At 45.7% G+C, this 52,500-nt stretch overlaps 2 protein-coding genes across 3 annotated transcripts; one reads left to right on the plus strand and one right to left on the minus strand.

Annotated features, from left to right (window-relative positions):
• Positions 1 to 5,895: 5,895 nt before the first annotated feature.
• Positions 5,896 to 15,671, minus strand: shisa2b (shisa family member 2b). The gene is made up of 2 exons (XM_083656027.1): positions 14,806 to 15,671; positions 5,896 to 8,157 (listed from the first exon to the last, which is right to left on the minus strand). The coding sequence occupies exons 1-2, from the start codon at positions 15,107 to 15,109 to the stop codon at positions 7,583 to 7,585; spliced, it is 879 nt and encodes a 292-aa protein (XP_083512153.1). The 5' UTR covers positions 15,110 to 15,671; the 3' UTR covers positions 5,896 to 7,582.
• A 935-nt stretch (positions 15,672 to 16,606) lies between these two features.
• Positions 16,607 to 29,678, plus strand: spice1 (spindle and centriole associated protein 1). 2 transcript variants are annotated; one of them, XM_083652566.1, is made up of 18 exons: positions 16,607 to 16,715; positions 17,005 to 17,088; positions 17,183 to 17,230; positions 17,696 to 17,836; positions 18,123 to 18,225; positions 18,693 to 18,811; positions 18,988 to 19,076; positions 19,233 to 19,375; positions 19,568 to 19,696; positions 21,477 to 21,766; positions 22,237 to 22,368; positions 22,809 to 22,938; positions 23,176 to 23,343; positions 25,698 to 26,140; positions 26,659 to 26,845; positions 26,924 to 27,002; positions 29,270 to 29,333; positions 29,460 to 29,678. In XM_083652566.1, the coding sequence occupies exons 2-18, from the start codon at positions 17,005 to 17,007 to the stop codon at positions 29,514 to 29,516; spliced, it is 2,406 nt and encodes an 801-aa protein (XP_083508692.1). In that variant the 5' UTR covers positions 16,607 to 16,715; the 3' UTR covers positions 29,517 to 29,678. The 2 variants fall into 2 exon arrangements, with proteins under 2 accessions (XP_083508692.1, XP_083508693.1); XM_083652567.1 differs by lacking the exon at positions 23,176 to 23,343.
• The last annotated feature ends 22,822 nt before the right edge of the window (positions 29,679 to 52,500 follow it).

The following is a 52,500-nucleotide window of genomic DNA, read 5'->3' on the forward strand; positions in this document are numbered from 1 at the left end:
GCTGCACAGACCTGGTGTGTTTTACTGTGTTGTCTGTAGCTCCCGTGGCTGTGATGTAGACTCAGATTAGCTTTGTGCCTGGTGTGTAGAGCTGTGTTGGAACTCATTACATTGTTTAGTGTGTAGGGGGAATTGCTTCAGGGATAACCTGTGTATTTAAAGATGGTAGAGGTTTGCACATTTTGCAGGTATGAAGTACTGGGGGACCTACTGTAAAGAAAGCAGAGGTTTAGTCAGTCACAGAAACAGGCTGCTTGCCTCGAGCAGTTTTGGTATCGGACCAAGCTGAGGAGGTCCAAGGTTTGTTTTCAGGGTTGGAGGGGGAGGTGGGATGACATACTGCTCCTCCTGCCCCCTAAAGCGAGGAGCCTGTCCTGGGCTGACCCTGCCTACAGAGCTGGGGGAGCAGGCGTGGATCCTTGGGTCCTCCTCTCCATTATGAGAAATCAAATGAAGTGACATCTGTGTTTGTAGTACGTAGGGAGGAGGAGGTCCTGGTGAAGGCAGGGGAAAGCTAGAGCAAAGGGGAGTGTCTCTAGGGAAGAGTTTGGATGTAGCGCATCCTTGGACCATTTGGAGCAAGGTTGCGAGAAGGAGTCGCCACAGTAGGGGGAAAGCACAACTTCAATCATACTCATGTGTCTGCGTTTTATTTATTTGTCCAGCAACTATTCATCTTTCATTAACTCGACCCTGTCATCCATTTAACAGACGTCATTTTCTTTGGCCAAAGACACTCCAGAGCCCTTTTTCAATGTTTTTTTCCCCCTTCTCCTTTTGGAGAAACACACCAGTGAAGGTTCCCAGCGTTCACGTAGGGAGAATTCCCTAACTGCTTGGTCCAAATTGTAACCCTGGGAAGGCTGGCACTAGTCCATAATCGTTCTGTGTGGATCGTATCAGAACCCCTGCCAAGCCGCCTGGGAAGCCCCTATTGTATTGTGTGATTTAATGCCTCGTTAGCAAAATCTCTGAAAATAATCCCCCTATGTATGGATTCAGCAAACTTCCTCTCACAGCAGTTAGTCATTCCAGTATCCTGACATTTGCATCCATCGCCCAAGGCTAATGTGGCTAATGGTAGCCATAAGTGGCACTGATGAGGATGATGAGACTGGAGAGATGAAGGTTATGGACTAAATAAGAGAATGTGTGTGGTGTGTGTGTGTGTGTGTGTGTGTGTGTGTGTGTGTGTGTGCGCGCGCGTGCGTGCGCGTGCGTGCGCGCATGCGTTTGTGTGCATGCATGCATTTGTGTGCAATCTGGAATGGACTTAGTTATTTTTGGTCACGGGAGGAGAAGAGCCATGACGGCGTGTGGTCTTAGAACAGAGGGTCCAGTCTTCTTCTTGGAACAGGGGGGAAGCAGAGGAGAGGAGAGGGGGGGTGAGGAGCGGTTTACTGTGGCTGTCCTGTTAGCCGGGCCATGACTTACTATTGGATTACCCTGAATTTTAGAAGCACTTGGTCTCAAATCAAGCCCTGCCAGTGACTTGGCTTCAACCCATTCAGGTTTTGGCAGCTAAGTGACCATTGTGAGACTCAATTGATCCCTGGCAAATACTCCAAATTCTCTTTTCGCTCGCAGCCTTCAGTGTCTTGCTCAAGGACACTTTAGCAAAGTGGATTCTTACAGGGGATTAAACCCGGACCTTCTGGTGGAGGCACAGTCTCCCTAATCACCCTCCTGCCCGCCATCATTCTAGGAATGTTTTCAGGCAGTACATGATGATCATTCCTGCTTTGACTTCATGATCATTGATCTCCAAAACACTTGATTGATACAGGACTGTGATGGAGGAGGGGGAAATCCACATTCTGGTCCTAATTGAAAGGATAGAAAGAGCATTGTGGAATATGTAGACTGGTAAATGGATTGATGGTGGTGTTATTTTAGTATTGTCAGTAGTACAGACAGATTCTTGGGTTTAATTCAATATCACTCTGAGTGGCGATGTGTCATGATGATTGTGTAACCTTTCTTTCTCTTCTTCTCCCTGCAGTCTAAACGAACGGGCCCATCTGCTGACAAGAGTGTTTAGGAAAGCGCCTTCAAGCGTAGGACGCTCCAACTCGGTCCAGCAGACCGTGTCACGTGAGTGTCCTTTCCAAACACGCCACGCCATATATGTTGCAACACCCAAGTTCTGCTTAAATACAGGTGTGTTTTGATATTCCTTCTCTCTCTGTCTCTTCCTCTCCAGATGGCTATGCATTCTCTCAGGAGGAGCACGGCGTGGTGTCCCAGTCCCAGGTCGTGCGCTCCTATGACACCACCCGCCACCAACGCCCCAGCCTCTAGCCCTGCCCCTGACCACCGCCTCGGCTCTACGGTGGTCAACGGTCGCCAGGGTGACAGCGAGAGAGAGACTTATGGTGACACCCTCACGCCGGGTGACCGACCCCCTGCTGTGGCCTTACCGGAACTACGACCTGACCCATACCCCCCCCCCCCCCTCCCCCGAGGGTCACGGTTAGGCGTGGCGGCCGTTGCTGGGGTGTGGAGGACTAACTTGGGAGAAGGGACCAGGCCAAACTATATGGAATAAATGTTCTCCAAAACCCCCACACAAAGCTGCACAGGCATGAGCGCTCATATCCACGCACAGACATGAGGAATCAAACTCAGAGACTGCTACTTGTATCTGTATATCCCCACAGACTGGGTTTGGTTTATGCCACTTTATGTTAATGCGTGTGTGTGTGTGTGTGTGTGTGTGTGTGTGTGTGTGTGTGTGTGTGCGCGCGTGCATGCGTGCGTGCGTGCGTGCGTGTGTGTGTGCATTCCAGTGCGTCTGTATCTGCCTGTGCATGTGTGTCACTCTGCACGCATTTGCACTCCCGTGTGTGTGTATGTCCATGTGTGTAAGCGTGTCTGTGTGTGTTTGTGGCGTGTGCGTTTGCTTCCACAGTTCCCTCTCATGTCTCCATAGCTGGGTTGAGCTACTCTGTCATCACATGTTGATGTGGGAGGAGAGGGGACTTCAAAATAAACACTCACACTCTCTCTCACTCTCACACACACACACACACACACACACACACACACAAGCAAGCAAGCCCAGAAGGAATTCCTTCCAGAGGGAGGCATGGACCCAGGACCCCCCAGAGCCGCAGGCCCCCATCCCGTCGCATTGCATCCCAGCCCCAAGCCTCACTGCCAAACGCCACACAGATGCCACTGAGGCAGAACCCTCCTCCCCCACTGGGACATCCCTCCCTCCTCTCTCTCCCGATTATCTCTCCCTCCCTTCATTTTCTTCCTCTTCCTATCTCTCCATCTCCCAGCCACTCAGCGACCAGCCTCCATGTCTCTCCTCTACTACAGCACGTCTCCCCATCCTGCCCGGTTGAATCCACTGTTTTTTTTTCTTTCCTTCCCGTTTAAATTCTGAGCGCTCCTGTGACTCCCGAGTCACGATGCTGCCTGTCTGGTCTGGGAGGTCTGCTGACTCGGCGGAGGCAGCCTGGCGTTAGAGCTTCCTCCTTCAGTTCTGCTGGATTTCCACTCACTACTGGGCTTTTATTTTCTGTCGTTGAATAAAGTGCACATGTGTATCTGTTTTTTCCCCCCTCTTCATTAATGCCTGTTTTTTTGTACTCATTTTGTGCAGAAATGTCTTAGAGGGAATATTTGACTTGAACTAGTGCTACAGTACTACGAGGCATCATCCCACACAAGGGATTCCATTGAGACGCCCGGTGGCATCGTGTCTTTCTGCCTCTGGGCGGTGCCTGAATGTAGAGTCCGTTGTCTGTGTGCTCTGTGTTGAGGACTCTGGTTCAAGAATGCAAGGATGACGTGGGCGGGTCTGAGATTTGTCCATCCGAGTCCTAATCATTAAATCTAATCAATCCCTGGCTTGACCAAGTCTTCTGTCTTTGACTCGGTTTGTGAAAGTTAACGTGTAATCCTGCATTCACGCGGGGCTTCTTGGATGACAGTTGGGTGTTTGGAGCGAAATGCGGGTCAGAGTCTGGGCCAGTGTTGTAGTCAAGTCACTATATCTCAAGTCCCCCGTGTTCAAATCAAATCTCAAGTCTCCCGTGTTCAAATCAAGTCTCAAGTCCCCCCGTGTTCAAATCAAGTCTCAAGTCCCCCGTGTTCAAATCAAGTCTCAAGTCCCCCGTGTTCAAATCAAGTCTCAAGTCCCTAGTGTTCAAATCAAGTCTCAAGTCCCCCGTGTTCAAATCAAGTCTCAAGTCCCCCGTGTTCAAATCAAGTCTCAAGTCCCTAGTGTTCAAATCAAGTCTCAAGTCCCCCGTGTTCAAATCAAGTCTCAAGTCCCCCGTGTTCAAATCAAGTCTCAAGTCCCCCCGTGTTCAAATCAAGTCTCAAGTCCCCCGTGTTCAAATCAAGTCTCAAGTCCCTAGTGTTCAAATCAAGTCTCAAGTCCCCCGTGTTCAAATCAAGTCTCAAGTCCCCCGTGTTCAAATCAAGTCTCAAGTCCCTAGTGTTCAAATCAAGTCTCAAGTCCCCCGTGTTCAAATCAAGTCTCAAGTCCCTAGTGTTCAAATCAAGTCTCAAGTCCCCCGTGTTCAAATCAAGTCTCAAGTCCCCCCGTGTTCAAATCAAGTCTCAAGTCCCCCCGTGTTCAAATCAAGTCTCAAGTCCCCCCGTGTTCAAATCAAGTCTCAAGTCCCCCGTGTTCAAATCTGAGTGGAGTCACCAAAGAAGAGTCTGAGTCGAGTCCCCATTACCTGAGTCCGAGTCCAAGTCTGAAGTGATTTACCTTGAGTATGAGAATCCACATGTAGGAACACGTGTGCCTGCCCTTGCACAAAATTCAATTATGGAACATATTATGGTACAGTATTAGGTATTATGCCAAATTATTAGGGGCTATTAAAAAACACAGTTTTTATAATTAAGTCTGAGTCCTCGTCTCCAAATTCCGAGTCTGAATACATGCTCAAGTCCAAGTCACCAGTGCTCAAGTCGAGTCACGAGTCCTGAAAAGGCGGCCAGACCTCTGATTCTAGTTTGAGTCCTGGACTCGAGTACTACAACGCTGGTCTGGGTAACAGAAGTCCACTTCACATTGTATGTTGAAGACATACAGGGTGGAATGGACAAGAAGGATGATACTTTTATGATTTCATGATATACATAAATGTACACTCCCTGTGTGTGTGTGTGTGGGGTATGTATGTGAGGGAGGTCCAGTTCACATCACCCATTAGCAGATTAGATTAATCCAGAGCCCAGCCTCCTGGCCGCCACGTCTGGCTGGGGAGCCCACTCCCAGACTGACTACAGCTGCTCCGGTATGGAGAATCCATTGGGCCGGGGGCCTAGCAGGAGTCACACAGCCATTTTGCTTTTCAACTCCTCGCCAATGACTCCCCAGCGGCCCGCACCGCTTTCCACATTAGCCGAGTCTCTGTAGACGTGTGCCAAAAACTGCGCCTCCACAGGCTTAAGGAAGTAGGCCTAGTTTTAAACAGCCTATTGTTGCGGTTTGTTGTTCCTGCTCTGTGTTGGATGATGTTGGTGACAGGTAATCATTCTATCCGCCGTGGGTGGTTAGGCTGTCTGTAGATGTGTGTCATTAGTGTGTCTAATAGCTAAAATGTGTGTTTCAAGGAGATTACGAATCTGTCGAAGGCCCATTCTCTGAGACAGTTGTGTGTGTGCAGTGAGCACAGACCATTGTGTTTCTTAGCCTCCCTCCAAATCTCACCTCTGACCTCATCTCTTACGAGCCCAAAGCCATGGCAACAGACTTCTCTCCTCATGGGTTTAACACACAAAACATGCTTTTTGCATCTTTATGATGATGGAAAAGGTGATAAAGTAATGACGCACAAACTGTCTCAACACAGCGTTCTGTTTGAAAGTTGTTTACTTTTTTTAATTCATATGAAAAACTGTATTTCACAGCAGGAGGGAACACATTGGACCTCAAATCCTCCTTTTAACACGTTACTCTTAATTTGTCACACACACACACACACACACACGCTGCCTATCTTACAGACATTGTGCTTGGAGTAGATGAGACACACACAGACGTTACAGGTTTCAGTACTGTGGGACATCTCAGACTGCATGTTCAATGGTGCGCTACATTCCTGAAGTTGTAAGTTACTGAGTTACCAGCCCCACTACAGAGCCAGGTGCACAACAGCAGCACAGAATGACTGAAAATCCTCCCAAGTTTAGATTTTTTTTTTTTTTTAGATTAACAGCCAACATGGCGGCTGGTCTTCACTTTGTCATGTTTGTGCCTGGACAAAGTGGGGGGGGGAAATGACTCAAAATGTTTGAAGTGGAACCGTCCAGTACATCTGCGGTTCGCTCAGCTAATACACTGAACTGAGTTCTCACACACACACACCGGAGGGAGAAGGGAAGGGGACAGTTGGCAGGCTATAACTGCATAAATTACTGTGATCTTCTCTGTCTCCCCCTCTCTCACACACTCACACCTCTTGGGTAGATTAACAGTCCTTCCATGAGTATATTTTCATTTTTGGCTTTGTGTGTGTGTGTGTGTTTCTGCTTGGGGGCAGTATTTCTTTTCTGGATGGTGGGTGGGGGGTACAGTAAGGGTGGAGCGTCACAGTCTATGTCCTGTGTTCACTTCATTACAGTTGAATGGCCTACAGGGAGATTGTGACTGCCTTTCACATCGCACCACCTGCGTTTCCCATCACGTTTCCCTCACAAGTCGTATAACCACATCCATGCACACACACACACACACACACACACACTACTCTCTCGCAAACTCACACAAGTACAGTACAAATACACACACACACTACTCTCTCTCGCACACTCAAACTCACACACAAGTACAGTACAAATACACACACACACACACACACTACTCTCTCGCACACTCAAACTCACACAAGTACAGTACAAACACACACACACACACACACACACACTACTCTCTCTTGCACACTCAAACCCACACAAGTACAGTACAAACACACACAGCATCTCTTCTCACGCTTCTTCCTCTCACACTTCAAAACACAAACATACATTTAGTGTATTGTGTAAACCATGATTCACAAGTGCAGATGTGCACATGGTGTGCACACAGCATGTGGTCACACGTTTTTTGGTTGAATATCCACATTGCATACGGTTCATACTCGTTCATACACATATAAGCCCACAAAGCTCTTTCTCGCTTTCATACACACACACACACACACACACAAGCACAAATACACACAGTCTTTATCAGAACTGCAGGCTGCAGTGAGCCCGTCTGTGCAGTATTACCCATCAATATGTAGTTTTGTCTTTGCATAAAGACAGCAAATTATATATGCATCTATCTCTTCCTCCGTCTTAGGCTGAGCTTAGCTCAGAACCACTTGCCAAGAGATCATGTGACACACTGTACAGACACACACCACACACACAATGGCAGGGCAGGCAGTAAGCAGGCACTGCTGCCAGCTAAGCTTTTATGAGTCCTTCATGTGAGCCTGACTCCATGCCGTTCTTTTTCCACTCTGGCAGCGTCCCCACAAGGTCTCTGGCACGGCCCTCACAGGTTACACTTCACAAGTTCGTCTTCACAAGAAAGTGGCACAGTGGTCTGTAGGGTGTCCCCTCACACCGTCACCGGAGGGTACTTCTGCTCGCTGGTGACACTGGCCCCACTGGGATGGGGGTAGGGCGACTGGAGAGGTCTGTAGCCTCCCTGGGTGGGGTCCAGGAAGGTCGGGGTAGGGGAGACGGGGTGGGCGTAACCGATGTACTGGGGGTGCAGGAACTGCCCCTGGTGAGGCATGATTTGAGTGGCCTGCTGGCAGTTGAGTACAGAGAAGTTGGTGGGCATGTTGACAAAGACGCTGGCGTCGGGGGGCAGACAGCAGGAGGCCTGGGCGCGCATCATGGGCAGGGGCATGGGCCCGGGGCGCGGCACGGCAGCCGGGGCGGACGAGCTGGACGAGGTGGCGGTGCTCGACTGGCGGGAGGAGGAGCCTCTGGAGGTGCCGACGCTCGCCATCATGGGGATGGTCTCCAGGAGACGACCCCCGCCACCCGCGCCGCCCGTCCCGCCCCCTGACGACAGCTCCTGTTTGGGACGGAGACAGCGGCAGCAGCACACGGCCACCACGGAGCCCACCACGATGAAAGCCACGAACACTGAGCCCACGATCAGGAAGGGCACGTAGATGGGCACTACAGAGAGAGAGAGAGAGAGCAGGCAGAAGACATACATAATATCAGTACACATTAAAAAAAATGTAATGCATTTATTTTCTCCAAAATATTTGTCTGGACTAAATGTTGTCATTGACCTAATGAAAAGAAGATAATTGTGAACATAGCTGTGCACGACTTCAAAGCAGTAGCAGACTCACACTCACACTTGACTCATAGCACAGAGATCCTACATGTGAGTGGAGATGGGCTGAGACTTGACTCATAGCACAGTTAGAGATCCTACATGTGAGTGGAGATGGGCTGAGACAGTGAAACAAAAGAGTGAGCGGAGAGGAAGAAAAAAGAGCTAGATGTCAAAAAGGACCACAATGGAAATAAGCCTTTTGGGCTTTATTGTTTTTATCCTTTTGATGATTTTTGTATCTGGGGCTTCTCTGAGGCCACTTGTATTTTAATGATCAATAAAGAATTGCAGGTGGCAGGGAGCCCCAGGCTCTCATTAGCAGTTATTAACTTTGTTTTGATCTGCTCTAATCCTCTGAACCCAACTGTGACCCCGCCCACCCCCCTTTTCAACCCTGCACCCCTGTGCGTGTCTTATTAGTGTATGAGAGTGTGTGTGCGTGTCTTAGTGTATGAGAGTGTGTGTGTGTGTGTGTGTGTGTGTCTTAGTGTATGAGAGTGTGTGTGCGTGTCTTAGTGTATGAGAGTGTGTGTGTGTGTGTGTGTGTCTTAGTGTATGAGAGTGTGTGTGCGTGTCTTATTAGTGTATGAGAGTGTGTGTGCGTGTCTTAGTGTATGAGAGTGTGTGTGTGTGTGTGTCTTAGTGTATGAGAGTGTGTGTGTGTGTCTTATTAGTGTATGAGAGTGTGTGTGCGTGTCTTAGTGTATGAGAGTGTGTGTGCATGTCTTAGTGTATGAGAGTGTGTGTGTGTGCGTGTCTTAGTGTATGAGAGTGTGTGTGCGCATGTCTTAGTGTATGAGAGTGTGTGTGTGTGTCTTAGTGTATGAGAGTGTGTGTGCGTGTCTTAGTGTATGAGAGTGTGTGTGCGTGCCTTAGTGCAGTGATACTCAACTGGCGGCCCGCGGGCCACATGCGGCCCGCGGGCGCCCCCTGTGTGGCCCGCGATGGAATTGCAATTTTTTTTTTTTTTTTTTTTACAGTGCACCTGAACACAACATGCAAGATACCCGCTGAATAAGGCCATGTTCAGACTAGGAAGCCAAATCTGATTTGTGAACTTTAGTGACCTATTAATGACTTTATCCAGATTGGTTTTATGAGTCTGGATGCTCCAAGTCTGATTTGTGTCACTTGTCCCACTTGTGTGGCAGTGCGGACACACTCCCAAATCAGATTTGGGAAACCAATCAAGATAATGATGATTAATGACTTTATCAGCAAATCGGATTTGCCTGTAATGTGAACATGGCCTAAGTGTCCAAATGTTCATGTCATTCTGGCCAATACTCCACTTCTGTTATAGCATTTCAGTCTGGAATATGGAATATCTTTCAATAATCTATGATTTCTAAATTGTCAAATACCGCCGTCTGCTCGCTACCCAGGCACTTATGTATGTACTTAACCTAACTAACTATCCGGTGTGCACAACATTGTCAGACTAAACTCCGGCTGACACCCCAAAAACCTACAATCCGCTACAGAAAAATGTGTATTGATTGTTTATTAACTGGCCCCTGGCCTTCTATCATTTCACGAAAGTGGCCCCCGGGCAAAGCAAGTTGAGTATCCCTGCCTTAGTGTATGAGAGTGTGTGTGCGTGTCTTAGTGTATGAGAGTGTGTGTGCGTGCCTTAGTGTATGAGAGTGTGTGTGCATGTCTCATAGTGTATCAGAGTGTGTGTGCGGTGCGTGCCTTAGTGTATGAGAGTGTGTGTGTGCGTGTCTTAGTATATGAGAGTGTGTGTGCGTGTCTTGTGTATGAGAGTGTGTGTGCGTGTCTTAGTGTATGAGAGAGTGTGTGTGTATATGTGTGGATGTATGTTTGTGCATGCATGTTTGCATGGCTGACATGCATAAGCCATGTTGCCAGCAGATATTTGTGACTCTTCTTTTACTTCAGATATTTATGACGCTCAACCTTAAAAAAAAAAAAAAAACTACTTGGCTTATACTTAGAAAAGGGTCTTACATTTGACTGATTTAAAGTAGTTGAATTGGAGGTTATTCAGTCCCTATCCCTAAATCAATGAAGTAATCCCACTCTAACTTTGTCTTTCTTCCTATCTCTCTGCAACAGCCAATCATACTAGTATCAGTGTTACCCGATCACTCACATGGTTCCATCAATCAGCATGTCGTTTGTGCACAAATTCACTGCTGTCACTCTCCCTTCAGCACAATTTAGCTCAATGAACAATGAAGGCATTCTTACAGGTCAATGTATTCCGTGTTTTTAGGATTCCCATTTCCACTTGAACTTCTGCAAATTTTTACTAAGTGTGCCTGAGAGGCCCCGACAATAATCTGAAACATACTGTAATTGAATAAACACCTTGTTTCACAGTAAAAATGGGGGGGGAAGCACTGTTTTTTGTGCTAACTGTGCCTTTTGACCCAATAGTGAAGCCACATAGGGAATGTTGCTGGCAGCAAAAGAATGAGAGGCAAGATGAGGTCACTGTTGAGGTGTTTCCTCACTCATTCACTCGAATGCCCACCCGCTCACACACACACACACACACACACACACACACACACACACACACACACACGCGCACACACACACACACACGCGCGCACACACACACACACACACACACACACACACACACACACACACCTCGACCTCGGGACCATAGGCTGTAAAAAGGGACTACAATAAAGAACATGTTATATTAGAAGTGATTTGTTCTGATATTGTTCCCAGGGTGTAGTTATTTTCCACTTTGAATATGCCAGTGTGTTATGAGGTGTAACTCTACACCCCAGGAAGGTGGCAATTGGCACCGGTCTCCCTTTGCTCTATGCTCTTTGAAATACACACATGGGCCTTGAGGAACTTTTCAAAGTGCTCATCAAAAGTGTCCAAGCATCCAGCGGATTAGAGCACAACACCTGTTAGGAGCTGGGGGGTCATTCATTAGGTAAGGCAATAAGTCCAGGTGACAAAAGACACAGTCAGAAGTGTCAGAAGAGACGGAGACGTTGACATCGACAACCTGGGACCATGACCCATTTCCCATTGACAGGAGGTGGTGTCAGCTTCAGGGCCTAATGCACCTTACAGCTACACCGTCCCATAAACAGGTTTTTACATGAGCTGTTTCAATAAGACTGTTATGGCAACGCATATACGTTACAAGACTAGCGGAAATGTCCCAAAGAGCCAGTCACTGCCCCCTTTTCCTGTCCCAAAGAGCCAGCCACTGCCCCCTTTTCCTGTCCCAAAGAGCCAGTCACTGCCCCCTTTTCCTGTCCCAAAGAGCCAGTCACTGCCCCCTTTTCCTGTCCCAAAGAGCCAGTCACTGCCCCCTTTTCCTGTCCCAAAGAGCCAGTCACTGCCCCCTTTTCCTGTCCCAAAGAGCCAGTCACTGCCCCCTTTTCCTGTCCCAAAGAGCCAGTCACTGCCCCCTTTTCCTGTGCTTATATGGTCGAGACCTTAACATCTCAGCTCCACTCCCTTCTTCTGCATGGCTGATGAGGATTCATTGGAAAGAAAAAGAAAAAAACCTGCTGCTGTTACTGTGGAATTATTTTCCATCCAAAACAATCTACAATAAATCCATGGGGGGCAGGAAGGGGCGGGGGCACTACTTAAAGTTCAGCATATTCGCCGGCTGTGCTGTTTACAAAATTCACTTCATTTTAAAAACTGCAACAGTTCACACAACTTTAACACGACATGCATATTATTATACGTCAGACTCTTGAGCTAATTCTGCTCTCACCCAGAATGTCAAAATATAAGCGATGTCATGTATAGTTTTTGAGATATTAACGTTTGTTTGGCACAACTCATACTAGTTAACTGCTGCGGGGTTCCACATTTCTGGGTGGTTGTGATGTCACGCTGATCCCTCGTATAGAGATATTAAATGGACTTAAGTTGCTTTCTTAAAAAGGACCTTATTTATATATATTTGTTAAATTAATGATTTTGTACGAGTATGAACCACTTTTTTCCCCAAAATGGCAGCTGTCTCAGCTCGGAAAGAAATACTCCTATTGTTGGCTGTCACTTGTCCACACCTGTTGTCAGAGCTGAGCTGTAGCAGCCATGCTGGACTGGAGGAACAGCAGCCCCCTCCCCTAAGCTCTTGTTTTGGGCATAGGCTTTGTAGCAGGCTGGACTCTCTCTCTCTCTTCTCCTCTGGAGCTTATCCCTGGGGCATTCTCCTGTTCCTAAATACCATATGTTTCTTCATGTTGAGCACATTAATAATTTCCTGCCCGTCATTCATTGACATTACAGTGTATATCTTTGCTCGATGATTAATAGGCTGCCATGTGGATGAAAAATGAACGAAATGCACAAACTGGGCCTTGCACGACAAAAGGCTTCCTCTTTCATCCTAGGGAGAGAGAGAGGGAGAGAGAGAGGGAGAGAGAGAGAGAGAGAGAGAGAAAGCTTCTCTTTAAGTTGTTTTGGCTGGAGTCCACTGTATGAAAATCTATATGGCTCTTCCTGCAGTGATAAGGCAGGATAATACTTTTAGCAAATGACAGATTATGGTTGGAGGGAAGTATTCAGTACAAAAGAAGGCAAATCCTCGGGGGAAACATGAAGTAGGCCTGTCGCCCTTTTCTTTCATGTCCATTATTTGCTCTGTTTTCCTGGAGTGCCGCCCTCTAATGTTACTCGTCTGTATTTTATTCAATGATGCAGCTCCACAAGGAGTGTGTAGTTTGCGTTATGAGATAAGCAAAGATGAACCAGGTTATGTTACATTGCCCTAGCATCATTCAATTAAAATAAGTAATGGCCTGTTATAATGAATGAAAAAACATGATTGTGTATGTGTCTATTGTAACAGAATACAGCATAGCTACAGGGGTGTCCAAACGTTTTTGAATGGGGGCCAGATTAGATACTGTGAAAATGCCGGGGGTCAAGGTGCTTCTCGCATCATATGGGTTATAAAGAAATAAAAGAAAAAAATCACATACAATTGTACTCTAAGGATTTTGTATACCATCTGAAAACATTAGTTCTGCATGTGCTGTTCCTAGTTGGTGCTTGTACAAACTGTATGGTAGTACTGTCATTGTTAGGTGAAGGGAAAAAATGCAAATTGAACTTGCTTGATTAACCAATACTGTGTGGAGGGCCACATATAGTATATTTTGAGAGACAAGCCGAGGGCCACTTAAAATCTGTCCGCGGGCCGCAATTGGCCCCAGGGCCGGACTTTGGACATGCCTGGCATAGCATATAAATTGGAAAGTGTGGGTTATACTATCCCCTTAGTTTTGGTGATGATGCCTCCTGTAACTAAGATACCGTAAGTCTATATGAGGCTCTTGTTGAAAGCAAGTGTGAGTGTGAATCCCTTAAAAGCTCAGAGCCATCAATGAGCGGCAGTGGGGCTTCCAGGAGGAGCGCATGGATGGGAAAGGGAATCCACGAGTCTAGTCTAGTAGGAAATGATACATAACACAATTTGTTTTGTATGAACAGAGCTGTCAGCGCCTTGGTGAGCCACTGTCCAGGATCCGGTCAAGTCCAAACTTGATCCCCGTGGGGACAGTGTGATCTGAGCCCGGCCTGTCCACTGTTACAGCCAGAACAAACACAGCTATTTATAACTGCGCACAGCACAATTTGCCATTTGTGAGTGAGTGGAGCAGTTAACTGCTTTTTTGGGGGAGTCTGCTGTCTCATATGCAGCTGTCGTTGCCAACTGAGACAGGGAGCCGATTAAGCTCTTGGGAAGATGGCCTATTGGTTTTATGAATAGAAACTAAACCTAAAAGGTCTAGTGTGCGAGCAATAGGCCGCCTGCCGCCAGCAGTCTGATCTGCAATTTACAATATCAAATTTAAGACCTCCTGCCCGTGCGCCCTGGACATGGCGTCAGCCAACTGACCACTTACCCTGCAATTAAGTAGGCCTACGTCATTTTCAATTAAATTTGTATGAAATCTAATTTAATAACAGGTTTGGTCCCGGCTACACTTTGAAGCAAACAAAGACCCACCTATAAACCCACCAGAACGTCTGGCAATAGGAAAAAGTGCTGGCTTTTTACATTCTTGCAAATAAAGCACAATAAAGACTAAAGGTGAACTTTTGCTAATGGAGTTAATATGGAACGACCTGCCTGCCGTAAGGCTAACAGAATCAGTATCACTTCTTGAAATCTATTATTTATATTTTTGTTTTTATGTGGCATTTTTTGTCCCATTCCTTTTTTCTTCTCTTTACAATGTTGTTTATCTCTATCGCCTATTATTCTCTTCTTTATCATATGGCATGTTGTTATTTTTACTTGTTTTAACTGATTCATATGAGCATATTGTTTGTTTTTAGTTAGGCTAATAGTTTTAAGTGATATAAGTAGATTATTATTTATTAGTAATTATAGCCTAGTAGTAGTAGTAGTTAGGTAGAACTGAACTGGTATAGGGATGGTAGCAGGGATAACAGTCCATCATATAGGCCCTATAAAGATTTGAAGACTACCCCAGGATGGTTACCTGCCCCGGTGTCCTTGCTCTCCTTGCCGTCTGTCCCGGGCTCCTGATCCTTCTGGTCGTTGCTGCAGCTGCCCTGGTCCAGGCGCGCTTCAGTGCTGGAGCAGCAGTAGCGCAGCTCGCATTTCCCGCAGCAGATGATCGCGTCATCTCCGTCGATCTTCTCCGGGCACTGAAACCCCTCTTTCCAGATGCCCTGGGAGTCGTGCCAGCCGTGGCAGTACTCGCCGCTGGCTTTCACGTCGATGATGACCAGGAGCAGAGTCACAATCACGGTGACAGACATCGGGAAACCGCCTCCCCACATCCTTGGCCAGGTCGCCTGTGGCCGCACGCTGGCGCACTGAATGAGACAGTGAGGGATTCACTGTTTAACCTGGTTAAGGGAGTGATACGGTGGGTCAATGCGATAAAAGGGACTGAGGAGATAAAGTGAGAGGACAACCAACCACTTCGAAGTTGTCATTTGTTAAGAGAACCCCATGCGTAATGGAATAGATCCAACGTCTCCAAATGGCTCCTGTGTGTGGAAAAGTATCCAAAAGTTGTCCAGAACCTAACTGGTGCTATTAAGTGGAAAAAAATGACCACACAAATGATATCGACCTAAACTTAACTGATATTCCAGTTGTGAGCGGTCGGAGCTCGGGGTAAATCCAGCATCAAGAGACTGTCTTCTGGCACAGCAGCGAGGCTGTTCATGTCTCCTGAGCTACACTCCTCAAATGGCTTTCCCCGGGGATGCAGCGAAACCAACACTTTGTAGCCTAATCCATAGGCGCTCTCCTGGCTCCCCTGATCACCGGCTCCATGCGCAAAGTTAACTTTTTAAACTTTAATGGCTTGGTCTGCATTGTTGGGCGTAGGAGTCCATACAACTACGTCTAGCCATTCTACTCTAATTGAACTAAAGCGCGCACACTACTCTACCCTACTTTTGCGTCAGAGAGAGGGAGAGGCGCGTATAATGTCAGATCCACACACCTCAATAATGATGGTCACTCATCCAGTGTCAAGACACCAAGAATAAAGTAAGACTTCCGGTTACAACCTTCAGAATAAAAGCCTTAACTGGGAGGCATGTTGAAACTTTTTGAGTTGCCAAATAAAAAATAAAATAAAATCGCTGTTTTTCAAACGTCCTTTTCAAAGTCAAACATGACGCTGTTCTCTTTTAATAAACCATACTCTTCCGTGACAATTTACACTTTTATTTTGAAGGCAACCCGTTACATTTCCGGTCTTAGTGGCTAGCTGATGTAGCCGCAGCATACTATTGGGCTAGTTTAGTTATTATTTCATATCGGGGTACGCTCGCTCAGCGCAAATTCCAGTCTTGCGACTCTTACCGGTATGCTGGAAACCCCAACTTTCTGCAGTTGGTGGTGTCAGCATGGAAGTTATCCACTGTCACACGCCGTAGCTTCCCGCACTCCTCTCCCCACACACAGACATTGTACAGCCAATTGGAATTTGCAAGTTGACATTGCCATCTAGCGGTGTTGCCAGAGGCTTGATCTTGACCATTGATCTCAAGTAGCCGATCTGCAGTCTGCAGTCAGGGGCTTCTCATTGATCTTGACGATGCATTCACCAGAAGTTTGTTGTAGGTCTAGAGAGGAAGCAAGACAAACCGGCTTCGCACCCCAAAAAAAAGAAAAAGAAAAATACGTTTTCGCGATGAGTACATCATGATGATGTCATGATACATCGCATGTGTGGAGTGGAGAGAATGAGAATAGGCCTGTTCGGTCGCTATAGAAACGCCGTTATAGCGCATGCGTGCACAGGAAGTGGTGGGTGGCGCCGCGCAACTGTTGAAAAAGTGACAACACAAAAAGCTCGCAGCAAAGCAGGCTAACATAAAATAAACCCGAAGGAAGACAGCTAACAGCGTGTTCACTTCATAAAGCGTAAGTTAACTAACTTACTGTTTCCGTACTTAACTAAGTTACCGAAGCAACTTTTAGCTAGCGAGCTTAGGCAGTCTATCCTCCTATTCCTAAGTCTATCCCTGGGTTTTGGGTCTGGCCTGGGTCTCTAACGTTAGCCCAAGAGTATGTGTACAGCCAGCCACACGTTACAAAAGAAAACGATGCTGCTTCTATTCTAACGTTACTCAGTCTGAACGTGCCTTATGTGATCTCCATAGCTAACAGTCGTTGTTAACGTTACTTTTTTCTCATCTTGCTCTGTGAACAGATGTCGTTTGTGAGGATGGGGCACAACCACGGGAAAAGGCCTGCACGCCCCAAGAAGGCAGGGGCTCCCAAAAGAGAGTGGGTGGTGAGTACATTTGATGCCGCTCTCCACAAAACAATGCACCTCTCTCTTTACCACAAGCTTGAAAGTAATGGCAGCCATTTGTTGTTGGTTACAGAGCACTGTCAATGACCTCTCTGTGCACAAGCTGACACCCGAGGAGCAGGTAACGTTTATTTGTTTATTGTAAGAATTGTAAGAATCCCCATTAGCTGACGCCAAGATGACAGCTAGTCTTCCTGGGGTCCAAGACACCATTATATGACAAACAATGAAATGCGGCGGGGGGGGGGTCTATGAATGGTGATTTGTCAAGTGTAAGTTTGTATACCAGAGCAGTACTTCAGTAACACTTAATACTATGTACCCTACTACCAATAGCACATGCACTTAAGTACTTAATATTTAAGCAAGTATTTGCCTGGGTCCAGACCTTCGAATCCGCCCACTCCACTGAGAGTTGAGTTTTGGGTGAAGATGGAAATGAGTGTAACAAGTTGACAATTCAGTCTGATATCAGGCTATGCAAGTGTGCTAACAGCCCCTACACACCACAGCAAATGTTTTCGTGTGTAGATGCTGGGAGTATGCTAACAGAGGAGAAAACTAAGTGTTTTCTCCTCCCTTCCAGTCTCATCGTCATGAGATTCACAAGTCCCACAACAAGGCTGTGGCTCAGTGGGAGCTGAAGGAGAAGGCCCTCAGACGGCATCTCAAACACCCTGCGAGCCCTGCACCGCTGGACCACGCCAGCCTCAGCATCATCAGAGAGGTGTGTGTGTGATGTGGGCTGATGTGTCTGTTGCTTTCATTATATGCTTAGTTGATATTGCTAGTTTGGAAAAGGAAAACAGTCAATACAGAACATTTGCATTCTATGCAATTGCCATACTCTACATTACAAATGTTACATGCACGCACTTATTGCAAAATATAAGAGCATGTACATAATACATATCCATACACATAGTCAAGTCCTACCTCCCGTGGTAAGTGCTAAGTCTTATCACTCTGAATTGCTGCCATTGTCATGCTGCTGATGTGTTGTGCTGCTACAGGTTTTCTCAGACCAGTTCCTGCTGAAGGATGTGTTGGCCCGCTCAGACAGAGCCATGGCTGTGGTGAAGGACCTGTTTGGAGACGCTCCTCGCAGGCAGACCGGTAGCAAACTACTGATTCACTCTGTTCTGTAGATGCAAAGTACATGGTGCTAAGTGGGTATAAAGAAAATATGCCAAAAGTATTAAGACACCCCCTGCTTGTAGATTCGCATTCATGGCTTATTTCATGCTGACGCTTACATTTTTGGCCCAGGCTGCCTTCACTGTTAATAGTGGAAAGAATGATTAACTTCATTAACATGGATAAGGACTCAAGGAGGGACTGGTGGCATTGTTAGTTAAATAGCTGTACAGTACCCATATTGTTACCGTGCATGTATGGCCTGTTCTGGGATTGAACGTACGAACAGCAGTGTAATGTCATGCAAAGTTTATTTTTATTTGTATAAACACTATTATTTTTTGTCTTTTAGAGATGTTTTAGAGATTTTCATTTTTCCTGACCCTCAAAAGCTATTCTGTGGTTGCATGAGAAATATTCCTGTGTGCGTGCGTGCGTTTCCACAGGGCATCCCAGTGTGACCATGGCGCCAGACTGTGACTCTGACTCAGCGCTGCCTGTGTTCCAGAGACCAGATCCTCCAACCCAGCTGTCACTCCTCAGTCAGTCTATGATGGACCAACAGGTAGGTGTTTGTGTCAATAAGAGCGAGAGAGAGAAAGAGGGTCTGAATTATGGTTAATTTATCTTTTTTTTGCTTGATATTAATGAATGCTAATGTACATCATTCCCAAGTGTCATCCTTTTGCATGTAATGTTGGTTGGTATTAACATATCTCTATGTCAAATCATTGCTTTTAGGCTCTCAATGAAATAGAAGCTTCCGAGGAAGACCAAAGTGATGAAGATACCTGTCCTACTGCCAGTTGGGATGATCATGTAGTACATAGGTAGTAATGCCTGCAAAACACCAACTGCTTAATATATGCCATCACATCAATTTGAGACATGTTTCTAGTAAAATAGGAGCTTTTATTGATTATTACTACTGAAGTGTAAATCCCTGCTGTTATGACTCTATAGCTCACCTTAGGTTTCTTTTGTAGGGCCAATTTACGGAAGATGAAGGTAAAAGCACGGGGCAGAGGAGTACAACAGCAGAGGGTCCGTCCCAACTCCAGGCTCCAGGGAGAAAGAGATGGTGTTCCTGTGACCCCCTGCACATCAGGCAGAGCACCAGACCAAGCAGGTAGGAGTGGAGGGACTCATACATGCACTCTCATAGTGTGTTGGACTAGGAGGAAAAGTCTTTCATTCATTTTTTTATATTTAGCCACCACAACAGTCCACAAGGGAAAAAATATATTTTGTCAATTCTCTTTGATATTAGCTCCTACTCTACACACACACTTGTCCCTCCTTTGTTTATTTCCATCTGTAGCTCTCAATGCCACAGTGGCAGTTCAGCGTCTACGATCCAGACAGAGCCAATCAGAAGAAGGAAAGGACTCGGAGGAGCGTTCAACCCTGGTTACTCAGGTTCTGAACCCTGAGACCCTCAACCAGTCAGGTACCTGAGACCACCCTCGACCAGTCAGATAGTATCAAGAAGGGCCCTGTTTCTCAAAAATGAATGACTCTATAACAGGGGTTTCCAAACGTAAAACGTGAAAATCTTCCAGGGCCTATACACGTGAGACTAAGATGAAGTATTTCCCTATAACATTATATATTTTTTATTTCATTAACTCATTGAGTGCCATGGACGAGTATGTTCGTCATTTCGTTTAGTAACGTAGAGTGCCAAGGACGAGTATGTTCGTCAATTGCGTTTTTTGACGGTGGGACGTGGATCAAAGCCTCAGGCATCTCCTGTACAAATATGGGAGCTATTGAAGGTGTATAACCTATTTTACGGACTCATTAGGTGGCGACAGTGCTCTCCAGATTACAGAAAGGTCCGGAAAACAGCAGGAAAAAGCCGTGATCAAAGAGAAACCGATGCATGCTGCAGCCAGAGCCATATAGATTGCTCTGTCTGCAGCTGACGTTGGCTGCGAACATCAGTCAATCCGCGCCCACAACTGAGCTCCTCTGCCTCTGTCTGTCCGTCTGCATATAGTTTCTCCACACGATTACCCGCCAGAAAGGCAGCACCCGACGCCGAAGGGCCAAACCTTTCCCTGCAGTCCGGTTTGGCATTTCCGTGTCGCGCTGGGAGCCGCCCGGCGCACAAAAACTGAGCGCTCCGAAAATAGACTGGGTGCGTGTAGGCTGTGTGTTAGTGTGGGGAGGAGTTTGCAGCTGAGGGGGGGAGAGGGGGGTGGGGCACGCAGGCACCACACAACTACACCACGTCACTACATCAGAAAATATTAGCTAGAGTCAGTGAATGTGCTTGAAATGCTTCATTTCACAAAAGGCTGAATATCTCAGCTTATAATTTGAAACCTGTCTTTTTGATCAAAACAGCCTATCTTCTCCGGCTCATAACTAAAGAACGGAAAATGGTATCAATAAACTTTTTTTTGCAGATGATAGAAGAGAGTCTCATCGTTCTTTGTGCGTGTTCGGTGTTTACATAGTAATATCACACAATATTCTGTGGGCCTCGAGAAATCACTGAAAACGCTCTGAAACTGGCACTGGGAGCGTCCGTTCTCCAAAAGTGGCTGGCACTCAATGAGTTAACAGAGCATGTGAACATGGGCATCCACATAGAGAAATTGAGGCAAAATACCCAAAGCCAGATTGCCAATACTCATTAGAAAGAAATGTGTGCATAACACATTTGTTGAGACAAACTGATGAGCAACAACAGGGGGGGGGGGGATCAATCCACAAGCTATTAATGCAATTAAGGCTTTATTTATTTATTTAGGCTGTGAAAAATGCTACCTTATTTGTAAAGGGGAGACTTGTGGGTCTCTATTGAGGTCATTTTCATTCTGATATCCTGCGCTGAAAGGTCAAGGGAGCCCCTTGAAATAGTCTGTCCCTCGCCAAAATGTAGCCTACCTTTCAGAGCATTATTTAGCTCCCTTCCCGACAAGATAGCATGCCATGCTTGGTACAAATGGATGCCTTAGCTCTTCTAGTTTCATATGATACCAGAATGTTCACTAGCTTTAAAAATGAGCCTGTTACAGCCATTTCATTGCCTGTGAAAATCGAGTGTGTTGGCAGACCACTATCTCCATGAGCTACTGGTGGGCAGCGGCCCACACTTTGGGAATCACTGCTTAGAAGAAACTTTAACTTTATATGAACGGTTAATTCAGCAATAATCACCAACAAATAAAGATGTAGCGGTATATATTTTCGTATCTATGTATATGTGTGTTTTCCAGGCAGGAACACTAGTCGCCCCAGCAGGAGCAGGAAGGCGCATGCAGACGGTGTTTCTCAGAGTTGGGGGCTGGATGGCTCGGCAGTCAGCGCTCTCAGTGGGGACCAGTCCAGTCTGGGGCTGTTGGCGGCCATGTTGGGCCAGGTGGAGGCTGAGTGTGATGCCCTGAGTCCAGAAACAGCAGCCACATCATCACCCCGCGCTCCACAGCAGCACAAAACACAAGGCCTCACTGGATTCTCTGTTGCCTTGGTCTCCACTCTAGGACGCTTAGTGCATCTACTCAGACAGGTGCAGTATTGATCCATGTAAACACGCATTCCTACACAGATATGTACACATACATCCAGCATCCCTCTATCTGTACACAAAGCATAAATCAGTTGGCTTTGATTTCTGACATTTTACTATTTTAACTTTAACATTTTAACTGTCCTGGAATGGGTATCCCTCTCTGTGTGATGCTTCCCAAGGTTTCTTCAGTTAATTTTCCTAATTAAGTTTTGGTGGGGTGTTTTTCCTTGTTCTGATTGAGGATCTAAGGTTGTGGAGTATCATTTTTTATTTGTTGTATTGACAGGATTTATACAAATAAACAGGACTTTGACTTTTGGTATGAGATAAAAAATGATGTGATACTGTTTTAGCCTGGGATCATCTCGATATCTGATACTGATACTGGTTTTGGTGCCGGTGCATCCCAAGTGTTGTGACATGTGTTTGACTTGGCTCACTTTCTGTTTCTGCTCCCTATGTGTTAGAGGGAGGACAAGACACAGCTGGAGGCTCAGGAGAGGAGGAGACTGGAGGAGGAGGTGAAAGAGCAGCGGGGGCTGATCGATGCCCTCACTGCTGAGACCATGGCCCTGAGAGAGGAGAGCGCCACCCTGCAGGTGAGACTCAACATAACACACAAGCTTAGTATGGACTGCGGTACTTTTATTTTTATGCCTCCGTCGGCGATAGCCGAGCCAGAGGCATTATGGTTTTGGGTTGTCCGTCCGTCCCATGTTCATTAATGCGATATCTCAGGAACGCCTGGACGGAATTTCGACAAATTTGGCTCAAACATCCATTTGGATTCAAAGATGAACTGATTAGATTTTGGTGGTCAAAGTTCAAGGTCACTGTGACCTCACGAACGCCATTTTCTAGCTCGTTAGCGTGTTATCTGTTATTTTTGCTAGACTGAGTGTAGGTGCCTGTAGGAGGAATTTAAAGCTTTATGTTGCCATCCATCTTACACTATGACCACATTATATGAAGCTACTAGTTTGAATTGTTTGAAGCCACATGCTTTACTTTGGTGTGTGGCTGTTGTGGTTCCTCCCAGGCAGGGCTGCAGCAGCGGACGGCTGAGATGGAGCAGAGGTTGGACACAGTGGTGTTGGCGCTGGGAGGACTTGGACTTCTTGGGGCACAGAGGGACTGTGGACCTCAAGACTGTGACATCAGACCTACAGGTTCATATGTCTGTTTGTCTGTCTGTCTGTCTGTCTGTCTGTCTGTTTGTCTGTCTGTCTGTGTGTCTGTGTGTCTGTCTGTCTGTCTGTCTGTCTGTTTGTCTGTCTGTCTGTCTGTCTGTCTGTCTGTCTGTCTGTCTGTCTGTCTGTCTGTCTTTGTGTGCATGACATATTTATGTGGTAAATTGGGCATAAAATTGGTTTGCCTTTGATTGATTTAATTGTCGTGCACTCTAGGTGCTCAACCTCCATGGGCTTACAAGACACAACTTGTGTCTGGCACAGCGTGTCAGACTGAACCCTTTGCTGAGCGAGATACACAAGCTGAGCGGACACAAGCCCCTGTTGCTCCTGCTGTCCTACTCTCCCCCCCTCGACAAGAAGACAACTGGCAACACAGCCCTGGTACATAACACCTTATCTCCCTGTTTCTATTCTGTTTTTTTTCTGATTGCAGTGCAGTCATATCTTCTAGGGGTGTAACGATTCACCGATCCAAATTAGAAATTGGTTGTAACGGTAAAGATACGACTAACATTACATCGATACATGGACCCCTGCATCGAACTAAATGTGTCCATGGCCGGATGGTTCACTGTCACTGAAGCTTTGCTGCATCTGCACACGTAACGTGTGACTCAGAGACTCGAGTCTCACGCATTGACCTTTGGGTAATGTAATGTAGTGTAACGTTGCTTCGACTTGCCAGCTAAACAAACAACATGTCTGACAACGCAGACACAGATTACAGTGTCTACAGTTTACAGTTTGCTGTACACTTATACAGCAAGTCTTTTTTTGTCTGTGTCTGTTGGAAAAGGACAGTAATAGCTTAGTCTTCCATTTCCCGCCCATGCCACAATACTTGGGATTCCCTGGTCTTTTATGAAATATATCTATTTGAAGGTAAGCGACGCCACTTTTATAGAATTGGCTTTTTTTATATAATGTAAAATGAAGAGAGCCCCTGGTTCAGCCATACAGGACAAAACAGTAGGCAAGTAGGGGTGTCACGGTACACAAAAGTCACGGTTCGGTACCTACCTTGGTTTCGGGGTCACGGTACAACGGGGGGGGGAGCAACAAAGAAATCCCAAAAGCATAAGGTTAATTTGTTTTTATTTATTTTGAACCTGTGGCATTTATTTTGAAAATACAGTACTAGTCCTCCACCTAGTGTCATAAATTGGTACAGCACGGCCCTGTAGTGTATTAAACCAGTACACTAACAGCACGGCCCTGTAGTGTATTAAACCAGCACACTACAGTGAACATATAGACTCTCTTCCATTAGGTTATATTTTTATGTAGGGCTGGCTCTACGACTGCATGGGGATGCAGGCAACTAGTCGGTAAACATTCACTACCCTCGCTCGTCGGCACAAAATACTAGTCGGTTAAACTAATAATTAAATGATCATAATAACAATGCGGGTGGGGACTGTTGCGTCTTTACCAGCCACCAGCCACTACAGTCCCCCTCCTCTAACGGCACGCTCACACTATACGCCGAAGCAACACTCAACCTAAGCTCAAACTATGCTGAATCCACAAGTTTCATTTTGGCGTCCTTGTTAACAGGCGAAGCCGTTCACACCAGCCGCGCGCGTGCCTTGCCCAACGCATGCTCAAGGCACGCTCATGCCGCATGAATTCAATGGAAGTTGTGGGCAGGTTCAAGGCGCACCGTGCGAGGCACTGAGGAAAAGAGATGGCTTCTGGTGTGACCGGTTAAGCGTGAGCTCAACTTCAGCGTGAGCTCAACTTCAGTTCTGCTTATGTTACGTGCCAGGTGTGAACAAAGGGAGTCAGACGCCTGCTAGGCGTAGTCAAAGGAGCGGAAGGGAGATGGCATCTCATAAAACCAGCGCAGTTTGGCAGTATTTGATCCAGTAAATATGGTTGTATGTAGGCTGTGTCAGATAAAACTGGCATAGAACATTACCCACTCAACCGACATTCAGCACAGATATGTGGACACAAGGAAGGACAGCAGAGCTTTAGCATTGCACGTGTTAGCCACACAAGGTAATAAATTAAATGGTAAATGGACTGTATTTATAGAGCACATTTTATATAGTCTATCGACTACCCAAAGTTAGCTTTTACATGAATACCTCACATTCACCCATTCACACACCGAAGCCTCGAACCGGGAACCTTCCGATTCCCAGGCGACATCTCTACCTCCTGAGCTAATGCCGCCCCAATATATTGCAATGAATGACTGCACAAGACGCTTCCACTCAGCTTTGTTGAGGGCAAAGGCTTCCGAAAGTTGAATGCACTAAATTTAGCCTGGTGCTACAGTAAGGTGAGTTGTTGATGTGTTCTGATGTTCATAAACGCAAGATGATTTGGATATTGACAATTCTGACAAACGTAATTACGTGTGTATTGACATATTCGTCGTATAGCTAGCTACATGCACCGAACCATGCCGTGACGTCATGGGACGAATACACGTATCGTGACACCCCTAGTGTCAAGAGGAGGGAGGCCCTGGTTCAGCGGTACAGGGCAAAACACTGGTGAAGAGGAAGCACAACAGACTGACTGAGTAGACTCAATTACACAGGAATATAAGATACACGGGCTACGATGCGATTCAGGGACGATACACTTTCATACGGAACAGTTTAGCGTGATTCGATTTGGTACGATACGATGCAATCTGACAGTTTTTAACATTTGTTTAATGTAGGCAATACAATACTAGACATTCATTTGACACCATGCGTTTTCCCCCTCTTCACCAGTGTCTCGTCCTGTACCGCTGAACCAGGGGCTCCCTACTTTTGACACCATGCGTTACCGTGAGGACATCCAAGCCCACAGCCCAGCCGTGAGCCTCTCCAGCCTCTCCAGCCTGCCTCTCGCCAGCCTCCCCTCCACCTCCTCCCTTTCCCTGACCTTTGACCCTCTGAGCTCACAGCTCTCTGAAGAAGCCGTCCTGACTGAGATGGCTCAGTTCAGCCGACAGGCCGACCCGCTCATGATCCAGCTGAGCCGGGCTCAAGCTGTGGGCTCAGGGGTCCGAGGATCATCTCACAGCAGCAGCGAGTGGAGAGGCTCGTGCTCCAGCAGCACAGGCAGAGCCACGCCTCAAAGTGTTGGAGAGAGGAGGATGTCGGGGGCCAGCAGCACGGGACCAGGGACCCAGCACGCCCAAGCTGCTGAGGGAGAGCACCTTACTCAACAGGTGAGATGGCACTTATATTGATTAGCTGTTTGATGATTATTTCTGTGTCATGCACTCAACATGACCAGCCCACATACATACATACATACATACATACATACATACATACATACATACATACATACTGTACATACATACATCATGTTTGATGGAAACACAGGTATTAGCTATCTGCAGGGCATTGCTCCCTATCGCACTTCCGCCGGTGCCACCGGTCCAGCTGTCGTCAGCTGGTAGCCACTCTTCACAGATGTTTCATCCCTTTGATCCCAGAACATCTCCAGGTGGCAGGACAGTGGTAGGCCCGTCTCCCTACCGCTCCCTACAGCTGACCCTAAGATCCTTTCTTCTTGCACTTCACATCTTTCCTTCTGAGCCAAAACCCCATTTCTGGGGAGCTGCCAGCCGGGCAGACTCACCTGCGACGGCATAGCCCTATGGTGAGCACGGTGAGGGCTTTCACGTCAGAGTATAAATTACACGTAACTCAGGACTTGTGTCTTTGTCTTCTGGCCCAGGCTGCAATGCACAACACCCCCAGTGTTAACAGTGTGGAACAGCGCCTCCTGGAGCTGAACAGGCAGAGTGTAGCAGCCAGAAGCAGACTACTGGAGCTGATCGAGCAGCAGAAACTGAGCGCTTCAGCCAGGGTTTCGCCCTCCGTCTCCCCCATACCTCCCTCTGCCTTCAGCCCACACACAGCAGGTACGCTGGTGTCAGCTGTGCGTGTCTCTGTCTGATTGCCTGTGACTGTTACAAATCATTTCATCATGTCGTTCTCAGGGGGAGGAGGGACCCCAGAGGCGTCCATGTTGCTGCCTGCACAGGGCTCCTTGTCACAGGCTATGGGTGTTGGGAGACGGTGAGTAGCTCACATGGCAGCGGGGGGCATTTTCTGGTAAGGCCAGGGAATGTCATGCCTCCTAATCAGCTGGATTTTTGCAGTATACTGACATTGAATAACACCCTATCTCAGGTTTTAAACAGCAGAGATTGGAAAAAAATATGATACAGAAGTGAAAAAAGAATGACTTGACTAGACATTTTGACATTGGTTGATCGTGTCATGTAACATTTTGCCATTTTTCTCATAGTACATCACTAAACTGCAGGGTCAGGAGAGTACTGTTACATTTGTATCAATCTGGGAAGCCAGAGTCTATTTCGGCATGTAAATAGACTCTGGGACAGCAGTACCTTTTTTTGAGGCTTCCTGTACAGCACGAATCTTCCGCCCGGGACTTCCGCCTCCGCGCAGTGCCGCTCTGTTGTTGTACCGGCCAATATAAGAGTTCCGGTCCCGAACGCTAGTGAATATATAAGAATTTTGACATTAAGCATTCAAAATAAAAGCGACGCAATGTATGTTTTTAAAAGGCACCGCTGCGCAGAAGTGGAAGTCCCGGGAGGAAGATCCACGCTGTACAGGAAGCCTCAAAAAAAGGTACGGTTGTCCCAGATTCTATTTACGTGCCGAAATAGACTCTGGGTTCCCAGATTGCATTTGTATCAGATACACGATAGGGCAGGGGTGGCCAAACTACGGCCCGCGGGCCAACTGCGGCCCGCTGGCCGTTTTTAACACATTCACTGCCAACAGTTTTTTTTTTACTGTAGGTAGCTTCTGCCAAGGTTTTTTTTTGAGGATTCTGGCTCATCTTTCAAGAGCCGAGGATTATTTTCTGCTAGGATTTTGTGAACACAAAATATCTCAAAAGAACTAATAGAATGTGTGCTTTCTCTGTCTAAAAGAGTTAGTTTGTAGAGTTAGTAGTTATGTAGGCATTAGCAGTTGAATACAGCATGGTTTCAGCGTCTGAAAATGAAAGGTGAGAAAAATGCCTTTTTGTGAAATTCGATAGAACAGTCACTTTAACCATTTATTTTTGGCATCAAAGACATCAGACATCTAAACAATTTGTTCTGAACAGTATTTTCCTCCATAACAGCACCCGCACCCCCCTCTCCTTCAAACTCCTCCCTCCGTGGGCGTTCTCCTCCTCCCTCCTTGGCTCTGCAGCGGGTGTGTCACAAGCAAAATTTCTGCTGCCTGTCTGCTGCCTGGCAGCCCCTCGTCGGGCGAGCCTGGATGGGGCTCGCTCGTTTCTTGGGGTTTCGGTTGAGAGCTTTGATGAAGCTTTTGCGATTCTGGGCTTTATGCTGCGTGTTTCAAAGTGTGTTGCACCCAGTCTATTTTTGGAACCCCCCACCGTTGTGCGCCACCGTTGTGCGCCAGCGCGAAAGCGTTTTCGCCAAACCATTCTACAGTATGAGAATGGTTTCCTCACGCTTTTCCCTGCAGTTTTGGCTCGTTTTCTCTAGTCTGGAGAGCACTGTCGCCACTTAGTGGGTCGGTGGAATGGGTTGTACACGTTCGGTGGTTCCCATATTTTTATAGGAGACGTAAAAGGGTTTGATCCACGTCCCACCGTCAAATTTTTTTTTTTTTTTTTTTTGACGAGTTGACTCATCATTGGCAGTCAACCGTTGGTTTCTGCTTGACGAGTTGACTCGTCAACGGCAGTGAACGTGTTAAGTGGCCCGCCATGAATTTAGAAAAAAAAATTTTTTTTGCTAAAAACGTTTTTCCGTTTTTCTGTTTCAAAGTTTAAAACGGAAAACGAAAACGAAAACGGGGGAAAAAACGGAAAAACAAAAACATTAAGAAAAAGAAACTGAAAAACAAAAACAAAAAAATGGATTCCCCCATTTCGTTTTTTCAATTTAAAACCATTGAAAATGGGTTATACTTGGGCACCCTGACATGGTCTATTTATTAAAAAAAAAAAATGAATTAATGTTTAATACTAATGTTATGTTAAATTATCTCTGTCTTAACCTGTTGGCACAGGAAAAGAAAATTTGATAACATACAGAAATACCCATTGTAATAGGTGAGTGCATCAATAAACTATGTGTCATATATTTATTTAGGTAGAAATTCAATTTTTGATGGCACAAGGGTTTTCTGGTCCAATTTTTTTGCCGCGAAAACTGCCGCGCTTAATATTGTTTGGCCCGCGACTCCTTATATTTTTCTGTATGCGGCCCACAACCAAAAAAGTTTGGCCACCCCTGCTATAGGGAATACTTTCTGTGCTGACTCTTGTGATGCTTATTGTGCTGCAGATCTACTAGTGATGACAGGTCTTCACCAAGCCTTGGAGGAGAAACCAGGGATGGCAAGACACAGGTACACACACGCACACACACACACACACACACACACACACACACACACACAGTATAGATGCACTCATATTTATTTGTGCTGTTCACACTTGGGTCTAAATGAACACATCCCTTCTCTCCCCAACAGGCGGACAAGCTGAGAGAACGAGATGGATGGTTCGCCTTGTCCACTCATGTGAGATGACATGAAGAGAAATGATGATTCAACCTGGGAAACTTGGATGTTACAAACTATTTGTCTTATAATGTTTTTATCTATGCATTATTAAATTGATTAATTAAATGTGTTGACTTCTATAAACAAGCTTTTTTTTTTTTTTCTCTCCCTAACTACATTCATGCATAAGCACCCCTGGTTTACAGTTTATGGAATATGTGTGAGATATGCAAAATAAATCTGCCTTGTTTTTTGGTGAAGTTCTCCTTTAAGGCTTTTACTAGACAATTATTGTCCAATGTTAAGTGGGTCTCCAATCAAGTTAATTGTTTCCTTACAGAATCTTGGGGGGGGGGGGGGGGGGGCGGTGTTTGTATTTTATATCTTGCAAAAATACACTGAGTGAGCCATGTGGTCGTCGGTTGAGGTGCAGTCTCCAGACCAAGAGGGCCAGAGGCCAAGCAAGACATAGCGGCAGTCTGGACTCAACTTCAGAAGCATCAAATCCCTCATCAAGGTCCAAACTGAGTGAGGACAGACTGTCTTTCTGTCTGTCTGTCTCACTTTTTGTTTCTATGGCTGTGGTTTGGTTCAGTTAATCTGTTTCCAATGGAAATTTCCATTGCCTTTGAAGCATGTTTTTTGATCACTTGATCCTGCTTCAGTATGTTTGTGTTTGACAGAGTTGTGTGTTTCAGAGAGAGGGAAATTGCGCACAACCACACTCTGTCACACACACACACGTTTTCCTCTGTTTCTCTCATCTCTTTAAGTTTTGTTCTCTCTTTTTTTTTGTCTTTTCTTCCCCTTCCATCGTCCCTGGCTGTATCTCTCTCTATCTGTCATGCCATTTCTCCCTCAGGTAGGCACAGTTCAGTTCAAATGTACTTTATTGGCCTGATACGAGTTGCCATACATATATGGCAACTTACATTTTATTTATATATATATATATACATATATATATATATATATACACACACACATATACTGTATATATATATATATTTTTTTTATACAGGGGGAGTCTCACTGAGAGCAATGCTCTCTTTTTCAGGAGTGCCCTGTTCACATTCACACACACATTCATACCTGGAAGCTGACCAGTACAACCACAGTCTGATCTGTTGGCCACTGAGCAGCTCCACTGGAGCGGTTGGGGTTAAGGGCCTTGCTCAGTGGTGGTAATGAGGGAGGGGCAAGCGCTGCCTTTTCACTTTCCCCACCCAGATTTATCCTGCCGGTCCCGGGGATTGGTGGCCCAATGGTTAGAGAAGCGAGCTTGTGACCAGAAGGTCATCGGTCCACTGCCCAATATATATATATACACACACACCCCCCCCTTTATGGCGATAATTCCACTCATGTTTGAATACAGGGGTGGGGATCACTACAAGTTGGGTAGCATAATTACTCAAATAAATAAGACTAATACTATTGGTTGCATGGTCGAGGGTATTGATCAAATGAGGCCACATTAGCGTTCATATAGCCTATTAAACTAAGCAACGTATGCGATTGATTTCAATGTCCGCTATCAAGAGTAATTAAAGGAACACTCCGCCAATTTTCAACCAGCTTTGTATCATTAGAACATCAGTAGTATATCAGAAAACTGTAAACTGTTTTGAAGTCTGTCATTTAATTTGACAGTTATCGAGTGTTAACTCATTCACCGCCAAAGACGTCTTTGACGTGTTATCAGAAATAGCCATCCACGCCAAAGACGTGTTTGACGTGTTTTTGTTTTTATGAGTGCAGCGCATAGTTCAAACACTTACCCAGCCTGTGACATAGTTTCAGGTCCCTAACCTCAAAGTCAAGCCGACAGCACGTTATCAAACACATACCGCAGCTGTTGTTTGAAATTAGGAAGAAGGAGGAAAGGAGGAGAAACGCGCTTCCTTGTTGCAGAGGAGAAACGCCATTGAAATGCCCCTCGGCGCGCTGCAGAGCTGATCGGCTTGCTGCAGGGCAGCGGACATCGAAACCGCGGTAGTCAAACCCGCGACCAACATGATCGATCCTGGTCCCTGGACCCCGTTCCTATGTGCCAGCCCGAAAGAGACGAGACGGAGTCACAACTGTGTGGAGGAGGAGAACAGCTGCAGCCTCGCCACAGAAATGGCTTTCACACAGAGTCAAGCAGCAGAGCAGCACAGCCACTTTCCTGGCGAGGAAGACTGGACTGACTCCAATGCGACAGGACCCGGATGATCTCGCGGTAAGGAGTGTGTGTGTGTGTGTGTGTGTGTGTGTGTGTGTGTGAGAGAGAGAGACTACACTGATCTCTGCATTCTATTCTATGATCACACTCACTCACACTAAACTGTATTGTTGAATGTAAAAAAAGCACATCATGTATATATATATATATATATATATTTTTTTTTTCATCATAACGAATAATATTTACATGTCTGATGTCAATACAGTTCAAAATAAAAGAATTGAGAGCGAGTTCTGGCTGAGATTGTGTGATTTAGAAAAATGCCAATATCTGCAATTTATCTTGTCAGAGAGACCTTTTTGGTGAAAACAGGGTGTATATAAAGGGCTATAAGTAGAGTACAGAACATGCTAAAAGCTAACTTTTTTTTTCCTGGTGAACCCAGAGACGTACATCTTCATTTTGAGCTATTGCAAATCACTTTGGTGCTAATAGATAATTTACTGTGGGTCTTGAAAGATGACCAACAATTATGAAAATCTTTGGCCTGTGCTAAATATTGGCAGTCCTAAACTGGCCATGAATGAGTTAAAGTGTGGACCAGTGACATCACTGGTCCACACTAACTCAAATTAATAACTCATTAACTCAAATTAACTCTCAATAACTGTCAAACTAAAGTCATTCATCTAGTTTGACAGTTATTGAGAGTTGATTTGAGTTAATGAGTTATTAATTTGAGTTAGTGTGGACCAGTGATGTCACTGGTCCACACTTTAACACTCAATAACTGTCAAATTAAATGACAGACTTCAAAACAGTTTACAGTTTTCTGATATACTACTGATGTTCTAATGATACAAAGCTGGTTGAAAATGGGCGGAGTGTTCCTTTAAGTTGGTTAATGAAATCGCTGGGCTGGGCGCAGTCGCAGTGTGTTCGGTGTGGGAGATTCGAGCTGTCAAAAGGGAACAAAGCCTCGCTCCTGGCCAATCCCGGCGTTTGACTGCTGCGTAGGCGGACACAGGGCGTGGTCTGCCCAAAACCGCGGTGGGTTCCATAATAACACGTGCCCGACCGATCTTGTTGTAGCCGACCCGAAATCACACACCGACACCGCCACTGCGCCGCTCCAGATCTGCTACTAGCCTACTGTCTGTACATTTTGTAAAGCTGCTCACATAGTGGGAATTCTTTATAGCTAAAATTAACTATTTTATGATGAATTACGCTGTATCATTGTATTTTATTCTTATAGGCCTATGTATGTTTATTTGCTGTCTGTCTTTTAGTGCTTCAGTAAAGTATGTATTTTATCTTATCTTACTAGCACACTCTAGAGTCTCGCTTACCAGACTCTCCCTGCAAGCGCACTCAAACTCATCCTCTGCTGTTTCCCAGCTCCAGCAGGCAGCGGATGAGTAGAGAGAGAGCCTGCAGGCTCCACCATGGTGGAGATAAAAAGAAAGTGCAGAGCAGCCTGAAGGCAGCAGATGGCACCCTGGAGCTATTCAACAGGGAGAAAAGCTGCAGCAGGTAAACACTAAACAGCCACCATGAATGTCTAATGTAACTGATAATAAAATACTATAAAACTCTGTTTGAGTTTACCACTCCCTCCCTCGTCCTCTGCACTGCACCTTCTCCATCCCTCTCTGCCCTGTCTCTTTCTCCTCACGCTCGCCTTCCCTCTCGTGAGTTTGTGACTGACTGACCAGTAGCCAGTGTTGGGCAAGTTACTTTCAAAATGTAATATACTAGATATTGCTAGTTACTTTCATTTGAAAGTAATACATTACTTTACAATATTACTCTGTGTAGAGTAACGCGTTACTTATTACACTACTTTTCCATTACTTTCAACAAAATGAGAGCAGTAGCAGAATGACATCACTGCCCTGGAACCATCCCGAAAAATAATTTCAACCTTCTTGAAGTGAGTGTAAACCGTCCAAAATTCTAAATATTATGTTCCTTTGTTATTGTCATCTATGGTTACCCTGATTCAGAAATCAGGGTACCCCTTTCCCTGATTTCTGAATCAAAGTAGTACCCCCTTTACCTGACTACAACATTTGACTTAGAAAATGGCAAGAGAAAACTATAGCATTATGATGCAATGAATGGATGTTAACCCACCTTTTGAAGAATATAGCATTACAAAATATGAAATGGAGTGAAAGATTTGCAGTTGCAAATAGTGACTCCTGAGCAGATGTATTTTAAAATTTATTTTATTTTCAGGATTTATTCTTCCATTTTTACATTTCCCCTTTCTCTCAAGTACCCCCTGTAGTAGCCTACCTCTCCAGTTTGGGAACCACTGACCACTGGGCTACAGAAGCACATGAACGATCCGCAGGTGGAGAACAATCAGCAGAGAGAGCGGTTTCTCCAGCCCGTCAGCAGCATGAGGGACATCAAGGCTGAGATCCAGGGTGAGCATTCATCAAATCTTATTGATAGTATTCTTTTACATCACCACACGGCCATCTTGGTAGGAAAATAACAGGTGATTGTGATCAATTAACAGGTGATTACAATCAAGTGACACTTACAGCCAATGAGCTGTGTATTGTAGCACCATATTGGTAGGAAAAATGCTTGTGACATCATGGGAATACTATGAATAGGGTGAGGAAGAGGAGAGCGGGATATTCCTAAAACATACAATCGGTTTTTCTATCAATATTTGCTTTATGCATCTAAATTGTATTGAAAAGTGTCAAAATGTCACATTCTTATAAATATCCCACCGATGTCAACAGAACATAATTTTTATTCAATTTCAGGCACATACAAAATGCAAAACATTTCAAACAATATATCGATCTATCTATCTATCTATCTATCTATCTATCTATCTATCTATCTATCTATCTATCTATCTATCTATCTATGTAAGATGATTATTATGATTATGATAATAACAAGACTAATGATAATTCATTAGTATTGTTACTATTACAATGTAATATATAACAATTATGAATGCTCTAGCATTAAATAGTGACTGCATTATGTTTACACTGATTAAATCTTGTATCTATCTTTTATCATACTAGGTTACTGTACATCATTCTTTCACTTATAGTTGATCCGTTCATTGACTTCTGCTCTTCTGTGCAGCTCCTTGTAGCCTAAATCATCTGAAGTCACAACAAGTGGAACAAGTGGAACTTGTGAGTGGACTTATTTCCACTTGAGGTAGTGTTTGCCGTGGGTTTCGGGGTCGTGGAGGTGAGACTGGAGTGGGCAGGAGAGCACTTGAGTTTTTCCAGTCAGTCAGGAGCAGTGTGTGGGGGGGATGACAATGGCCAGCGGGGAAATCAAAAGGAGTAAATATTGCAGATAATAACAGGGTGGAGGTATAAAGGGGCCGGGGACAGCAGCGGTAAACGTGGGGTCAGGGGTCATCGCGGAGACCCAGGGAGGAGGCCTATTGTGCCCAACCCGGCTGAGTGGAGGACAGGGTGAATGGGGATTAACCGCACCCCAGTGCCTCTCAATGCCCCCCCCCCTCTCCACCACAGAGCCCAGGGTAGTTTCCCATGTTAACCCCCCACCCACCTCCTCAAGAAGGTCCCTCCTCTCCTCGTCCGCGCTGCAGATATTCTCACACAAACATATTGCCTGAACATATACTCAGCGGGGGGGTATGAAGCATTTGAATTTATTCATTTGTACTCACAAAGTGCACAAAAACACATTTGCCCATTTTTGCACGGGAGAAAATCTATGTTTGGAGGTGGTACACAAGAGGAGAGAAACATGCTAAAAGACACACTGTGACGTGGGGGAGAGTGGGGAGGAGGCTTTGGTTTTCTTAACTCATTTAAATCTGCCCCCACTTCACCTTAGTTAAGGGGGCTGAAGTCACTCAGAAACCCCCCCCCCCCTTCACACTGGCTGATACTGTTGATACTGGGGTCCGGAGTATCGTACGTGTAGTCAGGCGGTGATAGAGAGAAACCTGAGTAGAGACTAGTGTGTTTCTAGGAATTTTGGCAATCCTACTTTTTCACTTGTGTCCTTTTTCCCATTGTTGTAATTTGAACCATAATTTTCTTTCAGTCACATTTATCAAATCAAAAGGAGACAGAATTATCATTGAAATAGTCTGATCTATCTCTTGCTCTCTGCATTGTGTTTTGCCAGTAGGAATTCATGTGAATACAAATAATGCATCCTGGTCTAGTTAGAGGTTTTTGTACATTTTAGCACAATAAAAATACCACAGTTCAGCAATATCTGTCTCGTATCACTGGCACATCTTCAATCCAGCCTAATAACACTAAATATTATACTTATAGATTTGTTTGCTATTTCTGAGTCATTAATTCTCGGATTCTATAGTGTGCATACATACGTTGAGTTACATTTTGCCCTAAATGTTGCAGTGTGGGCTCCTGCCACCAGAGGGGGATATTCATGTACAGCAGTAGCTTAGTTTGAGGCTTGAGTGTTGAGGAGCATCTTGTGTGTTTCTTTACTACTTAGATCCCCCCCACTTTCAAACCCACTAAGTATGACTGAAAACTGAACAGCACTGAATTAAATTTGAATGGTTTTTGTAATACTGGAGTGGGTTTCACTAGGCTACCACATGAGCCATTGCGTGGGTGTGCCGAACAAGCATTATACATATATAAGAATTATGTTGTATGTAGCCTATACAGGTGGCCTTGTTTAGATGCAGATTTGTAGTGTTAATATATTTGCTGTTGAATTTGCGTTGAAGCCATTTTGTGAATTTGCTCTGGTGGTTTCTCACCAAAATGTCCCTTTAAAATGTATTGTACGATATACCTCTATAAGCATTATGCATGAGGAGGAAATGGTGTTTAAGTGTGTGTCTGCATCTGCTGTGCGTGCGTGCGTGCGTGCGTGCGTGTGTGTGTGTGTGTGTGTGTGTGTGTGTGTGTGTGTGTGTGTGTGTGTGTGTGTGTACGCATGTGAGTGGGTGTCCATGTGTGTAGGAGTGTACCACGCAGCTGTGTTAGGCTCTGATCTGAAGCAGGCTGTTGCTTGCTGTGAAAATATTATTGCAAGTGTTTATTATTGCTTCAGTGTGAAACAGTGGGAGTGTTGTGTGTGCTGCACGGGCTGGTGCAGTATGGAGTGTGTGTGTGTGTGTGTGTGTGTGTGTGTGGAGTAGGCAAGGGGGTTGGGATTCGGGGGGGAAGGCGGTCTCTCTCTCTCTGCCCCCCCCCCCTTCCTCTGCTCTATCTGTTTCCCACCGGCCAGCCCCCGGCCCGTGGCCCATTGCACCCCGGGTAATGGGGAGGCCTATTGGAGTTGATTAGTTCCGGCTGGATCCCAGATAGAGTTCTGACAGGCAGGAGAAACGAGCTCTCAGTGTGACCCAACCCCCCCCCCCCACACACACACACACACACACACACACACACCCCTGTCTCTGGCACAATGGGCGAGCCGGGAGAAGGGCTTTTTAAACAACTGCAGCTTCGCTCGACTCCACTGCTCCCCCCAAACCAGGCCAGGCCATTATTACGACACATACGCACGTACGCACGCACGCACACGCGCACGCACGCACACGCGCACACACACACACACACACACACACACACACACACACACACACACACACACACACACACACACACACACACACACACACACACACCTTTACTTACTACACTATCACGACACACATACTAGTGTAGGTATTAAGATTGAGCAGTGAAAAACAAAACCGCTAGATGGGTTTGTTTATACTACTACTACTAATAATAATACATTTTATTGGGGGCGCCTTTCAAGACACTCAAAGTCACCTTACAGAACTGTAAGTAAAAGCGAAATCAGAGTCAGCTTTATTGGCCAAATATGTGCACATATAAGGAATAGATATACAGCTAAAAACAAGGACAATGACATGAACAGAGGTCAACCTAACATGTAACTACTATATTTATAAACTTAGTAAGTGAGTTTATATATAAACAGTATACCGTAAAACCGATATATGCACGCATGCACGTACGTACGCACACACACACACACCCTCATACTCATAGCCACATGCTACTACATACCTCCGCTTTATTACCAGCTTGGCTTGTCGACATGTTTTGTGTTGTTTGATTGTATGTTTTCCTGAATGAAACGATAAAAAATAACTATAGTTGGAAAACCATAAAACCAAAATGTTAAAAGCAAAATACATAAATGTCCAAAAAGAACCGCAGACAGATATGTCATGACTATGTGGGGGGTGCCCCGGTGGCTCACCGAGTAGAGCGTGTACCATGTAAGGCTCAGTCCTTCCTGCAGCAACATGGGTTCAAATCTTTCCCCCCATCATTTGCTGTGTCTCTCTCTCCCTCTCTCTCTCTCTCTCTCCCATACCTCCCTGTCTCTCTCTCTGTCTCTCTCTCCAATACCTCCCTGTCTCTCTCTCCAATACCTCCCTGTCTCTCTCTCCAATACCTCCCTGTCTCTCTCTCCCATACCTCCCTGTCTCTCTCTCTGTCTCTCTCTCCAATACCTCCCTGTCTCTCTCTCCAATACCTCCCTGTCTCTCTCTCCAATACCTCCCTGTCTCTCTCTCCAATACCTCCCTGTCTCTCTCTCTCATCCATACCTCCCTGTCTGTCTCTCACACTATTGAAAAAAGCATAAAATGAAAAACAAACAAACATATGTAATAACTGGTTTTATATTCTTTTTCTCTTTCTTTCTTGTGGACCTTTTCACAGCCGTACTGATCTATCATCATAACACAGTGTTACACAGCCGTACTGATCTATCATCATAACACAGTGTTACACAGTCATACTGATCTATCATCATAACACAGTTTTACACAGTCGTACTGATCTATCATCATAACACAGTTTTACACAGTCGTACTGATCTATCATCATAACACAGTGTTACACAGTCCTACTGATCTATCATCATAACACAGTTTTACACAGTCGTACTGATCTATCATCATAACACAGTTTTACACAGTCGTACTGATCTATCATCATAACACAGTGTTACACAGCCGTACTGATCTATCATCATAACACAGTGTTACACAGCCGTACTGATCTATCATCATAACACAGTGTTACACAGTCATACTGATCTATCATCATAACACAGTTTTACACAGTCGTACTGATCTATCATCATAACACAGTTTTACACAGTCGTACTGATCTATCATCATAACACAGTGTTACACAGTCCTACTGATCTATCATCATAACACAGTTTTACACAGTCGTACTGATCTATCATCATAACACAGTTTTACACAGTCGTACTGATCTATCATCATAACACAGTTTTACACAGTCCTACTGATCTATCATCATAACACTGTTTTACACAGTCGTACTGATCTATCATCATAACACAGTTTTACACAGCCGTACTGATCTATCATCATAACACAGTGTTACACAGTCCTACTGATCTATCATCATAACACAGTTTTACACAGTCCTACTGATCTATCATCATAACACAGTGTTACACAGTCGTACTGATCTATCATCATAACACAGTTTTACACAGTCGTACTGATCTATCATCATAACACAGTTTTACACAGTCGTACTGATCTATCATCATAACACAGTTTTACACAGTCGTACTGATCTATCATCATAACACAGTTTTACACAGTCGTACTGATCTATCATCATAACACAGTTTTACACAGTCCTACTGATCTATCATCATAACACAGTTTTACACAGTCCTACTGATCTATCATCATAACACAGTTTTACACAGTCGTACTGATCTATCATCATAACACAGTGTTACACAGTCCTACTGATCTATCATCATAACACAGTGTTACACAGTCCTACTGATCTATCATCATAACACAGTTTTACACAGTCCTACTGATCTATCATCATAACACAGTGTTACACAGTCCTACTGATCTATCATCATAACACAGTTTTACACAGTCCTACTGATCTATCATCATAACACAGTGTTACACAGTCCTACTGATCTATCATCATAACACAGTTTTACACAGTCGTACTGATCTATCATCATAACACAGTTTTACACAGTCGTACTGATCTATCATCATAACACAGTGTTACACAGTCCTACTGATCTATCATCATAACACAGTTTTACACAGTCGTACTGATCTATCATCATAACACAGTTTTACACAGTCGTACTGATCTATCATCATAACACAGTTTTACACAGTCCTACTGATCTATCATCATAACACTGTTTTACACAGTCGTACTGATCTATCATCATAACACAGTTTTACACAGCCGTACTGATCTATCATCATAACACAGTGTTACACAGTCCTACTGATCTATCATCATAACACAGTTTTACACAGTCCTACTGATCTATCATCATAACACAGTGTTACACAGTCCTACTGATCTATCATCATAACACAGTGTTACACAGTCGTACTGATCTATCATCATAACACAGTTTTACACAGTCGTACTGATCTATCATCATAACACAGTGTTACACAGTCCTACTGATCTATCATCATAACACAGTTTTACACAGTCGTACTGATCTATCATCATAACACAGTTTTACACAGTCGTACTGATCTATCATCATAACACAGTTTTACACAGTCGTACTGATCTATCATCATAACACAGTGTTACACAGTCGTACTGATCTATCATCATAACACTGTTTTACACAGTCGTACTGATCTATCATCATAACACAGTTTTACACAGTCCTACTGATCTATCATCATAACACAGTTTTACACAGTCCTACTGATCTATCATCATAACACAGTTTTACACAGTCCTACTGATCTATCATCATAACACAGTTTTACACAGTCGTACTGATCTATCATCATAACACAGTGTTACACAGTCCTACTGATCTATCATCATAACACAGTGTTACACAGTCCTACTGATCTATCATCATAACACAGTTTTACACAGCCGTACTGATCTATCATCATAACACAGTGTTACACAGTCCTACTGATCTATCATCATAACACAGTTTTACACAGTCGTACTGATCTATCATCATAACACAGTGTTACACAGTCGTACTGATCTATCATCATAACACAGTTTTACACAGTCCTACTGATCTATCATCATAACACAGTTTTACACAGCCGTACTGATCTATCATCATAACACAGTGTTACACAGTCCTACTGATCTATCATCATAACACAGTTTTACACAGTCGTACTGATCTATCATCATAACACAGTGTTACACAGTCGTACTGATCTATCATCATAACACAGTGTTACACAGTCCTACTGATCTATCATCATAACACAGTTTTACACAGTCGTACTGATCTATCATCATAACACAGTTTTACACGAGTTACTGTTACCACTCGATTGGACATCATTAATGAATGCTCGCTTTGTGTTGTCGATGGCATGGCTGGAGTCACTTTCAGGCACAGTGCATTGTGGGTCCTTGACAAACTGTCACAGCCGCCATGTTGGACACCTGTGGCATAAACGAACGTGTCTTAGCACATTCCACAGGATATCAGCATCTCTCTCACACACACACACACACACACACACACACACACACAAGCACACACGCACACACACTACACTACACTACACTACACACACTGCTGTCTTTCACTCTCTCTATCCTCTTTCTTTCCCACTCCGACCCCCCCTAGATCCTCTCTTTCTTCTTCTCTCCATTCTCTCTCCCTCTTTCTCCACACATAATTGATTAAGGGCCGTTTTTCATAAATCAATTTGGGACGCACATCAGTCAGCCTTGAATGGAGGAGCCCCCCTCTGAGCAACGGTATTAAACTACCTCAGCATGCCCTGCCACTCACACACACACACACACACACACACACACACACACACACACACACACACACACACACACACACACTCTCTCACACACACACACGCACACACACACACACACACACACACTCACACACACACACACACACACACACACACACACACACACACACACACACACACACACACACACTCACACACACACACACACACACACACACACACACACACACACTCACAGATCTGTTTAGTTTGTTTAGTTTTGTTTAGTTAGGTTTGGCCGGTGTGAGACTCCAAACATGAAAATGTGCAAAGTGTTTTGAGTCGTTTTGCAGACGCTGCAACCTGCAACAGGCATTCTTGACACTTTCACATACACACAATTCCCATTCAGTCTCAACAACACTCAGCATTCTGAGCCGATTGGAAGAGAAATGTGTGTGTGTGTGTGTGTGTGTGTGTGTGTGTGTGTGTGTGTGTGTGTGTGTGTGTGTGTGTGGGTGTGTGTGTTGGGTAGGGTGTCGGCAGATTAGAAAGGACGATGAAAAAACAGAGGAAAAATCAAATAAAAAGGGGAGATTCCTTTTTGAGGAAGTGAGACGAGAGGTCCAATTCCCTCCATATGTCAACGCTGTACGTCCCTACTAGACAAACAAACAAGTTGTTTGTGCACTCAGCAGACTGTCTCCACGAGAATCTGCTGTTACCGCTGTTTATAATTACATTTATTTCATTGGCAGCATTATTATTACGTGACTTCATCTCTCTCTTTGTCTCTCTCTCTCTCTCTGCTTCTCTTCCCCCCAATTAAAAGTTGTTGTTTTGGATGTTTTGATATGAGTGTAACCATGACACCGCCCTTTCTTATTAGGAAAACCGTGCCAAGTCGCAACGGATTCTGGGAATGTGCGCCGGCTGCAACAGCTGCAAGTGATATGGCTGACTTTCCCTGCTGCCTTCCCTCACTCTGGATTTTCTTATACTCTGCCGTTTTTTTCCTCTGCCTTTTCCTTTACCTTGATCTTTTGTTATTTTTTAAAAATATATACTGTACCCCTTTGTTCCCCCCGTCCCTCTGCCTCGCTCTCTCTCATTCGTTTGACGTCTCTTGCCATCTTTCCCGTCACCCCACTGCCCCCTCTCTCTGTGCTGCGGACCCCACTGCCCCCTCTCTCTGTGCTGCGGACCCCACTGCCCGCTGCCCCCTCTCTCCGTATTGCAGACCCCGCTGCCCCCTCTCTCCGTGCTGCGGACCCCACTGCCCCCTCTCTCCGTGCTGCGGACCCCACTGCCCCCTCTCTCTGTGCTGCGGACCCCACTGCCCCCTCTCTCCGTGCTGTGGACCCCACTGCCCCCTCTCTCCGTGCTGTGGACCCCACTGCCCCCTCTCTCCGTGCTGCGGACCCCACTGCCCCCTCTCTCCGTGCTGCGGACCCCACTGCCCCCTCTCTCCGTGCTGCGGACCCCACTGCCCCCTCTCTCCGTGCTGTGGACCCCACTGCCCCCTCTCTCCGTGCTGCGGACCCCACTGCCCCCTCTCTCCATGCTGCGGACCCCACTGCCCCCTCTCTCCGTGCTGTGGACCCCACTGCCCCCTCTCTCTGTGCTGCCCCCTCTCTCCGTGCTGCCCCCTCTCTCCGTGCTGCGGACCCCACTGCCCCCTCTCTCCGTGCTGTGGACCCCACTGCCCCCTCTCTCTGTGCTGCCCCCTCTCTCCGTGCTGCCCCCTCTCTCCGTGCTGCGGACCCCGCTGCCCCCTCTCTCCGTGCTGCGGACCCCACTGCCCCCTCTCTCCATGCTGCGGACCCTGCTGCCCCCTCTCTCTGTGCTGCGGACCCCCCCCACTGCCCCCTCTCTCCGTGCTGCGGACCCCTCTGCCCCCTCTCTCCGTGCTGCGGACCCCACTGCCCCCTCTCTCCGTGCTGCGGACCCCACTGCCCCCTCTCTCCGTGCTGTGGACCCCACTGCCCCCTCTCTCTGTGCTGCCCCCTCTCTCCGTGCTGCCCCCTCTCTCCGTGCTGCGGACCCCGCTGCCCCCTCTCTCCGTGCTGCGGACCCCACTGCCCCCTCTCTCCATGCTGCGGACCCTGCTGCCCCCTCTCTCTGTGCTGCGGACCCCCCCCACTGCCCCCTCTCTCCGTGCTGCGGACCCCTCTGCCCCCTCTCTCCGTGCTGCGGACCCCACTGCCCCCTCTCTCCGTGCTGCGGGGTGTTGGCTTTAGTGGCAGTGAAAGCTGCTTTGCCTTTAAAAACAGTTTGTCTTAATGAGCGGCGGGCGGGGGGAGAGGGGAGGAGGGGTCACAGCTGAAGCCAATTGCGTCCCTTTCCTGTCTGAGGTGCTGCGGGCCGGGGTCGAGCCCGGGGTCACGTCGGGCCCCGTCGCTCCGGCTGGGGTTCCCGGTGCCGGTTCTGAACCGCGTGTGAAGTGTGTACTTGTGCGTGTGTGTGTGTGTGTGTGTGTTTTTGTGTGGAGCGTGCACTTGTGCGTGTATGTTTTTGTGCGTTAAGCAGAGAAGGGGGCTAGGAGGCACATCTGTTTCTGATCCCCCAGAAAGCCTTGCTCTCGGAGGCCTAGAGGTGCCGGCGTGCCTGTGGAAGCGGGCGGGGGCGAGTGAGCGAGCGAGCGAGGGCGAGTGAGCGGTCACACGCACACAGGACGTGTCAGGTACAATATGGCGTGATGCACTGGTGTATAAAGTACTCGAAAGCCATACTTGAGTAAAAGTACAGATATCTTCCCAGAAAAAGACTTTGGTAAAAGTCAAAGTTACTTATTAGAATATTACTTGAGTAAAAGTCTTAAAGTAGCAGATATCTTCTGTATTTAAGTATCAAAAGTAATTTTCTGATATTAAATGTACTTAAGTATTGGAAGTAAAAGTACAAGTAAATGCTGTAAAAAGAAAGCGAGCCAAAGACATGCCTGAGCTTGAGTGGAAGTCTTCTTCTTGAGTCTTCTAGCGGTTGGCAAACAACGTTATGTTACATTACAGCCACCAACTGGAATGGAGTGTGGATCGCGATTAACGTAACTGGCAAACTAAGAGCACTAATTCACCAAACCTGATTTGGTTGCAGGCTACCCAATTTCTTCTGATTTTACTTTGTAACTGAGCTGCTTGGGGGAAATGTAGTGGAGTAAAAGTATCCATTTTATTTGGGAAATGGATGTAAGTGTAAAAGTGAAAGTTGACATAAATATACATACTCAAGTAAAGTACAGATACTCCGAAACAATACTTAAGTACTGTACTTAAGTATGAATACTTTGTTACATTAAACCACTGGCGTGATGTGACCTCGTACCGGTACATGATATAACCCAATATTCCCTTAAACCCAAGTTCACCCTAAAATGAAAGTTCAGTCATTATCTACTCATCCCCATGCCGATGGAAGGGCGGGTGAAGTTTTTTACTCCACAAAACATTTGTAGAGTTTCACAGCAAAACACTGTTGCAGAATTCTCCTAAACAATTTAAATGGATGGTGACCAACTTTCAAATGGGGGGAAAAAAAAAAAAAAATCCATACTGCTTGTCTGGTGTAATCCAAGTCTCCAGAAGCCCCAAGATGCCAAGTTGACTTGGAAAGATATAATTTAGACCGTGTTTTTAGCTGAAATCTTCACTGTAGCCATGTGCTCCAAGAAGTGTGTGTGTGTGTGTGTGTGTGTGTGTGTGTGTGTGTGTGTGTGTGTGTGTGTGTGTGTGTGTGTGTGTGTGTGTGTGTGTGTGTGTGTGTGTGTGTGTGTGTATGTGTGTGTGGGCGGGGGGGGACACGGATACTGTATCCCGCTACAGTGAGGATTTCAGCTAAAACATGGTGTAAATGACATCTTCTCAAGTCAACTTGGCATCTCAGGGTTACTGAAGACTTGGATTACGCCAGACAAGCAGTATTGAGGCATTTTCTGTTGGTTTTTTCTGTTGTTTTTTTTACAGAAAGTTGGTCACCATCCACTTCAATTGTTTAGGAGAATTCTGCAACTGTGTTTTGCTGTGAAACTAAAAAAAAAAAAAGTCACCCGTCCTCCCATCGGTATGGGGGTAAGTAGATTAATGACAACACTTTCATTTTTGGGTGAACTTATCCTTTAAAATGTCTCAAGCGTGCACAGTGCTAGTCTCTAAACCCCCACCCGGCTTTACTCTCCACCTCCCTCTACTCGCTCTCTCGCTCTTTCTCACCTCCCCTCACTCCTCCTCATCCTCCTCCTCCTCCTCCTCCTCTTCCTCCTCCTCCTCCTCTCTCCATCTGGGTGGAGAAGGTAAGGGTGAGATGAAACGTCGCGTCACTCTTTGAACAGAGCCTGTAAAACAGACGCACATTAACGAGCATGACTAACAAGCTGCAGGACCCGCAGAGCTGGAACACACTGTGCCGTGCGCACACACACACACACACACACACACACACACACACACACACACACACACACACACACACACACACACACACACACACACACACACACACACACACACACACACACACACACACACACACACACATCATGGCTCATGCATGATATAGTCTCTCTCTCTCCCTCTCATGTCTCACTCTATCTTGGCCCCAGTACTCTCACACTGCACACAACTATACAAGCAAACAGAGAGAGAGAGAGAGAGAGAGAGCGAGCGAGAGAGAGCTCACTGCCATGACATACACTAATATCCCCCAGTCACCATTTCACAGTTCCAGACTCTCCACTCGACACACCTGAGCCAATAAAGTGGAACCTTTTTTTTTGCCAGGAAAAGTCATTTCATTCTTTCTCTTTGCCCTGCCCCCTCCACTTTGCCCTCCCCCCTCCATCTCTGTCCCCCGAGGGCCTAAAAGCTGCCCCGTACTTACCTTCTCCCAACCCTCCCCCCTCCCGCACCTTCTCCTGTTCCCCGCCCCAACCTCCCCCCCCCCCCCCCTCTCTCTCTCTCTCTCTCTCTCTCTCCATCCCCGAGGGCCCTGAGCCGCCCAGCGTTTAACTCCCCCTCCCTCCCTCCCTCCCCCTCTCCTCCTCCCCCCAGGCTACTCCAGAGAGGTTCTTTACAGCCCTGTCACCCCTTGCCAGAGCAGTAAAAAACACATCTGGAATCACACTCCACGTTCTCTACGCTCTCACCCCGTGTTTAAGAAGCCCACCCCACCACCACCAGCACCACCTTCTCTCCCTCTCTCTCCCCCTCCCTCTCTCTCTCTGTCACACACACACACACACACACACACACACACACACACACACAGAGCGAGGGCCACGCCACAGGGAAAACACTCCCATAACGAGCTACAAACACTGAAATAACACTGTTACCCTAAGTGAGATGTCTCTAATGAGGGGCTGGAAAGGAGCGTGACAAGAGCAGGCAGAGACACACATGGGAGAGAGGGACACCGTGAAACTCGAGGCAGACATGTTGGATCCCAGTCTATTCGTCCGCCCACGCAGCCTGAGGCCATCTTGGATCTCGGTCAAGTGAACGCTTTTTAAGTTTCCCTCGCCCTGTATTCTTCCACGGAAAGCAGATTGGTTGTGTGACCCGGCGTTAACGTGCTGTGCTCGGGCCTTTGTGTGAGAAAGTGCGTGGAGTGTCTCCTGCTCTAAAACACGACTATATATACATTTAATAAGGGCCTGTGTGGTGTAGTAATAGGTGGTTGGGCTCAGCTATGGTCCTGGGAGGAAATGTCAACAACAGATAGAGAGCTAAGAGAGCGGAGAGAAAACAAATTGATTCCCTGAAATTGCTATCTCATCGGTTTGTGCGGAGACGGCTGTTATGTTACGGAACTTTGCTAATGACCAGAAAGTAGTGTTTGCATGTGCTGGATGTGTGTGTCGTTACATGTGAGAGTGTTTGCATGTGCTGGATGTGTGTGTCGTTACATGTGAGAGTGTTTGCATGTGCTGGATGTGTGTGTCGTTACATGTGAGCGTGTTTGCATGTGTTGGATGTGTGTGTTGTTACATGTGAGAGTGTTTGCATGTGTTGGATGTGTGTGTTGTTACATGTGAGAGTGTTTGCATGTGCTGGATGTGTGTGTCGTTACATGTGAGAGTGTTTGCATGTACTGGATGTGTGTGTCGTTACATGTGAGAGTGTTTGCATGTGTTGGATGTGTGTGTCGTTACATGTGAGAGTGTTTGCATGTGCTGGATGTGTGTGTCGTTACATGTGAGAGTGTTTGCATGTGTTGGATGTGTGTGTTGTTACATGTGAGAGTGTTTGCATGTGTTGGATGTGTGTGTTGTTACATGTGAGAGTGTTTGCATGTGTTGGATGTGTGTGTTGTTACATGTGAGAGTGTTTGCATGTGTTGGATGTGTGTGTTGTTACATGTGAGAGTGTTTGCATGTGTTGGATGTGTGTGTTGTTACATGTGAGAGTGTTTGCATGTGTTGGATGTGTGTGTTGTTACATGTGAGAGTGTTTGCATGTGTTGGATGTGTGTGTTGTTACATGTGAGAGTGTTTGCATGTGTTGGATGTGTGTGTTGTTACATGTGAGAGTGTTTGCATGTGTTGGATGTGTGTGTTGTTACATGTGAGAGTGTTTGCATGTGTTGGATGTGTGTGTTGTTACATGTGAGAGTGTTTGCATGTGTTGGATGTGTGTGTTGTTACATGTGAGAGTGTTTGCATGTGTTGGATGTGTGTGTTGTTACATGTGAGAGTGTTTGCATGTGTTGGATGTGTGTGTTGTTACATGTGAGAGTGTTTGCATGTGTTGGATGTGTGTGTCGTTACATGTGAGAGTGTTTGCATGTGTTGGATGTGTGTGTCGTTACATGTGAGTGTTTGCATGTGCTGGATGTGTGTGTCGTTACATGTGAGAGTGTTTGCATGTGCTGGATGTGTGTGTCGTTACATGTGAGAGTGTTTGCATGTGTTGGATGTGTGTGTTGTTACATGTGAGAGTGTTTGCATGTGTTGGATGTGTGTGTCGTTACATGTGAGAGTGTTTGCATGTGCTGGATGTGTGTGTCGTTACATGTGAGAGTGTTTGCATGTGTTGGATGTGTGTGTCGTTACATGTGAGAGTGTTTGCATGTGTTGGATGTGTGTGTTGTTACATGTGAGAGTGTTTGCATGTGCTGGATGTGTGTGTCGTTACATGTGAGAGTGTTTGCATGTGCTGGATGTGTGTGTCGTTACATGTGAGAGTGTTTGCATGTGTTGGATGTGTGTGTCGTTACATGTGAGAGTGTTTGCATGTGTTGGATGTGTGTGTTGTTACATGTGAGAGTGTTTGCATGTGTTGGATGTGTGTGTTGTTACATGTGAGAGTGTTTGCATGTGTTGGATGTGTGTGTTGTTACATGTGAGAGTGTTTGCATGTGCTGGATGTGTGTGTTGTTACATGTGAGAGTGTTTGCATGTGCTGGATGTGTGTGTTGTTACATGTGAGAGTGTTTGCATGTGCTGGATGTGTGTGTCGTTACATGTGAGAGTGTTTGCATGTGCTGGATGTGTGTGTCGTTACATGTGAGAGTGTTTGCATGTGCTGGATGTGTGTGTCGTTACATGTGAGTGTTTGCATGTGCTCGATGTGTGTGTCGTTACATGTGAGAGTGTTTGCATGTGCTGGATGTGTGTGTCGTTACATGTGAGAGTGTTTGCATGTGCTGGATGTGTGTGTTGTTACATGTGAGAGTGTTTGCATGTGTTGGATGTGTGTGTTGTTACATGTGAGAGTGTTTGCATGTGCTGGATGTGTGTGTCGTTACATGTGAGAGTGTTTGCATGTGTTGGATGTGTGTGTCGTTACATGTGAGAGTGTTTGCATGTGTTGGATGTGTGTGTCGTTACATGTGAGAGTGTTTGCATGTGTTGGATGTGTGTGTTGTTACATGTGAGAGTGTTTGCATGTGTTGGATGTGTGTGTCGTTACATGTGAGAGTGTTTGCATGTACTGGATGTGTGTGTCGTTACATGTGAGAGTGTTTGCATGTGTTGGATGTGTGTGTCGTTACATGTGAGAGTGTTTGCATGTGTTGGATGTGTGTGTCGTTACATGTGAGAGTGTTTGCATGTACTGGATGTGTGTGTTGTTACATGTGAGAGTGTTTGCATGTGTTGGATGTGTGTGTCGTTACATGTGAGAGTGTTTGCATGTGTTGGATGTGTGTGTCGTTACATGTGAGAGTGTTTGCATGTGTTGGATGTGTGTGTTGTTACATGTGAGAGTGTTTGCATGTGTTGGATGTGTGTGTCGTTACATGTGAGAGTGTTTGCATGTGTTGGATGTGTGTGTCGTTACATGTGAGAGTGTTTGCATGTGCTGGATGTGTGTGTTGTTACATGTGAGAGTGTTTGCATGTACTGGATGTGTGTGTCGTTACATGTGAGAGTGTTTGCATGTGTTGGATGTGTGTGTCGTTACATGTGAGAGTGTTTGCATGTACTGGATGTGTGTGTCGTTACATGTGAGAGTGTTTGCATGTGCTGGATGTGTGTGTCGTTACATGTGAGAGTGTTTGCATGTGTTGGATGTGTGTGTCGTTACATGTGAGAGTGTTTGCATGTACTGGATGTGTGTGTCGTTACATGTGAGAGTGTTTGCATGTGCTGGATGTGTGTGTCGTTACATGTGAGAGTGTTTGCATGTGTTGGATGTGTGTGTTGTTACATGTGAGAGTGTTTGCATGTGTTGGATGTGTGTGTCGTTACATGTGAGAGTGTTTGCATGTGTTGGATGTGTGTGTTGTTACATGTGAGAGTGTTTGCATGTGCTGGATGTGTGTGTCGTTACATGTGAGAGTGTTTGCATGTGCTGGATGTGTGTGTCGTTACATGTGAGAGTGTTTGCATGTGTTGGATGTGTGTGTTGTTACATGTGAGAGTGTTTGCATGTGCTGGATGTGTGTGTCGTTACATGTGAGAGTGTTTGCATGTGTTGGATGTGTGTGTTGTTACATGTGAGAGTGTTTGCATGTGCTGAATGTGTGTGTCGTTACATGTGAGAGTGTTTGCATGTGTTGGATGTGTGTGTTGTTACATGTGAGAGTGTTTGCATGTGCTGAATGTGTGTGTAGTTACATGTGAGAGTGTTTGCATGTGTTGGATGTGTGTGTTGTTACATGTGAGAGTGTTTGCATGTGCTGGATGTGTGTGTAGTTACATGTGAGAGTGTTTGCATGTGTTGGATGTGTGTGTCGTTACATGTGAGAGTGTTTGCATGTGTTGGATGTGTGTGTTGTTACATGTGAGAGTGTTTGCATGTGTTGGATGTGTGTGTCGTTACATGTGAGAGTGTTTGCATGTACTGGATGTGTGTGTAGTTACATGTGAGAGTGTTTGCATGTACTGGATGTGTGTGTAGTTACATGTGAGAGTGTTTGCATGTGTTGGATGTGTGTGTCGTTACATGTGAGAGTGTTTGCATGTACTGGATGTGTGTGTAGTTACATGTGAGAGTGTTTGCATGTGTTGGATGTGTGTGTCGTTACATGTGAGAGTGTTTGCATGTGTTGGATGTGTGTGTCGTTACATGTGAGAGTGTTTGCATGTGCTGGATGTGTGTGTCGTTACATGTGAGAGTGTTTGCATGTGTTGGATGTGTGTGTCGTTACATGTGAGAGTGTTTGCATGTGTTGGATGTGTGTGTCGTTACATGTGAGAGTGTTTGCATGTGTTGGATGTGTGTGTTGTTACATGTGAGAGTGTTTGCATGTGTTGGATGTGTGTGTTGTTACATGTGAGAGTGTTTGCATGTGTTGGATGTGTGTGTTGTTACATGTGAGAGTGTTTGCATGTGCTGGATGTGTGTGTTGTTACATGTGAGAGTGTTTGCATGTGCTGGATGTGTGTGTCGTTACATGTGAGAGTGTTTGCATGTGTTGGATGTGTGTGTCGTTACATGTGAGAGTGTTTGCATGTGTTGGATGTGTGTGTCGTTACATGTGAGAGTGTTTGCATGTGTTGGATGTGTGTGTCGTTACATGTGAGAGTGTTTGCATGTGTTGGATGTGTGTGTCGTTACATGTGAGAGTGTTTGCATGTGTTGGATGTGTGTGTCGTTACATGTGAGAGTGTTTGCATGTGTTGGATGTGTGTGTCGTTACATGTGAGAGTGTTTGCATGTGTTGGATGTGTGTGTTGTTACATGTGAGAGTGTTTGCATGTACTGGATGTGTGTGTCGTTACATGTGAGAGTGTTTGCATGTGTTGGATGTGTGTGTTGTTACATGTGAGAGTGTTTGCATGTGTTGGATGTGTGTGTCGTTACATGTGAGAGTGTTTGCATGTACTGGATGTGTGTGTCGTTACATGTGAGAGTGTTTGCATGTGCTGGATGTGTGTGTCGTTACATGTGAGAGTGTTTGCATGTGTTGGATGTGTGTGTTGTTACATGTGAGAGTGTTTGCATGTGTTGGATGTGTGTGTCGTTACATGTGAGAGTGTTTGCATGTGTTGGATGTGTGTGTTGTTACATGTGAGAGTGTTTGCATGTGCTGGATGTGTGTGTCGTTACATGTGAGAGTGTTTGCATGTGCTGGATGTGTGTGTCGTTACATGTGAGAGTGTTTGCATGTGTTGGATGTGTGTGTTGTTACATGTGAGAGTGTTTGCATGTGCTGGATGTGTGTGTCGTTACATGTGAGAGTGTTTGCATGTGTTGGATGTGTGTGTTGTTACATGTGAGAGTGTTTGCATGTGCTGAATGTGTGTGTCGTTACATGTGAGAGTGTTTGCATGTGTTGGATGTGTGTGTTGTTACATGTGAGAGTGTTTGCATGTGCTGAATGTGTGTGTAGTTACATGTGAGAGTGTTTGCATGTGTTGGATGTGTGTGTTGTTACATGTGAGAGTGTTTGCATGTGCTGGATGTGTGTGTAGTTACATGTGAGAGTGTTTGCATGTGTTGGATGTGTGTGTCGTTACATGTGAGAGTGTTTGCATGTGTTGGATGTGTGTGTTGTTACATGTGAGAGTGTTTGCATGTGTTGGATGTGTGTGTCGTTACATGTGAGAGTGTTTGCATGTACTGGATGTGTGTGTAGTTACATGTGAGAGTGTTTGCATG

Source organism: Poromitra crassiceps (genome assembly GCF_964638095.1).
Source record: "Poromitra crassiceps genome assembly, chromosome: 2".
Lineage (NCBI taxonomy): Eukaryota > Metazoa > Chordata > Actinopteri > Beryciformes > Melamphaidae > Poromitra > Poromitra crassiceps.

What these genes read in the sequence shown, in the direction of transcription:
- shisa2b (XM_083656027.1), bottom strand. Translation starts at nt 15,109, where the DNA reads ATGTGGGGAGGCGGTTTCCCGATGTCTGTCACCGTGATTGTGACTCTG. An exon ending in GAGCAAGGACACCGGGGCAG is followed by an intron (nt 8,158 to 14,805) that starts GTAACCATCCTG and finishes CTCTCTCTGTAG; the next exon opens with TGCCCATCTACGTGCCCTTC.
- spice1 (XM_083652566.1), top strand. Translation starts at nt 17,005, where the DNA reads ATGTCGTTTGTGAGGATGGGGCACAACCACGGGAAAAGGCCTGCACGC. An exon ending in CAACTGGCAACACAGCCCTG is followed by an intron (nt 23,344 to 25,697) that starts GTACATAACACC and finishes CCTCTTCACCAG; the next exon opens with TGTCTCGTCCTGTACCGCTG. An exon ending in GAGAGCACCTTACTCAACAG is followed by an intron (nt 26,141 to 26,658) that starts GTGAGATGGCAC and finishes CTTCTGGCCCAG; the next exon opens with GCTGCAATGCACAACACCCC.